The sequence below is a fragment of the Juglans regia genome, chromosome 3, assembly GCF_001411555.2.
Source record: "Juglans regia cultivar Chandler chromosome 3, Walnut 2.0, whole genome shotgun sequence".
In the NCBI taxonomy this organism is placed as follows: Eukaryota; Viridiplantae; Streptophyta; class Magnoliopsida; order Fagales; family Juglandaceae; genus Juglans; species Juglans regia.
Genome location: NC_049903.1, coordinates 15,777,284 through 15,845,095, shown reverse-complemented (window position 1 = coordinate 15,845,095; position 67,812 = coordinate 15,777,284). Strand labels below are relative to the sequence as shown.

The 67,812-nt window shown below is 37.9% G+C and overlaps 4 protein-coding genes and 1 non-coding gene across 5 annotated transcripts in view; 3 read left to right on the top strand and 2 right to left on the bottom strand.

Moving 5' to 3' along the window:
- The window catches only part of LOC118347986, a 2,417-nt gene extending 1,524 nt beyond the window's left edge, over positions 1-893 (top strand). Inside the window, exon 2 of the mRNA XM_035688699.1 lies at positions 691-893. Coding sequence (XP_035544592.1) covers positions 691-893 — 203 coding nt within the window. The remainder of the gene's footprint in view (positions 1-690) is intronic.
- Positions 894-23,637: 22,744 nt separating this feature from the next.
- Positions 23,638-29,931, bottom strand: LOC118347890. Its single transcript, XM_035687963.1, has 2 exons — positions 29,736-29,931; positions 23,638-24,227 (listed from the first exon to the last, which is right to left on the bottom strand). The coding sequence occupies exons 1-2, from the start codon at positions 29,907-29,909 to the stop codon at positions 23,991-23,993; spliced, it is 411 nt and encodes a 136-aa protein (XP_035543856.1). The 5' UTR covers positions 29,910-29,931; the 3' UTR covers positions 23,638-23,990.
- Positions 29,932-33,384: 3,453 nt separating this feature from the next.
- LOC108990796 (uncharacterized mitochondrial protein AtMg00810-like) lies at positions 33,385-34,444 on the top strand. The gene is made up of 2 exons (XM_018964889.1): positions 33,385-33,556; positions 33,708-34,444. Exons 1-2 carry the CDS (start codon positions 33,385-33,387, stop codon positions 34,442-34,444), a joined length of 909 nt encoding a protein of 302 aa, XP_018820434.1.
- A 4,215-nt stretch (positions 34,445-38,659) lies between these two features.
- LOC108991226 lies at positions 38,660-39,787 on the bottom strand. The gene is made up of 2 exons (XR_004801182.1): positions 39,560-39,787; positions 38,660-39,042 (listed from the first exon to the last, which is right to left on the bottom strand). It is a non-coding gene; the product is annotated as an uncharacterized LOC108991226 (transcript).
- A 1,195-nt stretch (positions 39,788-40,982) lies between these two features.
- On the top strand, positions 40,983-53,577 carry LOC108991227 (putative multidrug resistance protein). Its single transcript, XM_018965405.1, has 7 exons — positions 40,983-41,168; positions 41,257-41,311; positions 49,279-49,463; positions 49,546-50,003; positions 50,476-51,016; positions 51,104-53,061; positions 53,144-53,577. Exons 1-7 carry the CDS (start codon positions 40,983-40,985, stop codon positions 53,517-53,519), a joined length of 3,759 nt encoding a protein of 1,252 aa, XP_018820950.1. The 3' UTR covers positions 53,520-53,577.
- Positions 53,578-67,812: the final 14,235 nt, after the last annotated feature.

Sequence of the window (67,812 nt, the reverse complement as noted above, 5' to 3'; positions counted from 1 at the left end):
TAGATGAGTAGGACGAAGAGGGCGGTGGGAGCAGGAAGAGACGAGAGGAGTAGGATGAGGAGTACGAGGAGAGAAAGAAAAGAGAGAGAAGGAGAGGAATATAAGAGGAAAATAGTAGGAGTAGAACCAAGGGGAGGAAGACAGGAGTAGGAGAAATTAAGAATAACAAGAATATAAAAAAATGTTATAGGAATTGTCATAAATGAGACAACTAAATTTAAAAATAAATACGTAATCGGCAATCAAGTTATTCACCTTACTTGGAAAAAGAATTAGATCAACTAGAAGAGTTAGAAAACTAACTACCCAGGTTAATTATTTTGCCTATCATACATGCAACATAGATATGAAACGACACGTAGGAGGGTGAAGTGCTGCAAATAAAGTTTCATACAAGAAGTCTCAAATGTTAGAGAGCATACAAAGTTCTAAATAGCATTTTATACAAAAACAAATGTGAGTAGAAAAACATTACCCATATACACAGCAATCGTCGCATAAGGATCAAGTCTGAAGGCTAGCTAGTGCACCAATCCAATCGAGGCTGCAATGATGCGTAAGGCCTCCTCTACAAATCTCAAGCTTTGGTAGCTATTATATTAAAAACCTCGAGAGAATTGAAAAAAGAATACCAAAATTCTAATCACATCTTACCAAAAACAAAGTGAACTCTAAAAATATATTATAAAGATAGTACATCTAGAAATAGATGGAGGAGAAAGAGAAAAGGACGTGAACAAGGACGTGAAGAGGAAGACGAGAACTGTGATGAAGAGAGTAGGACAAAGGGGTCGGGAAGAGAAGGAAGAGTAGGAAGAGCAGGACAAGGAGTACGAGGAGAGGAAGAGATGAGGGAGGATGAGAGAAATGTAGGAGGAAAAGAGGAGGAGTAGGACGACGAGAGGAAGAGAGGACGGAGAAGGAGAAGCGCATCAGAAATTAACAATAATAAGAATATAAAAAATACTATAGGAATACCATAAACGAGACAACAAAATTAAAAAATAAATGTGTAATCGGTAATCAAGTAAATCATCTTACCTGTAGAAAGAAGTGATTTTCAACTAGAAGAGAGAGTTAACTAACTACTCAAGGCAATTCTTTTGCCCTTCATACATCCAGCATAGATATGAAGTGCTATGCTTCATACAGACAATTCTTTTGCCCTTCATTCTTTTATTTGTCGGGTGAAGTGCTATAAATAAAATTGCAAACAATAAAGTCTCAAATGTTAGAGTGCATACAAAGTTCTAAATAACATTTCATACAAAAAAAATATGAGTAGAAAATTATCACCTATGTACAGGGAGTATTTGTCCCATAAGCCGAAGGCTAGCCAACACAGCAATCCAATCGAGGTAAGGCCTCCTCTACAAATCTTTGGTAGCTATTATATTAAAAACTCAAGAGAATTGAAAATAGAATATCAAAATTCTAATTACATATGACCAAAAACAAAGTGTTCTCAAAAAGTATACTGTTAAGATAGAAAGTTGGAGGAATAGAAGAGGACGTCAACAAGGACGAGAAGAGGAAGATGTAGACGGTGACGAAGAGAGGAGTATGATGAAGAGGACGCGGTGAGAGGAGGAAGAGAGTAGGACGACGAGTACGAGAAAATGAACAGAGGAAGAGAGGAATATAGGAGGAAAAGAGTAGGAGTAGGACGAGGAGAGGAAGAGATGAGGGAGGAGGAGAGGAGTAGGAGAAATAAATGCATAATCGGCAATCAAGTTATTCACCTTAACTGAAGAAAGAAGTGAGTTCACAACTAGAAGAGAAAAAAGATAACTACCCAAGACAATTGTTTTGCCCTTCATACTTCCAACATAGATATGAAACGCCACGTAGGAAAGTGAAGTGCTGCAAATAAAATTTCGTACAAAAAAGTCTCAAATGTTAGAGAGCATACAAAGTTTTAAATATTCTATACAAAAATAAATGTGAGTAGAGAAATATGACCCATATACAGAGAGCGTTTGTCGCATAAGGATCAAGGCCGAAGGCCAGCCAACACACCAATCCAATTGAGGTTGCAAGGATACGTAAGGCCTCCTCTACAAATCTCAAATTTTGGTAGCTATTATATTAAAAACTCGAAAGAATTGAAAATAGAATACTAAAATTCTAATCACATATGACCAAAAATAAATTGATCTCTAAAAATATACTATAAAGATAATACATCTTGAAAAACATGGAGGAGGAAGAGAAGAGGACATGAACAGGGAAGAGAAGATGAAGACGGTGAGGAATAGATGAGTAGGACGAAGAGGGCGGTGGGAGCAGGAAGAGACGAGAGGAGTAGGATGAGGAGTACGAGGAGAGAAAGAAAAGAGAGAGAAGGAGAGGAATATAAGAGGAAAATAGTAGGAGTAGAACCAAGGGGAGGAAGACAGGAGTAGGAGAAATTAAGAATAACAAGAATATAAAAAAATGTTATAGGAATTGTCATAAATGAGACAACTAAATTTAAAAATAAATACGTAATCGGCAATCAAGTTATTCACCTTACTTGGAAAAAGAATTAGATCAACTAGAAGAGATAGAAAACTAACTACCCAGGTTAATTATTTTGCCTATCATACATGCAACATAGATATGAAACGACACGTAGGAGGGTGAAGTGCTGCAAATAAAGTTTCATACAAGAAGTCTCAAATGTTAGAGAGCATACAAAGTTCTAAATAGCATTTTATACAAAAACAAATGTGAGTAGAAAAACATTACCTATATACACAGCATTCGCCGCATAGGATCAAGTCTGAAGGCTAGCTAGTGCACCAATCCAATCGAGGCTGCAATGATGCGTAAGGCCTCCTCTACAAATCTCAAGCTTTGGTAGCTATTATATTAAAAACCTCGAGAGAATTGAAAAAAGAATACCAAAATTCTAATCACATCTTACCAAAAACAAAGTGAACTCTACAAATATATTATAAAGATAGTACATCTAGAAATAGATGGAGGAGAAAGAGAAAAGGACGTGAACAAGGACGTGAAGAGGAAGACGAGAACTGTGGTGAAGAGAGTAGGACAAAGGGGTCGGGAAGAGAAGGAAGAGTAGGAAGAGCAGGACAAGGAGTACGAGGAGAGGAAGAGATGAGGGAGGATGAGAGAAATGTAGGAGGAAAAGAGGAGGAGTAGGACGACGAGAGGAAGAGAGGACGGAGAAGGAGAAGCGCATCAGAAATTAACAATAATAAGAATATAAAAAATACTATAGGAATACCATAAACGAGACAACAAAATTAAAAAATAAATGTGTAATCGGTAATCAAGTAAATCATCTTACCTGTAGAAAGAAGTGATTTTCAACTAGAAGAGAGAGCTAACTAACTACTCAAGGCAATTCTTTTGCCCTTCATACATCCAGCATAGATATGAAGTGCTATGCTTCATACAGACAATTCTTTTGCCCTTCATTCTTTTATTTGTCGGGTGAAGTGCTATAAATAAAATTGCAAACAATAAAGTCTCAAATGTTAGAGTGCATACAAAGTTCTAAATAACATTTCATACAAAAAAAATATGAGTAGAAAATTATCACCTATGTACAGGGAGTATTTGTCGCATAAGCCGAAGGCTAGCCAACACACCAATCCAATCGAGGTAAGGCCTCCTCTACAAATCTTTGGTAGCTATTATATTAAAAACTCAAGAGAATTGAAAATAGAATATCAAAATTCTAATTACATATGACCAAAAACAAAGTGTTCTCAAAAAGTATACTGTTAAGATAGAAAGTTGGAGGAATAGAAGAGGACGTCAACAAGGACGAGAAGAGGAAGATGTAGACGGTGACGAAGAGAGGAGTATGATGAAGAGGACGCGGTGAGAGGAGGAAGAGAGTAGGACGACGAGTACGAGAAAATGAACAGAGGAAGAGAGGAATATAGGAGGAAAAGAGTAGGAGTAGGACGAGGAGAGGAAGAGATGAGGGAGGAGGAGAGGAGTAGGAGAAATAAATGCATAATCGGCAATCAAGTTATTCACCTTAACTGAAGAAAGAAATGAGTTCACAACTAGAAGAGAAAAAAGATAACTACCCAAGACAATTGTTTTGCCCTTCATACTTCCAACATAGATATGAAACGCCACGTAGGAAAGTGAAGTGCTGCAAATAAAATTTCGTACAAAAAAGTCTCAAATGTTCTATACAAAAATAAATGTGAGTAGAGAAATATGACCCATATACAGAGAGCGTTTGTCGCATAAGGATCAAGGCCGAAGGCCAGCCAACACACCAATCCAATTGAGGTTGCAAGGATACGTAAGGCCTCCTCTACAAATCTCAAATTTTGGTAGCTATTATATTAAAAACTCGAAAGAATTGAAAATAGAATACTAAAATTCTAATCACATATGACCAAAAATAAATTGATCTCTAAAAATATACTATAAAGATAATACATCTTGAAAAACATGGAGGAGGAAGAGAAGAGGACATGAACAGGGAAGAGAAGATGAAGACGGTGAGGAATAGATGAGTAGGACGAAGAGGGCGGTGGGAGCAGGAAGAGACGAGAGGAGTAGGATGAGGAGTACGAGGAGAGAAAGAAAAGAGAGAGAAGGAGAGGAATATAAGAGGAAAATAGTAGGAGTAGAACCAAGGGGAGGAAGACAGGAGTAGGAGAAATTAAGAATAACAAGAATATAAAAAAATGTTATAGGAATTGTCATAAATGAGACAACTAAATTTAAAAATAAATACGTAATCGGCAATCAAGTTATTCACCTTACTTGGAAAAAGAATTAGATCAACTAGAAGAGATAGAAAACTAACTACCCAGGTTAATTATTTTGCCTATCATACATGCAACATAGATATGAAACGACACGTAGGAGGGTGAAGTGCTGCAAATAAAGTTTCATACAAGAAGTCTCAAATGTTAGAGAGCATACAAAGTTCTAAATAGCATTTTATACAAAAACAAATGTGAGTAGAAAAACATTACCTATATACACAGCATTCGCCGCATAGGATCAAGTCTGAAGGCTAGCTAGTGCACCAATCCAATCGAGGCTGCAATGATGCGTAAGGCCTCCTCTACAAATCTCAAGCTTTGGTAGCTATTATATTAAAAACCTCGAGAGAATTGAAAAAAGAATACCAAAATTCTAATCACATCTTACCAAAAACAAAGTGAACTCTACAAATATATTATAAAGATAGTACATCTAGAAATAGATGGAGGAGAAAGAGAAAAGGACGTGAACAAGGACGTGAAGAGGAAGACGAGAACTGTGGTGAAGAGAGTAGGACAAAGGGGTCGGGAAGAGAAGGAAGAGTAGGAAGAGCAGGACAAGGAGTACGAGGAGAGGAAGAGATGAGGGAGGATGAGAGAAATGTAGGAGGAAAAGAGGAGGAGTAGGACGACGAGAGGAAGAGAGGACGGAGAAGGAGAAGCGCATCAGAAATTAACAATAATAAGAATATAAAAAATACTATAGGAATAACCATAAACGAGACAACAAAATTAAAAAATAAATGTGTAATCGGCAATCCTTACCTGAAGAACGAAGTGAGTTCAACTAGAAGAAAGAGATAACTAACTACCTATGACAATTCTTTTGCCCTTCATACATCCAGCATAGATATGACAATTCTTCGTCAATCTCATGTTTTCTGGTGAATTAGACAAAAACAATTAGCAAGTAGTACCAACAAACTGAAGGGAAAAAAGTGCAACCAATTTCAACCACTTACAACTTACAAGCAATATATTAAAATACGGTTTGGTAATAGATCTTCCCAAGCCCTGGTAACGATGCCTTTACCTTCTCCAAAAGAAATCTTCCTGATACAGGCAATTCGAGCGAGCATAAAGCGTCTAGACTGTACTTACAAAGAGGCATGCTCTCATAACTGGGTACTGAAAAAAAGAAAGATGCAATAATTAGTACCTTGGCAAGCATTTCCTATGGTATGACTTAGGACAACGCCTACATACAGCAAACTGCAATTGGTGATCCTTCTTATTCTCTCCTCGTTTACAAACACAGCACTTAGGGAGCAGTTTCGCCACACAATGTGTATGATAAAACTAGCCACATGTTGCACTAATGCACATAAAGACCTAAAAACGCAATCGGTATAAACATTTAGAGCCATTGACATACACATTGTTTTTTTAAAATAACGGCAAAGAAATTTGGAACAACATTCATTCCAATCTATCAAAATGGGCATTGGACTTCGCAGCAGGTTAACAGAAGATCCAACAACAGCAACCGATTGCAAATAATCAACCAGAATAGTAAACAAATGCATTGATATCTCCACGCACAATGAAGAAAATTAAAAAAAGGGACTGAGAATCACGATAGCTGTCCTGAATGAACAGCCATGCCTATCAAAACAAGAGAAGCAAGCATGAAATTTGTAACAACTTGCCATCAGGAGCAATTACATCAAACATAATCAAATCTCTGCTGAACATCTAACTGAGCAAGCTAAAAGAAGCTAAAGCAGGGAAGATCAAGTTTTCTTACATGGAAATTAGAAGTACACCAAACAAAAAATAACAGATGAAACAAAGAAAGATCAATGCTTCCTGAATGGGATTTCAGGATGACAGAAACTACAGAAGAAGCAAAAGAGAGGGATGGGAGAAAGGGGTAAGGAGAGCACTTAATACGAAAGAAATCAATTTACCAGGCAAAACTAATTTCAAACTAAGAATTAAATAAAAACTAGAAATCCCAAAGCTGGAGGAAAAAGTGTTTTGAGCGTGAGAGAAGAGAACAGTTTATTAAACTGGAATATACAACTCAGTCTGCAAGGTTCCAAGTGATAAAATACATAAATTAAATGAGGAAAACAGATGCATGCATTTTTCTTGGTATAATCAGATCAATATAAAAGTTAGAAATACAGCAATATATATAAAAAATTAGAAACAGAAAAATCAAGGTGCATTATAAAAGTTATTTAGACGAAGAAAAGAAAGCTCATAAGATGAAAGATATAAGGAAAGATGAGTAAGGCCTAATTAGAAATAACGGCTTTTTGGGGAGAATGGGGGAGGGAGGAATCAAGTCTTCCCATATCTTGCTTCTTTAAAACAAGAGAAAACACAAGAAGCTAAAAATCCATTGGTTCTGAAATATTTTCCAATTATTATATAATACAAAACTCACTAGAAAATTAAGTGTCACTTCATAAAAGCAACGAAGGAAATAATATGAAATGATAAGGATAAGGGTAGGTGAATTGTGATACCCAATAAAAATCATCTCACTACTATTTTATTGCTATTCACAAACTATCTCATTACTATTCACAGATTCTCATCTCATCTAACTATACAAACGAGGCCTTAATGATTTATCAATTTATATATTGCAGACAATCTTGGATAGTATCTCATACACCACATTGCAAAGACTTAATGGGCAAAATTGGATCACCATGTACGGGCTCTCCTCCTTCAGTATCAGTCATATTAGTATGGGTCATCTTGAGAAGAATTAACGATTAAAATAATTCTAAAAAAAAGGTAATATGCACTTTCTGAGTTATAATTAACAATCCATGTGGTCCACCAGATCATTCTGAGAAGGTCTGACCTCATACAAGCTTCAAATTAAATAACTGTCAAAATTTGAACAAAGAATACAAACAGAAAGAAAGTCAAAATGGTTCAGAAGATTGGAAATACCTGAAGACTTTAGACAAGTGATCCCACAAAGATTTTCCAGATGCTTCAGGATTTTTCTTTAAGAAATGAAGGCACCGCAATGTTACCATAATTGTCCTAATTATATCCTCGAAGCTTTTTCTTGGCTTCTGAAGCTTGATCCAATTATTTTCCTTAGAGAGCACCGATATCTCAGGATTCATCATATTGGAAAGATCAAAACTCCATGCAAACCACATGCTTATATATTTTTCGAAGCCCATTGTCAATCACTTCATGCAGGAATATCTGTTCTTTGACACAATCTTGAATGTCCCCCTCTCTCCATTGAATTGGAAAAACAGAAAATGAAATTGGTTCATCCTCGTTGTCTTCAAAATAGTAATTTGACACCCATTGTGGCAAGACATCAGCCTCATCATCAGATGACGCCATTGCCCTTCTTTTAGTCACCTGCACCTGAATAAGAGATTCAAAAAATAAATACCGTAAAGAAAGCATTGAGAAAACGATACAGACTACAGAGCATGTTAAGGGAATCCATAAAAGACATGTTCCTTTATAGGGCTTCCATGCTCTTCTTTTTATCTTCCTCTTTTTGAGCCCTAGACTTTCATGTTTCTAAATTAAAAGTTTAAGCCTACCAACACAACCAAAGGATGACGGAAAGTTAAGACGACATATTCTCAGAAAAAGTTAAAAAACAGCTTCTAACGATTATAACTGTTGATGTCTTGCTAGCAAAGCAATTATCAATATGCAGTACTTGTCAATAACTGTTAATGCCAAGAGTGTCTGCCTTTCAAGATCATAGTAATTAATATTTGGACCTACAAATTCTAACATATAAAATTATACAAGAGCATTGATCCTAAAATCTGCAATCAAATTATTCACCTTCCCTAAAGAAAGAAGTGATTTAAATTCAACTAGAAGAGAGAAAGATAACTACCCAGGACAATTTTTCTGCCTTTCATACATCTAGCTAAGATATGAAACACCACTTAGGAGGGTTGAGAGCTGTAAATAATATTTCATGCAAAAAAAGATCCTAATGTTAGTGGGAGCTTTCATGAGTCTCCCTCTAGTACCAGCAAGGTATATACCAAAGTATCTTCCATAGACAGAGCGGTCTCTGACTAGGCTACCTTTCTAGCCTCTTCACATGTCTTATCTCATTTAAACAGAAGAATGAAATAAGAATAATATAATACGATGTGCAAAAGATGAGCCAGGAATATTCATTGTTGTAAGACTCTGGAAAAATGGTTCAACAACAATGATGAAAGGATTAGAACACCTGTAGTACTAGTACCCAAAAAGCCATCTTTAACATGATTCACTTTTCAATTTCACTCTAGAAAATGAAACTAGTTTTGATGGTATTGCTTTTTGCGTGACATAGAAAGAGTAACAAACAGAAAGAAAATATAACGGTTGAAGACAGTTGAGTCACAGGAGACAAAACAACTAATGAGTATACGTGTTGATTCCTCAATAGCACAGTAGTTATCATAATGCAGTTGTCAGTATCTATTAATGCAAAGAGTGACTACTTTTCAAGATCATAGTAATAAATATTCGGCCAGACAAATTCCAAAGTCATAAAAAATTATACAGGAACATTGATCCTAAAATCTGCAATCAAATTATTCACCTTACTTAAAGAAAGAAGTGATTTAAGTTCAACTAGAAAAGAGAAAGATATCTACCCAGGACAATTTTTCTGCCTTCCATACATCCATCATAGATATGAAGCACCATGCAGGAGGTTTGAGAGCTGTAAAGAATATTTCATACAAAAAAAATCCAAATGTTAGTGGGAGCTTTCATGGTACGTACCAAAGTATCTTCCATAGATAGAGCGGCTCCGACTAGGCTGCCTTTCTAGCCTTTCCATAAGTCTTATCTCATTTAAAAAGAAGAATTAAAAACAGAATAACATAATATGATGTGCAAAAGTTGAGGTAGAAGTATTCACCGTTGTAAGACTCTGGAATAATGGTTTAATAACAATGATGAAAGGATTAGAACAATTGTATTCACCAGTTTCCCGACAACCCATCTCTAATATAATTCACTTACTAATTTCTCTAAAAAATGGAACTAAAATGGAATTAGTTTTAACAGTATCACTTTTTTGCATGACCACCTAACCTAAACAAAGTTCTCTGAGATTATTATCGATGGAGGCTCTTCAGAACATAAAGGAGGCAATCATCTTACAAAACTTAAGAGTCTCATGTGGTTTCAACCGGAGGAGGCAAATAGCAAATACACTTGCAATTGGCATACATGAGCATGCTGAATATTTGGAGTGAAAAGACCATGAGACCCCATCCTAGTCCAACTTAAGAGGACAATTCCAGGACGAGGAACCCTATATAAATACTCAAGCATACAAATTTATCCTATCAGATGAGGTCATGCCCAATTTTTAACACTAGGTGTTTATTTGAGGAGTTGGTTTGATATGATGTACACTAATGAATGTATGTGGACTTTGCACAAGCAGACCCGAACCTGTCAACCAATGATTATATTCATTCAAATAATTTATATTTCATATCTGTGCAGAAACTAACTCAAGAAGAGTGTATGCAACACACAGCAAGAATCTCAGCATAGTCCACTTATAAGGAGTTACAAGAACGACAGACAAAAGCGAGAGCGATTAAATTCATCAAGAGTCTGGACAAGAAGCATAAGTAGAGTAACACTCCGACTCCAAAGCCCTCCATGGCACGGTTCTGAACTAGAGTAACAACAGTCCCCGCCCCATAAAATTCGAGCACCAATATGCTCCACGACAAGCGTTAAAACTGGTAGATTGGTTTTCTTTTAAATAGGAAAAAAAAAAAAATTGATTTAAATTCAAACGGTTCAAAGGTAAAAGTGCCAAGAATAATAAATCTACCAAGAATAATATACCGGAAAAAAGTACCAAGAAGCCGACCTTAAGGTCTCCGTCTTTCTTGGACCCTAAAAGACTAAATACATAATAAATAATAAATGAAAATGAACTCAAAATCAATTATAAAAATAAACTAAAATACGGACGATTGGGTGTTCAACAGATTTTACTTGAGGGGACCTTCTGTCTTCTCAATGGAGCAACGATAGAGAAGAGAGCATGGCCAGGTTTGGGATCAGGTCCAATGAACGAGATTCAAGCTGGGGAAATGGTTGAATTTGCAACTTCCCCGTTGCCCTTAAAGCAGAGGGGCGGGGGCGTAATTCGGTAGGCAGCATATACAGAGTGAGTTATGTCTCTAAGACGAACTAAAGGGATGTCTCTAAGCAGCCAAGGCCAAGAGCAAGCAGGAGTAGTCCTATCTGCCTAGAAGGATTCGATAAAGAAAATGTGAGTATGCAGGAGATCAATAGACACAGAAAGAGAAGACCAAAAGGAGCAGAAGGCACTCAGTTGTTTATGTGAAATCAAGTAGCAGCAGGTTACACTTTTACACTTTCCCGAAGAGAGCTCAAAGCAATAAGATGAAAGATGAGAAATGCTAGTAGATGAAAGATGGGATGAGATGCTAGCCTTAGCGCAGAAGATCAATCTTAGTCGAATCAATGAAATCCCTTCCGCAATGAATACGAATCAAACCAGCAACAGATTTACTGCAATGCTTACAGTTTGGATCATCCGATGCGTCTTGATCGCCGTGAAAACCACCATTCTCTCCGTTGAAGCATGAGCTCTCTCGCAATATGCAGGCGTATGTTCTCGTGTTCCACTTCCCTTCCTCTCTAACGGCTATTTGTATGTGTGAGGAATAGTGAATATACAGGGGTATATATAGATAGTGCGTGGCGCCTTATGTTCTCGAGTTCTTTCATTATTGGAAGATCAGAAACGGCTAATTTTTTAATTTTGTTCATAATTCAAATTAAAGCCATGGTAAATAACTTTATTATTCAGCCCTCTGAAAAAGTTAATGGGATAACTTATAGAAAATTTTTATTCATCATCCTTATATCACACACCACAAATAATATAATATATGTTATATGTCATCAGCCAGTTGGAGTATCATTTTTGTCTTCAGAATTTCAAACTTTTTCAATTCTAAAAATAAGTATAAATTATCAAGAATGAAAAATTTACTACCTTTTAAAGAAAAGTAATGTTATACGTTTGCATAATTTTACGTACAATATTATACATACTAAGTGTAGCCCTATTTTATCAATATTTTATATTTTAATTTTAATTTTAATTTCAAATTTTGAATTTTAAAGTTTTTCTTATTTTCAAACTTACATTTTAATGCAGAAGATGGATACAAGTATGGAGGTCCGACTTTGCCAGAGGAGTGAATGTATTAATGTTAATTTTTGGCTCTTTGTTATTCTTAGAAGACTATAAATTGTAATATTCTTTTGTTGGAAGACTTGTGGCTTATTTGCACTAGGATGGTGATTAGGGGTGATAAATGGTACGTCCGAACCAACTGGACCGACCCTTTCGGTTCAGATTGAACCGGTCGGTCTCGGCCCACGTTTTAGAGGATCAAAAAGTTTTGGTTCGGTCAAAGGTCCAGAATTTTTTCAGACTGGACTGAACCGGACTGAATGAAAAATAAAAATAAAAAAATATTTATATATATTATTTATATAATAATTGTATAATTAACAATATAAAATTTTAAATATGTTATTAACATTTGTTAATATTCTAAGAATTAACTAATATATAATATCAATTAGTTAATTATATAATAATTATATAAATTAATAATATAATTTTCATCTAATTTATTATCATTGACCATATAAAATATTTTTTTATTGAATTTGTTACATAATCCACATTAATAAGTCACTTAGTTTAATTTAGTATTTTAAATAAAAAAATTATTAACTGATTTAAAAAAAGAAAAAAAGAAAAAAAAATAGGCTGAACCGAATGGACTGACCGGACCGATAGCTAGCGGTCTGGTCCAGTCCCTATGGGTGTTCGATCTGGTTCAGTCTGAAAAAATGATGGACCGAAAATGTTTGGTCCATCGCCGGACCGGACTAGACTGAACGATGTAATTTAAATTTCTCAGAACTATTAGTTAGATTTTTGCTACGATTTAATTGTATACATTATTTAAATATGTGAGCACATACTTATCACAATATGAGAGGGGTGTATGACTCAAGCAGCCAACATCCCAATGTCGCAGCTCCCACCAAATTACAAGCAGGTGTTGGGGGTGCCATAATATTCTACCCAAAGTTTTGAATTTCGTACCGTACCGGTTAGTATGGCTGAAATATACTGTTTTCTATGGTGTAACTGGTACAGAGAATGGTATAGTTTCGTACCGGTAAGAATTTCGGTCGTTTCGGCTCATACTAGCCAATATTTCGGTCTTTACTTTTTTTTTTTTCATTTCTTTAAACTGCAAGCTCATTTTTTACCTTCCAATTCAGACCAGACTATTTATAATTTAATATATATATTTATATATAATTTATTCATATATAGACTATTATTTTGGAATATAATTTATATATATAATTTATTTATATATAAACTATTTCAAAACGGTATCTAAAACGGTACTGGTACCGAAATATCTCGTTTCAATGCCTCAACCGAAACGGTCACGGGTACGGTATTCAAAACATTGATTCTACCTCTTATACTCGACAAGTTAAGATTTATAGGGACACTTAAGGGTGTAAAAGTTAACCAAAAACTGAAGAACCGGTGGAACTGGTCCCATTAGTTCCAAAATCGGCCGGTACCGGTCATGTTCTGGTTCTATGCTTTTTAGGGTTGGACTAGTTCACTATATTATATATTTTAAATTAGTTTTTTTAAATATTATATATAATAACTTTTATATAATATATATAATAATATAAATTATAATTATAAATAAGATAATGTTATTATAATTTATAACATAAAATTTTAATCTTAAATATGAAAATTTATTTGATGATATGCTTTAAACATAATATATATATTATTAATATTTTATGGTCTAATCAATTCTCAACATATTCCTTTTGATAAATGCATAATACATTAATATATTAATTCCATTTTATGTCCTAATACTAATACTATTAAAACCAGAAAACCAGACCGAATCGGACCGAAATCGGTAAAACTGGAGGTACCGGTTTAGGAGGGTAATTGGTGCGTAATTAGTTTTAAAAAATACAAAACCGGTACATATTAGTTCAATTCTAAATTTATTCAAAATTGGACTGGTTACACCCCTATGGACACTATTGTTATAAACTAGGTAGAAATTAGCCTTTATTTTCTTAAAGAGATTATTTTATTGGGTCTTTTCTTAAGCTTCTTGGCTAGCTAGCCTAATGATCTTTTATTTATACTTTTTATTTTCATCTTGCAGAATGCAAGAACAAAAACATTTGATAGTAAAAAATGCATGCTGACTTAATTTAGAAGGGGAGATACTTTTCATTTTTATTAAAAAAAATGGATAAATATTCTTTGCATCTCATAATTAGACATCCTTGTGTGCAAAAGTTCCAATTTCTTAAACCATTGCAACACTACTCTGACATCTTCTAACAAATGTGACAACTCTTCAGCCAATTAACAAAGGTAAATTGAATTAATCAATCAATACAAAGATAAACCATGTGTAAAAATATCAACCTTAGGAAGAACTAAAGCGAACATACCTCACTCAGCGAAAATGATTGCAAGAGAAATCTTATGTGTCCTGACATTTGAGAAGTTATTAGAACCAATAACATAATAACTCAGCCTAAAATAGAGGTGTGTTTTCTAATGGTTGACATTGGTCAGTTAGATTTCAGCTAGCATAACTGACTTCCCAACTCTCTCTTACTCGAGCTCCTCCTCTTCTTCTTCACAACACGCACAAGTCAGTAGCCACCAATACAGCACACATCCAGGGCTGCTACAAGTTCAACCACTATCATGGTTCCAAAATTCAAGCAACAGCAGTCCTGATAGCTGCATCAAGTATTCGACAACAACAAACCAATTTCTCCTCCATTTTAGCTACACTTCTGACACTTGCATTTTGTCTATGCTATGTTCTTTCTCTAGTTTTCTTTATTCTCCACCATCCACAGCAATAGTCTTACCAGCCACCATGATAGTAATTGTACAACAAATGAAGAAGAAACAACAAACAACATGCCCCCATGAGCGACACAACAACAACCAATATCCACGGCAACTATGCACAACGGCTTCCTTTCTCCCTCCCTTACTTTCCTACAAGGATTAGCACTTGAACCACACTTCACACTTAGTTCAACCAAGCCATAAGCCACGCCACCGTACCAGCATACCAGCCATGAGACCAAACTATTTCTCTATTTGTTTCCTCCACCGTGATCAAGTCCTGCAGTAAGGAGAGTAGCTTCTATTCTTCATCTTCTTGAGCAAGCTAGCCACCTACCTATGTCTAGCTTTGTGCGCCATGAAAGGCTATTTAGTCAACCTCGTACAACACCCCCCATACCAGCTAAACTCCTTTACCCCACTCGTGAGCCACCTATTTAGCCCCAAGACATATCTATTTTGCCTATGTTTACTCCACTTTATCCTCTTCCCTTTCTGTTTTTGTACAAGTCACCAAACCAACAGCTCATGTCCAATATTTTGGTCTCTCTCTGCCACATGTTGAGGTTGTCTAGCCACACCATATGCCTTACTCTTGACCATGACATTTGGTAAGTATTTAGATCCTTACCACTCTCTTTTCTAGGCTGTTATGTTTATATAATTGAATGGTGTTGTGTTAGATGTCATGGATCAAGCTAGGGAGGTGATTGAATGGACATTATTTTGTTAGTTTGGTGTATGTTAAGTTTAACTTATGTATAATTGATGGAATGGACATATTTGAGGTTGAGTTTTTAACTTCAATCATGTATGTTTATGTTGATACATTAAGTTGGACAGATTGTGTGTGTGTGTGTGTTAAGCTTGTGAAAGGTGCATGTATTGTTATTATATGTTGTGTGTGTGTCTATATACATGTTTCTTGTTGGCAATAGCCTATATCTTAAGTAGAATCTTGGTATTGTGTTCCAACTGCAATATTCCATAGTCGTTTCCCAATAGAGTTTTTCATGGGGGCGTTGTTCTATTTTGCGTAGGGAATTAACAGCTTCGTCCTTTGCATGATGCAGAATCTCCCACTTGGAAAGATAGCACTAATGTCTAAAATTCATACAACCGATCCCACGTAGTTTGAAATTATGCAATAATATTAACAACTGAATTAACCCGTGCTTAAGAGAGTTTTGACTATAATAAATATGGAAAAGCGTTAACAATCTAATTTATTGAAGAAAAATTCTACTCATCATCCTTATACCACACACCACACATGATTTTTTTTTCTTCCCTTACCAAATATGTAGTGTATGAATGATGAATAAAAGAACTCAATTAGTTTAGTAGGAATAAAACCAAAAAAATAAAAATAAATTTGGTATGTGATGTGTGGGATGATAAGTAACAAAGTTCATTATTGAATGTCCAATAAACTTTTCAATATCTTAATTTGATATATTTTCTATGGAACGTTTGAACAAGAGTGAATCAAATACATAATTTATAAAGCAGAATAATGATTATGGAATATAAATATTATCCTGTATTGGTTGCATTATTAATTACAAGTTCATAACGCAATCGGAGTGCCCTTTTCACCTGGCTCCATGGTGAGAAGATTTGATGAAACCACCACACAATCAAAGTGGTGAGTATTTTCCATTTATATTGATTTACATATTGCATGAAATAATTACATATCAATTACAACTAATACTGAATGCAAATAAATGGAAAGTAGATACAAAATAATCTCCTAGAATTAGGGGTCAGCTATGTCACATATGTCGAGCCTTAGATCAAGGGAAAGTATCCTCAACAACCCCCCCCCCCCACCACCCTTCTGAGGGCAAGCTGAGTGTCAGATTTAAACAAACGTGAAGCTTGGATCGGAAAAATTCAAAAAGTGGTCGAGGAATACTTTTGGTGAAGATGTCGGCAACCTGTAGGTGAGAGGGGACATACTGAGCTGAAGTTTGCCAGCGACAACAAGTGCCTAAAGGAAATGGTAGTCTAATTCAACATGCTTTGCTCGCTTGTGAGAAACGGGGTTGGAGCTCAAAAAAATGGCACTTTTATTGTCGCATAGAAGAATAGGCCGCTGTGGAATCGAAATCTGTAGATCATGAAGAAGGTGCATAAGCCAAAGAAGTTCGGCTGCAGTGTGTGCAAGGGCACAATACTCAGATTCACACTTGGAACAAGATACAGTAGGTTGCTTCTTGGCACTCCAAGAAACCAAATTGTCGCCAAGATAAATGGAGTAGTCGGAAGTAGAATGACGAGTGTCAGGACAGCCGGCCTAGTCAGCATAAGAGTAAGCAACTAGAGCACAAGGAGTTGCAGATGAGCGAAAAGTGAGGCCAAAATGAAGGGTGCCCTTGACATAGCGAAGAATACGCTTAACATCGAGAAAATGATCTGCAGTTGGAGCGTGCAAAAATTGGCTAACAGAGTTGACAGCATGGGCAAGTTGAACAAGAAAAGAGTTGAAGCACTGAAACCAGGCATGAGGAGCTTGCTTTAGACTATAGAGAGCTTTCTTCAACTGACAGACATGATTAGGGAAGCGAGGATCAATGTAACTAGGAGGCTGCTCCATATAAACATTTTTAATGAGAGTACCATTGAGGAATGCATTCTTAACGTCAAGTTGGCGAATAGGCCATTTGTTGGTCACAGCAATAGAAAGTACAACACAACAATGGTAGCCTTGATAACAGGACTAAAGGTGTCGGTGTAATCAAGACCAGGTACCTGTGTATAGCCCTTGGCAGCAAGGCAGGCTTTGAGACACTCAATGGATCCATCAGGTAGATATTTCCTCTGAAACACCCATTTGGAGCCAACAATGTTGGTGTTTGCAGGTCGAGGGACCAAAATCCAGATGCGATTGTTTTGTAGGGCCTGAACTTCTTCATCCATGGCGGCAAGCCAAGCAAGGTTCTTAGCAGTAGATTTGAATCATTTAGGGTTGGTAGAGGCAACAAGAGCAAACAGAAGTCTAGAGGAGCCCAAGAAACTAAGGTTTGACAAATGGCGAGTTTTGAAAATAGTAGTTTTAGCTCGTGTGAGCATAGGGTGAGAACCCAATGGAAATGTAAGAGTAGGAGCCTGAGGAGCGGTGCTTGGCTTAGTGGGGAGCGGGCTAGAAGCAAGTGAAGGCGAGGAGGGACCTGCAAAAGAATTAGTAGCCTGCAAAGATTCATCCACTAGGTCAATACAAATAGCACACGGGGTAGATCCGGATTGAGCAATGTGCAAGAAATGGGGATCAGAGGAAGAGGGTGGGGGATCTACATGAAGAAGATGGGGTTCCAGAAAGTTGGAAAATTGTAGAGAGGAAATGGGTTGAGCCTAAGAGGAATCGATGAAAGGGAAATTATTTTTATCAAATTGGGCATGTCGGGTGATATATAGCCGAGAGGTAAGGGTATCAAGGCAACAAAACCATTTGTAAGAGGGACTGAAACCAAAAAAATGCAGGGAATACTGCGAGGAGAAAATTTGTTAGGCATATAATCACACAAATAAGGATAAACACGACAACCAAATGGATAAAAATTTTCAAAATTCGGAGAGGAACCATATAAAAGCTCAGACGGTGACTTACCTCCAAGAAGTGGGGTGGGCAAATGGTTGATGATGTAAGTTGTAGTGCTGAAGGCATCAACCCAGAAGCAAGTAGAAAGGTGGGAGTGGAAAAGAAGAGTCAAGCCGGTCTCAGTTACATGATGGTATTTTCATTCAGCGCGGCTATTTTGGGCGGGTGTATATGGACAGAAAAGTTGATGATGAATGTCGTGGGTACGAAGATGAGCTTTGAACCAATTGCTAGTAAATTTGGCACCACCATCCCTTTGAAAAATCTTGCTACTAGCTTAATATTGATTTTCCACAAATTTTTGAAATTGAGTGATGACATCATAAAAGTCAGATTTGAATTTCAAAGGATAAATCTAAGTAAACCAGGAATAATCATCAATGAATAGAACGTAATAGGTAAATCCCAAATTTTATTTGACGGGGGAAGGGCCTCATATGTCGCAATGAATAAGATCTAACACATGAGACGATCTATGTTCGTTACATGAAAAAGGCAAATGATGATTTTTCGCAAGTTGACATGTACTACACAATGCTGGAGAGGGCAATAAAGATGTGAGATAAAGATGTCCTTTTTAATTTAAATAAGAGACAATATAATGATTCATATGTCCAAGGCAAGCATGCCATAAATCATATGAAACCTGTAGAGATTTATTTTTAAGGACAGAAATAAAAGTAGAGTTTCCGCTAGCAGTTGCCACCATCCTTCCTGTTTGACGATTCTGAACAATGAAAAGATTATTAGTAAATGTAACGGATAAAGAAAAATTAGACATTAATTTACTGATGGAAAGAAGATTTTTGGTAAGGTGAGAAACAGCTAAGACATCTAATAAATGAATATTCGGGGCAGGAGAGAGGATACCAGTATGTGTAATGGGTAAAGAGGCACCATTCCCTATAATTACCGAGTCCTTAATTGTGTATTGAGTGGACTGATCCAAAGTGGATGGGTCATTGGACATATGGGCCAAAGCCCTAGTGTCCAAGAACCAATCAAAGGTCTCAGGTCCATTTAGAGAACATGAACTCGTGAAAGCTTCAGCGAGGTGCGCATTGGACTTGCTGAAATCGCTGCATGCATAGCTCTAGTTGCACCGGTCGGCATAGTGACCATCTTGGCGGCAGATTTTGCAGAGGGGAAGGCAGCACCCTTGGCCAAAGTGGGTTCAACCTCGATTTGCTGAGTTACAGCCATGGCCACTGGTTCGACCATGGGAGTTGCAAAAGGAGTTGTGCTGGTTCGACAGCTAGGGACCACGATTTACGGCGGTGAACGCTACTATTGGAGGAGCAGTGGTCTCAAGAGACTTCTAGAAGAGCTCAAAGCTCTCAACTTTGGAGACTAAATCTACAAAACAGGGGAAAGGAATAAGCGCCATTTGCGCAGTGGAGAAATTGGAGAAGTCGGCGCCAAGACCACAAAGGAACCAATGCACCTTATTGGTGCCATCAACAGGCTGACCAATCGCATGGAGTTGATCACAGAGGGCCTTGAAAGCTCGGGCTTAGGTGGCAACAGGTCTAGTATCGCTCTTCATCAACTGAAGATCGTCTTTGAGATGAATTTTGCAGGCCTTTGATCGGTGGCTGAAAGTATTCTCCAGGGCGAGCCAGACATCACGTGTAGTGGAGAGGCCAACAACCTCTGCCATGGCCTCCTCGGTGAGGGAGGAAAGTAAGAGGCTGAGGAGGCTTTGGTCAGCAGCTTTCCACGCCAAGTGTTTGTGATTTCGCATGTGAGAGTCGGCGGGTTCAAACCTAGGGGGTGGCACAATGGTTCCATCAACATAACCTAATAAATCTTGGCTCTCAAGAAGGGGAATGAGTTGGCTCTTCCATAGGAGATAGTTGGTGGAAGAAAGTTTGATGGTGACCATGTGAATTAAGGTGTTGAAAGGGAGAAGGGTGGGGGAGGTTTCGGTAGCCATTGGGAGGGAGGATGAAGGGATCGAACTTAGGATGCTAATCCAATTTGGCTCGTGATACCATGAGAAGATTTGATGAAACTACCACACATTTGAAGTGGTGAGTATTTTCCATTTATATTGATTTACATATTGCATGAAATAATTTCATATCAATTACTATTAATATTGAATGCAAAGAAATGGAAAGTAGATACAAAATAATTTCCTAGAATTAGGGGTCAGCTATGTCACATATGTCAAGTTTTAGATCAAGGCAAAGTATCCTCAACACATGGGACCTCACCATGCTTGCTGCACACTGCATCCAGGGGAGCCTTCTCTTCACAAAACCTAAATGGCAGCCAAAAACTAAGTATTCACACCAGATATCTATCTTTGAGACTTTGAATGAATTGGGTTCTTGTGTCTCAAATATCCTTCCATTATCGATAGGATTGGACCTGAGAATCCTCTACCAGCATGAGCTGCTTAGTCGTATTGATCCCCAATCTCCTATAATACACCTACCTACCTAGGCTGAATGGAGAGTTTTGATACCTCTCTTGAAGTCCCAATCATGTTTCCTGTCCTGTACTATTCTTGATCTCCCATCTTTTATGGCCTTCTTTACTAGCTTCATCCAGAGAGATAAGAAAGACCAACAGGTGAGAATTGAATGAGAAGTGCAAGAGACCAAGGAAAGGAAAGCCAAGTGAAACGGAATGAAAGGATGTGCAAGGGTTGTTGTAGTAGGTGTAGAAAAAAATGAGCACACAAGACCAATATTAGAATAGTGAGAGATCTTTAATGTTCTCCATATTAGCATGTCATGAACATCAAAACTACTTGTTATGTGTTTTTAAGTTGGATAATTCAACCAAAGAACTCTACTACTTCTAAGATCAAACTCATGTTCTTGCTTTTATCCATTGGTAACTAACTTGAAGAACATGTAGATAGTAAGCAAATAAACTAACGCAAACATCTTAGCTTATGGAATTTCCAACAAAACCTGCATGATTTAACCCTAATATAATCAAATTCCATAGCCACAACCAATTCTAGCCAATCCATGCTCACGTTTTTTGGCCATAAGCTAGCTTTATAAGCTGGTTGAGTTTAGTTTGGGTTCAATCTCCAATCCAGTAATTTGGACAAATTAGACAATAAAATTAGCACTGAAAGCATGGTCAATTACGGATTCTAATTTATAATTGCCTTGTTTTCTTGAGCTTGGATTAATGGAAGAAATGTTTTGCTTTTCCTTTTTTTTCTTACCCAGTAAGTGAAAGAAAAATAAGTTGAAGGTCATCAAACATTTCAAAATCTTATTTATGTGGTGTGTATATATATATATATATATGGAGTTAAGAGCTGTGAATAAGAAAGTGAATATTACACATTAGCCTCCTTCAATATTTTCGAGAAACTTTAGTTTGATCTTGTTGAGTGTAACTGAAACCTTTTTTTTATATCAATTCTCTAATTTGGTGAATTTGCACAACCACCCAAAGCCAATCCCATAGTAGATTATAGACACTCCTCTATGGCAAGAAAATCACTTTAATTTCTTAACAATTTTGTGTCGGCAACATCAATTATTGAAAGGGATAATGACTCCTCTACAAGAGACTTCAAGCTCATTTCTTCAGTAAACATATCATTTGTGGACTTTTTTCTTATAAAAGTTTCCACCAGTAGAATGTCATAACTATACACACCACCTCTTAAGGAAACAACTCCCTTAGATCCATACTCTCAAGAAGATATTATACAAAGAAAACATGAGTACTATAATGACCACAAAAGTAACAATTCTGCTACATACACTACATACAGTCATTTCCGCCCACGAAATTGTGCACACCGCTAATGTCAGCACTTGTTTTATTGAAAAAAACTTATGAAAAACATGAAGAATAATACGACAGACTCGACAGACTCTTTACCCCACATCTCCCCATTTTCGCACAAAAGAGTATAGCTAGGGGTGTAACCGTCCGGTCCGGTCTGGTTTTGGACAAAATTTAAGACCGAACCGGTATACACCGGATTTATATTTTCGAAAACTGATTACACACCTGTTACCTTCCTAAACCAGTACCTTTGGTTTTATCCGTTCCAATCCGGTTCGGTCCGATTTTTTTATTTTAATAGTATTAGTATTATGACATAAAATATAATTAATATGCGAATGTATATTAATTAATTAAAGTGAAATGTAATTAATATATATTTTATGTTTAAAGCATATGATCAAATAAATTTTCATGTTTAAAATTAAAATTTTATGTTATAAATTATAATAACATTATATTATATATTATATATAAAAATTATATATAATATTAAAAAATTTAATTTAAAATATATAATATAATGAATCGGTCTGGGCCGGTCCTGTCCTGTCCTAAATGCATAGAACCATAACTGAACTGGTACCGGCTGATTTTGGAACTAAGGGAACCAATTCCAAATCGGACCGGTTTAAAATTGGACTGATTCCACCAGTTCGGGCCAATCCAGGCTGGTTTCCCAGTTAATTTTTACACCCTTAAATATAGCTGAAAATGACAAACTTTCATTTATTTTGCAAATTGCAGAAAAAACTGTTAGAATATATTTTTTTAATATTATTATTATTTTGAGATTTGAAAAAGTTGAATTGTTTATTTTATTTTGTGTGAAAATTTAGGAAAGTTATATTAGTTAGATGAGATGAGATGTATTGTGAAAACAAACAAGACTTTAAGCAACTTTATTAAGCCGTTGAAAGAGAAAATAGTTTCCTTCCTTCCAACTCCCTCCCTCCACAGACAGAGAGAGAGAGAGAGAGGAAAAACTCAAGCAAAAAAAAAAAAAAAAAACCCTTCTAATTAGCAGTAGATTTGGCTTTGGAGGAATGATGGAGGTCAAATCACTGATGGCACACAACCGGCACCGGATTTGGCTTTGGTTCTAGTTTTCAATCAGTGTCTGACACTCAAACTCAGCCCAATCATCTAGCCAGTGGCTCACGTTCGTCGATCAATTTAACTCTACACCTCAGACTTCATCTCTTCATAGAATCATAAACAAAACAAAAAAATATCTCTAATCTCTGTTAGTTTTTTTTTTTTTTTTGGGTTGGGGGGACGTCTTGTTCTACATTAGAGCAAGAGAGTTTGAGAGTCCAAAGCTGTTCCTAAAACTTTACCAAATCAGGCTTCTATTTTTTGCCAAATTTCTCTCTCTAAATTATTTTTCTTATTCTATTTCCCATTTTTAAGGAATTTTCTCTCTTTTCTCGATCTCTCTCCCACCGTCTCTCTTTTGTCAACCGAAGAAGCTGCACAATTGACAGGGTAGGTAGAGAGAGAAAGAGACAGAGTGTAAGAGGGAGAGAGGGCTACAAAGCAGAGAGAAGGGGAAAGATAAGAGAGAGGCAAAAGTTTCCTCAACCGCCCGTAACACTCTAATGTCCTTCAGAATGAGGAATTCGGTCCCCAACATCAAAAAAATAGAATGCATATAAGAGAGATTAGTTGGTAGAGATGGGTAGGTTTGAGTGACCGTGTACTGCTTACTTCCATTATCGAGGAAACAAACAGGTCTGTCTAATATACGACAAGGAGCCCCAACAGCGTATGAAGAATTATTCAATACAAAAGGATCAATTAATCTGGGGAAGAACTCGAATGGTGCCATGGGGACCTTGGGGGTGATGAGATGATAGCCCCTTTTTTGGGGAGGCAGTGTTATGGTCTTCTAAGCCCACTTAGGATCCGTAGCCACCATTGAACCCGGATCCTTTGTGGTGCTCGGTGAGTACAAGACCTCACTTGAGAGGGCACCGAGGAAGGCTTCGCAGCGATGTTTGCTAGGGTGCGCAGAACAGGGGCAGTAAGACCAATGCAATTGACAAACAGTCCTGTAATTGTAACCTCTGCCGCACATTACTTGTCGCTTGGTGTGAGTGTAGTTTGCAACAAGTTTACTTGGTGTCTGTAGTCAGCCCAAAACAATTTCAAGGGAAAATGTACTCATAAAGCATAAGAAGAAGAATCATAAGAAAAAATACATAGTTGAATATTTTGTTTTTTCTAAGAAAGAGACGAAGGTCATATGTCTAATAGTGACCCCGACCCAGTTTATTGAAAACTCTCACTTATGGCGGATAAATACCGTAATAAGCAAAACAAATCACCTAAGAACTTACAATTTTAGCACTTAGGTTGGTAAAAAACAAACCCCATAATCCAAACCTTTCCCAATAACCACTTCCCATTTCTAACCAAATAAAAATGCCCCAGCCTGAGTAACACCAAAACATAAACAAAGTAATTAAGTTCTAACATACGAAATACCCAGTTTGTCCATAAGACTAACTCGGATGTATCCTTGAATGGAATCCAGCCCAGAAAAATCTATCACCGTGCCTCTTGTTCCTTGTTTTGCCAAAAAATCTGCTACCATATTTGCTTCTTTGAGTATGTGCCTAAATCGAACATTCAGTTCACATGCTAGCATTTTAATCTCCTCCCAATAATCCCAAAGAAACCAATATTTACACACACCTTACTCCAACCAATTAATTATAACTAACGAATCCGACTCAATCAAAACATCTCGCAACCTCAACTGTTTACATAAACGAAGACCATCCAGAACAGCTTTACATTCCGCAATATTATTAGTGGCCTGACCATAGTAATGGGAGAAACCAACAACTACATCCCCATTTGAATCCCAAAGAATTCCTCCTCCTCCTGCAGCCCTCGGATTACCACAACATCCTCCATCCACATTTAACTTCAATCTCCCTCTCACTGGTTTCCTCCACAAAATTAACAAAGGTTTTTTTTTAACAATAGGTAAAATTAGACAATTCAAAGAGTCCAGAATTACCTTATCATTTCCACCCATGTGCCGAAACCTCTTCATATTAGTAGAAATATTCCTTAGCCCCACTTTTACTTCCCGAATGACATGTTCAGATTTGAATTTAATTCCTTCCATTCTCACCGCACATCTAGCTTTCCCGAGTTCCCAAGAAATCATAATCGGAATTAACCCTTTAATCCAACCCACCTGCGAGCTCAAAGACGCCCTTTGCCACCAAATATTCACCATGCCCTCCCAATTTCGACTATGAGATACATTAATGTTACAGGGTTTTGCAAAGAAAGACCATACCTTTTGAGCTCCTTCCCCCTCACATAAAGATATGGTGCACTGTCTCCACTTGAGGTTTAACACAACATTCACACCTTGATACCATCGGAATAACTATGTTTCGGATAATGTCATCCACCGAAATAGCCTTTCTCTTAGCACACCATAAGAAAAAAGACATCTTTTTTGGTACCCCATTTTGCCATAACCATTTTTTCCAGGGACATATTTCTCCTCTAAGTCGGATTAATTCGCAGGCTAACTTTGTTGTGAACTTGCCATCAACCTCATGCTTCCATACACAAATATCCTGACCCTGCCGAATATGAATTCCAAACTCAATGATTATACTAGTCATCTCATCTAGAATCAATTGTTGCAAATCCTACACTTTTGGCCCTGTAGTATCAAAAACATCCGCAACTTTTAAATTCAAGTCTCCTACTACCGGAATTGAGTCCATCAATGGTCCCGTTCCTAAACAATTATCCATCCAAAAGCTGCATTTACCCTCCCGAATAAGCCACTCGGAATTCACTATCACTTTTGGCATTAAGGCCATTACACCCTTCCAAAATCTGGAACCCTTTCTTAAATGCAATAATGAATACAAATGAAAATTTCCAATGTATTTAGTGGTAAAAAATCTTGACCACATGGACCCCCTTCAATAAGTTCCAAGCAAATTTCATCATCAATGACTCTTGAACATCATAAAGATTTCTGATTCCAAGACCCCCCTCCTCAACCGGTAAACAAATTTTTCTCCATGCTATCCATTTCCTTTTTTTACTATCCACCGACGAACTCCAAAGGAAATCAGAAAATAACTTCTCAAGTTTTGATAACACCTATTTTGGTAAGTTTAAAACAGAGAGCATATGAATAGGCATACCATTCAAAACATGCTTAATCAACACAATTTTACCTCCAAATGAAAGCACTTTGCTTTTCCACCCTGACAATTTCTTTTGAACTTTTGCCAATAGGGGATCAACCATTCTTATTTTCAAAACTCCTGCAAATAATGGAACTCCCAAATATGTGCATGGCCAATTTCCTTCCTCAAATCCTGAAATCATTTTCAAACTATTCCTCCTATTAGCCGGAATGGAACTAGAGAAAAACAAAGCTGACTTACATGGATTGATCAACTGACCCGACATCAGTTCGTATCTATGTAAAACTTCCATAATATTTCTCACAGCCGAACTTCCCCCATTTGCAAACATCAGGAGATCGTCGGCATAGAATAAATGAGTAATCAATGAGCTTCCATTGGGATGAAATGGAAGTATTTGCCCCAAGCTGAACTCCAAATTAATCATGCGAGAAAGAACCTCTTTAGATAATATAAACAAATAAGGGGAGAGTGGGTCACCTTGTCGAAGTCCCAGTGATGCCTTAATAAATCATTTGGAGCAACCATTCAACATTACCGAGTAAACCAGAGACGATATAGCGTTAAACACAATACTCCTCCATTTTTCAAAAAAACCCCATCTACAAAGAATCTCTAAAAGATAACTCCAATTAACTCGATCGTATGCTTCGCCATATCTATTTTCATCATTACATTTCCACCCCAAACCTTTCGATTAATGCCTTGAACCAGTTCTTGAGCCAAAGAAATATTATCAAATATAGAGCGACCCCGAATGAATGCTGCCTGTTCAGGAGAGATAATTTTATCAAGGATCAGAGCCAAACGAAACACCATAATCTTTGCCATAATTTTATAAACCACCGAACATAAACTTATTGGACGGAATTGATCAAAACCCAAAGGCTCATCAACCTTCGGAATTACTACCAAATTTGTGGCCCAAAAAAAGTCGATAACGATTGCCCATCAAAGAAATCCTTGGCCATTTCCAAAAGATCAAATTTAACAACATCCCAAGTAAACATAAAAAAACTAGTTGAAAATCCATCTGGACCAGGGCTACTATTTGCAGGAATAGACCAAAGTGAAGACTTAACCTCTTCCATAGTAGGCACTGAACACAATGCCTCATTTTCAGCTAAGGACGCCATTGGTTCAATCAAGTTCAGCGCAGCCTCGTTTGTTCCTAGAAAACATTTCTTCTCATTTCATCTCATCTCATCATTACAACTTTCCCAGCTTCCAATACAAAATAAAAAAAAATAAACAATTCAACTTTTTCAAATTCCAAAACAAAAATAATATTAAAAAATATATTTTAACAATACTTTATTCAAATTTTTAACTTTAATCTCAACTCATATCATCTCATCTGTGAAAACAAACAAGCCCTAAATCTCGTGTCACTGGAGAAACTGAAAGCATCTTCTTATAAAAATCTACAGCCCCAGCATGCACCTCATCTGCTGTATTTAGGAAAGAACCATCAAGAAGACTCATCCTCTCTATCTTTTTATTCTTCTTCTTTATTCTCATCGTAGCATGGAAAAAACTGGTATTTGAATCACCTGCAGCAATCCACTTCACTCGAGATTTTTGACATGCTAGGATTTCCTCACAGTGCACCCACTCCAAATGCTCTTGTTTACATTTTAACAAATCAGCTTCAACTTGAGAAGAAAAATTACTCGCAACATTTTCCTCCAACCCAATAATATGGTCTTCTAATCTTTTCAATTCCATCTCCACTCGACCAAAAACATCTTTGTTCCATTTTTTCAAAGCCCCTTTTAATAATTTCAACTTCCGTGTTATCCACACCATTGCACAACCATTTATCCTCGTATTCCATACCTCTTGAACAAGAGGAATGAACTCCTCATGGGAACCCCACATATGATGAAAACGAAAAGGCCAAATAATCTTCTCTTGGTCTCCAATCAACTTGACCATCATCGAAGCATGATTTGAAGAAGTACAAGGCAAATACTTGACATGAATATCCCCAAAACAATTTAAGAATTGAATATTAGTGAGCACCCTATCCAACAGAGCCCATATTCTTCTTCCACCTTACCTTTCATTACACTAAGATAAACGATTTCCTTCAGAAGGCAAATCCAACAAAGCACAATCATGAATACATTCATTAAATTCCAATTTCGCCTGAGAAACTTGCAAAATTCCTCCCACCTTCTCACTATCATTTCGAATAATGTTAAAATCCCCCCCAATGAACTAGGGGCGACCACAAGGTTGTTGACTTCTCAGAAAATCCCATAGTTCCATACATTTAGTTCAAAAACAACTAGCATAAACAAAAGTTGCAAGAACCCGATAATCACTATGTACAAACTACCCACTAATCGCTTGATCCCACATTAAGATCAATTCGAAATCAAAATCCACAGCCCAAAAAATCTAGATTTTACCCCCACAATCCGCATTATTAAAGTGAAACGACAAATTCATCCATCTTGCCCATCTACTACATTTATTAGCATGTACAGAAGGTTCTAAAAAAGCCACCATAGAAGGCCGACTTTTATTCAAAATACACCGAAGTCTACTTTTTGACAAAACAATCCCCCTAATCTTTCAAGTAAGAATACTCCTAAAAAATTAAAGAAATTTTTTGGAACGAGTACGGTGCTCCAAAACCACAATCGATTTTTCTTTCCTCATCCCCTTAAACTTTTTTCAATGGAACCTGCATATCAGGATCCGAGTCAAAACACTTCGCAGCTAGTTCATTAAGATACTCCTATGCTTCCCCATCAGTAACAGCCCGACTCCTCACTCCCTCCTCATCCACCTCTTCTGTACTCAAACCATCCAAGTCAGCCAAACCCAACTCAAATTCCAAAGCCTCATCCACTAGACGCAGGGAGCTTCTAAGTTCAGATTTTTTGAAATTTTTCAGAAATTCAAACTCAACCTCCTCCTCTACCATATCACACCATTTCCCCTTTTGCCTTGGCTCCTGGCCTAGAATTTCACCCTGTTCCTTCTCAGATACCTCTCTCTGCATAGAAGAACCAGCATTCATCTGGTCATTTATTCCACTATCACTCAGCTCCAACTCGTCATCTTTTCCTAGATCAATAGGATAGGAATTGAACACCACTCCCTCTCGAGAAACATACCACATTTCCATAGAAACCTCTGTATTCAACTCTCTTCGTTTCTGGATGGCCTCAAGAATAGATTCTCTCCTCGACTTTGAAGACTCTCCAACCTTCTTCTCAGCAACTGGGATTTGAAAATTTTATGCCCGCTTCCCTACCACCTTCCATATTTTTTTTCCCTTGATGTTTTTTACCTTCATCCTTCCTATCAATTATCTTATCATTTCCAGCCCCTGACTTTCGTTCCTTCCACAAGCAATTTAACTCCAAATGCCCCTGCCTCCTACAACCCGCACAAAACAACAGAATGGATTAAAAAATTACCTCTTGATAATGACTAGACGCTAATCCAGGAGGCCCCAACCAGAATGACTTCCGAAGTGGCTTTGAAACATCTATCTCGAGACATATACGCGCTGCCTCCAGATGAGTCACACACGCCGTAGCATTGTCTCTCTTCAAATACCTACCAAATCCATTCCCAATACTGGTCAACATTGATTCTTGGAAATACTTTGGTGGCTAAACTGGCAAGGTAACCCACACAGGCACCCAAGGAGAGTCTTCCTCTTCCACAAAATTTGGACTCAAATGGAACACCCGAAACGGAACCCCATGGATCTCCGAATTTCCCCGCGCCATAACAGTGATAAAATCATCTTCTCCTGCCATCCCTACCAAAACATTTTGTGGATTGCAAAGTTGACCCACCACCGGTTGAGCCTTTAAACCCCAACGATTTTCAAACAAACCCCGAATGTGATCCAATGATGGACGACGCCGCAAGAACTTCAGGACCACCGAATAACGAAATGGTTCAGCAGATTGATGAATTTCCGCCTTTGAGAACTGAAGAAACATTTCCCCATCATGAAATCGAGGTTCTCGCAGAGGTGTACCAACCTCCGGAAGTAATTGCGGTTTTGAGGCCACCACATCCATGAACGCCCTCACAGATGACGTCGCTTCATGCCGCAAATTTCCCTTCAATGTTAACGACTGCTCCACGTGCATACTCCCATCTCCTTGCCCTGCCGACGGCAGCAAGTTGCCAACTGCGGTGAGCGCCATAGTAACCCTAGCAACAACGCCCTCTCTCTTTTTTCGCCCTCTCTCTATTTTTGCCCTCTCTTTTCGCATACATTGTTTTGATTCTAACGAAAAAAGAAGTTAATAGTTGAATATGATACAGTAAATTATAAAATTCTTTTTATTATAAAATAAATATATTGTATTATAAGAAGTCACGTAGATTTATAAGATAATTTTTTGTATTTCTTTTTGTAGACCTAACACTAACCATCGAATTTAATTTTTTTAACAAGCATGTTTGATGTGTCATGTTTCTACATTTCACATAAAGATTACTTAAATGCCATAAAATGAGCCCAGACCATATTAAACATTTTCGATTTTGGATTCAGTCTTGCTTCTAGCTCATAGATTTTGGATTCAGTCTTGCTTCTAGCTCATATGCAGCTCTATTACCCGGGCCAAAATTTGGGTAACCAGGTTCATCTTGGTGGTTATTGGCCAGGATTTCACCCAACCCGATAATCAGATTTCTCTACACGGGTATACCTGAGTACAGGTACGGGTACAGTATAGTACTCGGATTCCAAGTTAAACTTAGAATCTGATTTAGTTTCTTAGGTTTAAAAAAATTCTCTTGACACTGAATTCAGTATGCATTTTTTTATGTTTTTGGTTGAAAATAATGACGTGTATTGACAATTGCCATATATTGACCGTTGCCATATTTTTCACATTCAACATCTCCAGAAAATCAATCACCTTAATTCTAGGAATCTATCTAACTTGTATAATTAGTCTACTTACCTTTTATACATGTTTCCATATTTAGTCTTCTGTACATCTATCTACTTATAAAGTGATACACAAATGAATATAGAGTTTTTGCATAAATATAATTCTCCCGTTTAGTTTTAACATGGTATCAGAGCCTAAACCAATCACTACCCCAACCACAAATGGCTAACTCCTCCAACCCTCTCCACCCTCCTCCACCAGCGGCGAACCAGGCCCATCTCAACTCCTCTCCGCGACATCCCATACTTGGCCTGTCGCCAGAGTTGTACTAGAAGCTGCTCACCTTGCTTGCACCGTCGTCCTCCACCACTACCTCGCCTCCTTTCGCCCACTTCGTTGGTAATACCCTATCCCCTTCTTCATTTGTTTTTTCCTTTGATCGACACCATCACTAGGTGGTGGACAGTGGCGCAAGCTACCATATGTGTCACGAGTGTGTAGCCTTTACCGATCCACGGCACCCTTCTTCCGAGCACACTGTACAACTCCCGAATGGCCAAGCCATTCCCATCGAAGGCCTCAGCACATGCATTCTCTCTCCCCCCCCCCCCTTTACTTTATCCGATGTTTACTTTGTTCCCGAATTTTCATTTAATATTTTATCAGTTTCCCAAATTACCCTTCATACTTCTTGTGTCATTTTATTCTCTTCTCACACTTGTTTATTTCAGGACCCACGATCAATGAGCCCCATTGGAGCGGGTGATTTTTGCAATAGGCTCTACGTCTACCGGCCTGAATCTTCACTCGCTTTAACTACCCAATCTACTATCAATAAAACCTTATGACATCAAAGTCTAGGTCATCTTTCCCGTTTTATTATTCCTAGTCTTTTTAATTCTCCATGCATTCTCTCTGATTGTGATGTTTGTGCTCGATCTAAGCACACCCGATTACCTTTTTCTATTAATGCAAATAAAAATGTTTATCCTAATTTAAATCGCATTTTTTGTGATATTTGGGATGACTATCATACTTCTTCTCTGAGTGGGGCTCATTATTTTCTCACTATTGTTGATGATTTTTTACGCACTACTTGGATCTACCTAATGTGTTTTAAATATGAAGCTTTTACTCATTTAACGCATTTTTTGCTCTTATCCAAAATCAAATTAGTATTACTGTTAAAATTATTTGCATTGATAATAGACAAAAATTTCTTTCTCATCAATTTCAAACTTATCTTCAAAATCATGGCGTCATTCATGAACGTACCTGTATTGACACCTCTTCAACAAAATGTCGTTGTAGAGCGTAAACATAGGTACCTTCTAAATATTGCATGTAGTCTCCATTTCCAAACACATCTCCCTTTAAAATTTTGGGGAGATTGTGTCCTCACCACTGCATATCTCATTAATCGTACCCCAGTCACATTCTCCAAAATAAGTCACCTTTTGAAATTATTTTCAATAAAACACTCAGCTATGATCATCTTCGCATATTTGGGTGTCTTTGCTATGCACAAACCCTTAGTGCTCACCACGACAAATTTTCCCCTCGTGCCACTAAATGTGTTTTTCTTGGCTATCACAGCACTCATAAAACTTACAAACTCTACAATCTCGACACTCTTTCCATCTTTTATTCTCGTGGTGTCACCTTCTATGAACATCACTTCCCTTTCCAACATATTCCTACTTCCTCACCTTCTCATCATGTCCTTCCATTGCCTGTCCCTGAAACTCCTATATCATCTCCTCCATCTCCAAAAACTCCTCTTGACTCACCCAAGCCTCCTCTCTCCTCACCTCCGTCTCTTCCTATCTCTCGTCCCCACCACACCATCACTCGGCCCGCCTATCTTCATGACTACATTTGTCCTACACTCTACACAGAGCCAACGACATCTTCACCTGCTACACAAGCCTCGAGTACTGCACACTCTCTGTTTGCTTTTCTTTCATATTCTCATTTTTCTCCATGTCATCTCACTTTTTTAACTGATCTAACCACTTCTGTTAAATCCTCCTGTTATTCTGATGCTATCCGCCACTCTCATTGGCGTGAAGCAATGTTTGCTGAAATTCATGCTTTGGAGGACATCTCCATTTGGACTCTTGAGACACTTCCCCCCGATAAAAAACTTATTGGTTGTAAATGAGTTTTCAAAACTAAGCTCAAGGCTAATGGCTCTATTGAGATGTATAAAGCTCGACTTGTTGCCAAGGGCTACACTCAGGTTGAAGGCCTTGACTATCATGAGACATTTGCACCGGTTGCCAAAATGACCATTGTTCGTTGCTTATTGGCGGTTGTTGCCGCCAAACATTGGGTCATTCATCAACTCGACGTCAACAATGTCTTCTTACACGGCAACCTTGATGAGAAGTCTACATGACACCACTTATCGGATATTACATAAAGGGGAGACCCATGTCTGTCGACTCCGACAATCTCTCTATGGCCTCAAACAAGCCTCATGCAATTGGTTTTTTAAACTAACTTATGTGCTTCTTGATGCAGCTTTATATCAGTCTCAGACCGATTATTCTTTATTTACTCTTGTCACCTCCACCAACATTACTCTTGTTCTTATTTATGTTGATGATATATTGGTTGCTGGTAACGATATCTCTCAGATCGAGATTTTCAAAAGACTCCTCTCCACCCATTTCAAAACCATAGATCTTGATTCTTTGAAATATTTTATCGAACTTGAAGTTGCTCGCTCTCACAAAGGTATATTTCTCAATCAACACAAATATGCTCTTCATATTCTTTTCGACATTGGACAACTCGGTGCCCGAACTGTCCCTTTTCCTATAGAACAGAACTTGAAACTTAACACTGAAGACGACGATCTCCTTCCTGATCCTTGCACTTACAGACGCCTAGTTGGCCGACTCATCTATTTGACAATCACTCGACTTGACATTGCCTATGTAATTAATATTCTCAGTCAGTTCATGCATGCTCCTCGGGTTCCTTACATGACTGCCGCTACTGGTGTTCTTCATTACATCAAAGGCAGTCCAAGTCAAGGCATTTTCTTCTCTTCCTCTAGTAGTATGCATGTCACAACATACACTGATTCTGATTGGGCCAGCTGGCCCACCACCCACCGTTCCACCACCAGATATTTCATTCAGTTAGGGACCAGTGCAATCTCATGGCGTACAAAGAAACAGATTACAATAGCAAGGTCTTTCGCTGAAGTTGAATATCGAGCTATGGCCGTCACTACCTGTGAACTCACCTAGTTGAATCAACTTCTCATTGATCTTGGAATTTCTCATCCCGAGTCCTTCACCTTACATTATGACAACCAATCTGCTCTCTACATTGCGCACAACCCCGTGTTCCATGAGCATACCAAACACATTGAGATTGATTGTTATATTGTTCGTGATAAAATTTGCTCGGGCCTCCTTACAGCCATTCACACTTTTTCCACTGAACAAGTTGCCAATATTTTCACAAAAGCCTTAGGACGGGAACTTTTTGATCATTTTGCATGCAAGTTAGGCATTACAGATCTCCATACACCAACTTGAGAGGGAGTATTGACAGTTGCCGTATATTGATCGTTTCCATATTTTTCAGATTCACCATCTCCAGAAAATCAGTCACCTTAATTTTAGGAATCTGTCTAATTTGTATAATTAGTCTACTTACCTTTTATACATGTTTCCATACACCATCTCAATTAACTATTATTCCTAAAGAATTCAACTCAGCTCAACATCCAAACGGAGCTTAATGAACTTAAGAAACACAATCTGCATGGTAGGCTCAAATTAATTCCATGGAAAACTCTCCCCACCAAAATAAAAGTTGCCACTCGTCTCCAACTCCATCCCTCTAGAGACATAAATTACCCTCTTCCCAGTCTTCATTTAAAACTATAGAACATTACCTAGATTGCCACTCTGCATTATTTGCTATATTTGGTATTCTTCCCCTGCCTTTTGGATTTACAATTCATCTTCAATCAACCCATCTCTATATGGCTAAATTATCTATCCTGTCCAAATTTTGGTGGGCACTTTAGGATCTATAGAAACTGAGCTAACAAAGGTCAACCCATACCAGCCCCTTCTTATTGGTCAAGCACATTACAAGACTATCTCGAGAGCATGGCCAAGCACAGAACCATATACAAAAAACTCCACCCCTTCACTCACTAGAAACCTCCACCAGAGTCTTTGAAGTTCAATTATAAGATGCTGCTATTAGAGACAATTTCACCATTTTAGTGGAAATATGCAGAAATAATCATGGAGATTTAATACAATCCTGGGGAAAAAGCATGCCAGCCACATCACCTCACTGGAGAAGCACAGTATGCATTATTGGCCATTAAAAGAAGCAACTGTGCCGAGGCAGGAAATTACATCGTAATAGGAGATTCAAAGCTTGTTTATTTGACACTAACTCATCCTATTCAAGATTCTGATTTGCAAATCAACTATGTAATTGAAGACTCAGTGCATCTTAGATTCTTATCCAGAAATTGCAACACAGAAATCCGATTCAAGTCCAACGATGTGCAAACAAAAGAGAACATGAACTCACTCAAAATATAGCTGCCACCTTCTAGAGTGACAACAATTCTCCTGACCCTCTTATTCATAAATCTTTATACTGGACACATGCAAGATTTTCCGCCATGAACTTGTAAATTCTTTATGTTATTGAAAATGGCACATTGCTCAAAAAACCAAAAAGGTTCAAAGGATGAAACCATTATCTATAAAACGTTGGGAATTATAACTTGCTACAAAAAAGTAACAGATGCAACCAATGCAATATGGCTTACGAGTTACACCTTCTACCCAAACTTCTAATTTCACTCACTAAGGAGACGAATATTGAGGGTGGTAAAAAAATACAGCATGTAGGGAGAAACCTGAGTAAGATTGCATGGACACTACCAAGGCAATGCCCAGACCCAACTTCAGTAAGATATGCACTGCAACAAACGTTGGGCACTTTTTTATGTGAATGATGACAAAACACGCTTGCCAGTTCTGTGAGTATGGACACCTCTCCTTTAAGACATATATTTACAAATTTCAGTTAAGTTTAAGGTAGAGCACAATTCAGTCAAAATGTACAAAGAGGCATCTGTAGATAGATGGTTTCGCGGATGAATATCTCCTATTCCTGGAGTCACCTCTGACTTTGACATATTTTACAACATCTGCATTGCAACTCGATTTCGTCCATGTAAAATGTATTCGAAGACAATGATAACAAGACTACTTTGAAAGGGAGTAGTCACTACCCCTCAGATAATAACAAAGAATCTTTAAATATCCATCACATCCTTGTTACTGGTTCGATGAACATATACATGCACCATCATCTATTTCTATTTTATTTTTAATTTTTGCTTGCATAATAGACCAAAACAGTTCCACATGTAATGCAGAATCACATATCAAAACATGCAACTTACTCTCCTTAATGATTTAAACAGGCTGAAGATGCGCAAGAACTTGAAACCATGAGATATAGAGGAAACATACTTGTAAAAAAATGATACACAGAGAACATTAAGACTGCGACAGAAGTTTATAAGCCCGGCCATCCTGCCAATTCTTGTGGGAAAGATATTGAACCTACAACTAATGGGCATCTAATAAGTGCCAATGAAATGGGTTTTAAAGCTGACGCCAAGGAAATCTTTTTGACAATGTTGATTTTTGCATGGAGTGCATTCAGGATGCTGGTGTCACCTACCATGAGAGCACCAAGGCATAACTTTTGTAAAGGCTAAGTATGGAAGAAGCATGAGGGTTGATATTCCTGAGCTGTATCGTCAATATGGTTATAACCTCCTTTTTAAAAAAATAAATAAGTGATAAAAAATCATTAAAAACCAAAGGGTGAAACACTGTACCCTAGAAATATACATGAGAACCACCTGAATGAATGGGGAAAAAAACCACCAAACCAAGCCCTAAACCGACCAGATCCTATCCCACAGAAACAAGCCCTAAATGTATCTAAGACAGTTATACCTTTTATCTATATATATATATATATATATATATATATATATATACGTAAATACAAGTTATACCTTATATATAATATAGACTAGATCCCAATCTAAACATTCTTAAACTAATATTTGGCACTGATATGTCCAAACACTAATTTTTTGAACTTCTTTAGATGGAAGTAGTCTCTTGAAATTTTCCGATTCTTTGTATTTACTGTATTTGGGATGGCTAGTTATGGAGAATACATTTTATATACAACTCATATATGGAAGTTACTCCCTCTGGTTTCCATTAATACTATTATTTTTACTTACAAAAGTAAAAGGTCCTATCGGCAGCTGCAGAATTCAGCATGTTAACAGAATGGGGAATGAGGCAGCCCATTGGCTTGCTAGGCATGCATGGAATGTAGACCATATTGTAATGTGGTGGGATCAAGTTCCACAATTCATTTCACAAGTTGTCTGGGTTGAAAACCAGATGTAATGCTCTGTTGAGATTCAGTAAAGCTCATTTCTTCTATCAAAAAGAAAAAAAAAAAAAAGGTAAAAGGTCCTATCGACAGCATTGGAGCAGAAATTCTGCAGAGACAGGAACCAGCTGATGAAATCAACTCATTATACATAGGAAAGAATCTTTAGTTTAAAATAAAAAATACGAGGCTGCACATGAAAGATCTAAAGAGGATATCTACCAAATACTTGCATTATTAAAATTAAAACAAATGGATGTCATTTTGCAAAATTGTGGAAGAATTGCCCCAACTCTACTTAAACTGCAGTGGATTTATTAAAAGATGTGATATCCCATATAATATGGATAAGTATAGGTGGTGTATGGGATCCCACATTGCTTGGGAATGAGAAATTCTTGCTCTTTATAAGGTTCCAATGGGACTCCAATTGTATCATTGACTAGTCCTTTTGGAGTATAGGCCATGTGGTTTGGGCATTCTATTGGGGCGTTACAAATGGTATCAAAGATTATCCCAACTAGAAATGTGGGACTTGAGCCGTGCCACCTACAATAGACAGGACCAACAAGGACGTCGGGAATTTAAGGGGGGTAGATTGTAATATCTCATATAATATGAATAAGTATAGGTAGTGTATGAGATCCCACATTGCTTGGGAAGGAGAAATTATTGCTCTTTATAAAGTTTCAATTGTATCATTGACTAGTTCTTTTGAAATATAAGCCATGTAGTTTGGGCATTCTATTGGGGCGTTACAAAAGATCACCGGGAAGAAACTCACATGCATACATTCAAGAAGGATTTAGACTGTCGCACATAAACATGTACATTCAGCTGGCCAAACAGGCCTTGATTATAGAACATTTGTTTTACACCAAACATATAATTTCCAAGCACAATACAGAAAAAAGCAAGCTAGTGAGACAAAATCCAGCCTTTTTCTCAACAACAGTTCACAGTTTACCTCTAATATAATCAACAAGGCAAAGTATTCAAGCAAAACATGCAGTTTCTCTTAATTTCAATTACTGCTTCTATTACATCAAATAAACTCATAGAAGATGTAATAGTCTTATTAAAACCAATTTCACTAAACATTCCAACAGGTGCATTGGGCTGGTTCATAAAGCAGGTAAAAATAAAATTCGTAACGGACAAACTCATCAGCTTGAAACAGATAAGTTGATTGTTAAGCTTTTTATCCATACGGCACTAGACAATTCAGGTAAAAATAACAACGAGAGGAATTTAGAGAAAACACCACCCGCATCAAAACACAACGCGATCACAGGAGAGAGTCCCTATGTTTGGCTTGTTTCAAGAGCTCCTCCCGGACTCTCTTGATCTCCGCTTCCTTCTCCTGTCTCTCTCTCTGTCAAAAAATGAACAAAAAACGAAATTAATCTCACTACAGCAGAAAATGATGTGGATAATCTTTAAGGCTTAGACATCTATTTGTTACCAATCAAAACAATATGATGCGGATAACATAAAAATCAGCAACCATATCTTTCAAATGGGAAATATTATACAAACAGTTATAAACAGCCTTGAACGAACAAAAAAAATCTAATTTGAATTAAACAAAGGCACGAATTCAACAAACATCGGAATTTTGACAAGTTCAATGACGAAATGGATCGGTTATTACGTTTGGGACAGCCGAAAGATCTCAACTAAACAGAGATCTAACTAGCATACGGAAAGTCTTAATCTCGAAGATATTCTCTACATTTGAAAAATGAAATTAGGGTTTAACCAAATCGAGAAAATTCTTTCTAAATGATGGAAAGAGAAGAAAAGGATGCAGAGGGGGCCTTTCCTTGAAATTTGAAGCAAATACATACAGCAGACATGAGGAACAAGGAAATTGAGAAAGAGATTAAAACCTTTTCGTCTTGATGTAGAGCGATCCAAACGTGAAGCTTATCCATGGATTCCCAGAATAAGAAGGCTCCAAGTGACATCGCGAAGTAGGTTGACACTTTCACCATTTTCTCCACTGTATTCTCCTATGCCTCGGCAAATTTGTTTTGGCTGAAATTTTTTTTGAGAGTTCCTCGGAGAGATTATACGATACATTGAAGGAGATGCATCGCAAATAATAAATCTGTTATTATTATTATTATTATTATTATTAAGATGTACTTTTTGTAGTTTTTTATTTTTTTTATCATTTTCTTTAATTAAATTTTGAAAAATTTTAGATATAAATTTCACATTTCTACACATCACTTGAGAATATGTGATTTTATTTATTTACTCTCATATTTCATTAAATATGTTTCATAAAATATAATAATAAATGACTAAAATCACATATTTTTAAATAGTAGGCAGATTGTAAAACTTATGTATAGTACATCTCTTAAGTTTTTAATATCTTGAAAAAAAAATAAAAAAATATACAATTTTACTAATAATATTCTTTTAACTACTAAATAAAAACTTAAAATTAAAAAAATTACCATAACTTTAAACGGCAACATTGAGACGCTAAGCAGTATTTTTCTTATTATAACTAAGGGGGGAAATTTTATTAATCCTAAGGCTTCTCTGATCATTAATTTTAATATAAAATATAAAAAAATAAATAACGAAATATTATAAACAAAAGAAGATGCAATAAATTTTCAATAATTTTAAATTTTAATATTTTTTTAAAATAATTTTAAATTAGTTATTAATTTTAAAGCTTCTCTGGTCATTAATTTTAATATAAAACATAAACTAAAAAAAAAATATATTATAAAAAAAAAGAAGACGAATAATTTTTCAAAATTTAAAATTTAATTTTTTTAAAAAATAATTTTAATTAGTTATTTAAGACGTGAAGGAATGAAATCGCTTAACATTAGCAAAATTGTTAATCTGTAAATTATATATATATATAAAACAATTAAGACGAAATGTTATAGATGAAGCCTTTACTGATTAACATGGTAATACCAGGGATTCTGTCCCTAACCTCGTTGGACTTGGTGGACCGTGGGAGAGATTACTTACGAGAATGCGTCAAGGCAAATGACAAAGAATTACAGGTTTGTATGATTGACGAAAGATCCATGCTGTTGAAGCTACCCAACAGGACAAAAAGAAATATACATGCTGACAAAACCGAAGTGACAAAACCGAAGGCCGGCTTTAAAGCTCTTGCATATTTCTCCCATTTGGCACTGGATATTAGAAACGTAAACAACAGAACAAACAACCAAAAAGGGTGGCTAAACTACCTCTTTTTAAGCTCTTTTAGCCAGTGACAGTGCGTTTAATTGCAGAAATAAATGAAAAGTTGAAGATCGAGCAATTGATATGGGGAGCATAGGTCATCTTTTCAGGTACAGTGATGGTCTGGACAAGTTGCTCTTGATTTTTGGTACTTTGGGCAGCATTGGTGATGGGCTGATGACTCCACTCACGATGCTTGTTCTCAGCGGCTTGATCAATGAGTATGGAGGAACTTCTGGGATTTCTTTCTCCAATGACATTGTTAACAAGGTATGCAAACTAACTGCAGTACGGTTTTAAATTACCTCAGGACCAGATATATCTATATGTAAGAGAGCCTCTTGCCTTTTTCTTGCAGTACTCACTCAGGCTGCTGTATGTTGCCATTGGAGTTGGGATATCGGCTTTTGTTGGTAAGAAATTTGACTCATGTTTAAGAGAGAGAGAGAGAGAGAGAGAGAGCTTCTCCTTGCCCTGTTTTATAGAATGATCAGGTCTTCATTGTTCAACAGATATCCATGTAAAATGTCTTAGAAGTCCAATCTTTTCCCATCAGATGGATTAGGCTGCTTCATCTTGCACCCTACAGGCTTGCTCGAAATTGAAATTTTTTTTCATTTCCATATCTGCATTTTTTTCCTCTTTATCACCCACATGAAAGCAAGAACTTGGGAGAAAATTTATCAAGCCTAGTGTCGTTCTTTTCCATTTTGCCATTTCTACCTTTTTTTTATTTTTTATTTTTATGTCAATGAACCTTTTCAAGGCAGGACCCTTCGGACCCATCCCTGCAAAGTAGACTCCGGTCCCGTGCACTGCACCCTCAGAAATTCCCCTACACGGAACTAGTATAATCGCTGACTTTTCACCAGGGATGTGTGATGAGGACATCTTCTATTATGATTTATTTATTTTATTAATATCTTGTCTATTTTATTTAGGGTTTGTATTACCCTACTATTTAAAGACATCTTCTATTTTGTTATTTTATTAGTGTGTTATTTATTTCATTTAGGGTTTGTATTGCCCTACTACTTAAAGACTTGTAAGGAATATTGGAACGATAGTTGTTTTGAATGCAAAGTTGAGCGCTACAGCCGCCTCCTTCCAATCTCTCTTTGCTTTCTTCTTCTTCCTCTCTTCTCTTCTGATTCATTTTTCTTCTCTATTTCCTATTACTCTATTTCTATTTCTCCTTCTCACTTCTATTCTACATCATATTGGTATCAAGAGTCGGTCCTATTGTTTTCTCAAACAATATATTAATTCCAAACCCATCCATCTGAGTTCCCTTCGATCCAAGCCAAAACAAAACCCATTCACCTTCGCTCAGACCTTGCTGAAAACCACCAAGTGAGACTACCGAAAATCTAGAGAAACCACCGCACCTTCCTGAGCAGACCATCCTGATAAAGCAAATCACCGCACCTTCCTGAGCAGACCTTCAGTGAATCGACTCTCTCTGATTCTCCATCTCATTCTCTGTGAGTTGCTGCCGTCGCTACCTCTCCCGACCTTGAGCACACTGCCAGTAAGCCTCTTGGCCTCTCCTTTACCTCCGTTTCATCCCTCGGCCTCTCCCCGAAACACCAAGTGCCGAAATACCCAGAGACAACAGGTGCGGAAACAAAAAAAAAAAAAAACAACAACAACAACAACACAGACCTCGCCGAAACCACCAGACCTGAGGTAGACGGTGCCAAAAACACGACATCTCAGCTCCGATTCTTCTCCCCCTAGCAGACGTCTATCTCTCCCTCAGTTTCTCCTCTCGCGCGACTCCCAATAGAAATAGCCAGAGACGCAAGTGCTAGCAAACGAAGCTAGCCGAAATAAAAAGAAAGAAAGAAAGGAAGTCGGGTAGTTTTACCTTCTGCATGACTTATTTCACCGACTGTGAACAGTTCTCAACGAGCAAAGGGAGTTTTACTATCTCTTTCTTTGGTTTTACACTATCGGCTTGTTTTGAAAATGTATTAATTGTTTCTATGTGTTGCTATTACCATAGTGAATTTAGCCAAACTCGCATTTGCTTCGGCCAGATTTATTCAACACTTAGGATTTTGTTTTACTTCCTATTTCTTGTGTTCCCATTCTCACTTCCATAGCCCGAACCTTTACTTCTCATTTTTGCATTGATTGTCCTTCAAAAAAAAAAAAATCTTCTTAAAACAAAAATATCAGCATTGCTATGTGATTGGATTTGTTCGATTAGCATTTGACCATTGCTTTGTTATTTTAAACATCAGCATTATTTGTTTGCCGTATTTTGGATTTACTTAATCCAAAAAAAAAAAGACTTATTATTATTTGGCTCAGTTGATATTTTTCATTGCTTGCATTTATTGTTCATTGATCTCTCCATTGCACTTCATTTAGCGGGTGTTGCATTGCATGCAGTTGCGTAGTGGTCGTCTTATCACCTCTAGTTCCAGTACCTTTACCATGGATCCTTCCCAATTTGATGCCTTCACTCTACAATTAGCTCAACTAACCAATAACCAGCAACATGTACAAACTCAATTAGTGGCTGTCCAAACTGAGATGGCTGCTACTCGTGAGAAGAATAGGGACCTAGCTGCTAGGTTGAACAATTTTGAGGAACCCCCACATTCGTCTGACAACTCTGAAGTGTCCCATAATAGACATTATCGTCGTGGACGAGGTAATCAACAACATGTCAGACATGATCGTGGGGGTAGGGATTATGATCATGAGCGAGAGCAAGATCATTACCGTCAAGGTACTCAGTCCCCTACTCGCCATGAAGAGCGCTTATTCAGAAACATTAAGCTAGAGGCCCATACTTTTGATGGTTGCCTAGATCCTCGAGTTTTTACTCAATGAATTAGGGATATGGATCGTTCTTTACCTGGTATAGAGTCCCTGAAGATCGAAGAGTTCAATTTGCTAGCCTGAAACTAACTAGCACTGCCCAATTCTTTTGGGAAAGTGTAGAAGATCTCCTTGAGAGGCGTCATGCGCCTCCTGTTGGGAGTTGGGAAGAAATGAAACGTCATCTTCAAGAGAAATACTTGCCCCAATCTTACTGGGGTAATTTGCTGGACCAATAGAATGCCCTTACATAGGGCAATCGGCCAGTGATTGAGTATGTCACTCAATTTGATGAATTCTGAATGAGATGTCATATTGTTGAGGATGAGGCCATGACTTTGAGTAGGTTTAGACAAGGCCTAAAAGATGATCTTAGGCGCGAGCTTGTCCTTCGGGGTGTCGCTACACTTGACCACGCTTACTCTTTAGTCCGAGACTATGAGTCGGTTATGAGGACTCCGTATGGAAGGCATGGTGACAACTGCCCTTCCATCACCCCAGCGCCCACCCTTTCCCCTAAGTCTCTCTTAGGAGCTCCACCATCTATTGTTTCCCCCGCATGGGAAAGTAAAGGTAAAGGTCCTGAAATTCCCAAGACTTCCTCCCGCTTGCAGTGCTTCAAATGTAAGGGTTTTGGCCACATTTCTTCCAATTGTCCTAGTCGAACCCTAGTCATTGAGGAGCATGAGGGTATAGTTGATGAACCGTTAGAAGATCAAGTCTATGAGTCTAAGCTTGAGGAGTTTGGTGATTTAGGTGATGATGAGGATACCTTCTTAGGTCGTATCCAAACCTTTCCTGTGGATTTAAGTTCTGTACCCCGTGCTCCCAACACACCTCGATTAAGTGTTATACGTTGCACCCTTACCCAACCAAAAGGTGCTGATGATTGGCGTCGTCATGCCATCTTTCATACTTATATCAAAATCAATGATAAGGGTTGTAAAATCATTGTGGATAGTGGGAGTTGCATTAACGCGGTTTCTGTGGCTACTGTGTCCCGTCTTGGATTGCAACCAGTGCCTCACCCTCAGCCGTATAGTGTTTCTTGGGTTGATACTTCTTCCATAACTGTGAAAGAGTGTTGTCTGGTGCCTATCCAGTTCTTAGAATATAAGGATCGTATATGGTGTGACATCATTCCTATGGATGTCGGTCATGTCATTCTTGGCAGGCCTTGGTTATTCGACTTAGATGTGACCAATCATGGTCAATCCAATTCATGTTCCTTTGTGTTTAATAGAAAAAAGATTCATCTTAACCCTTTACCTCCAAAACCTGTTGGTTCACAACAAACAAAGAAAATTGTGGAACGAAAAGGACTAAATATCATTAACTCTACGGAGTTTGAGCGTGCACTCGTGAGTGCTTCTGTTGTGTTTGTTGTGGTTGTTATGGAGGTTCCATTGGCGTCTCCAATAGTGGCCCTTGATGAGGCCCAGTCATTTTTTCAGGAGTTTCGGGATGTCTTCCCTGAAGACCTCCCTGACCACTTACCCCCTCTACAAGATATTCAACATGCCATAGATCTTGTCCCAGGAGCGTCCCTTCCAAACTTGCCTCATTATATGATGAATCCCATTGAGCATGCTGAGCTTCAAAGACACGTGGGTGAACTTCTTCACAAAGGCTTTATCCGTGAGAGTTTAAGTCCTTGTGCAGTTCTTGCCCTTTTGACTCCTAAGAAATATGGTTCTTGGAGGATGTGCATTGATAGTCGTGCCATTAATAGGATCACAGTGAAATATCGATTTCTCATCCCTAGGCTTGATGATATGTTGGATATGATGGTTGGTGCCACAATATTTTCTAAGATTGATTTAAAGAGTGGGTATCACCAAATTAGGATTCCCTAGGGTGATGAGTGGAAAACTGCCTTCAAAATGAATGATGGCCTTTATGAGTGGTTGGTCATGCCTTTTTAACTAACCAATGCCCCAAGTACTTTTATGAGAGTGATGATACAAGCTCTTCAGCCTTTCATGGGTAAGTTCCTCGTCGTCCTACTTTGATGACATTCTCGTTTACAGTAGGACTAAGGAACAACATCTAGATCATCTCACACAGGTTTGTTCCACTCTTCGTGAAACAAATATGTATGCTAATGTGAAGAAATGCTCTTTCTTCACCGATCGGGTTGTCTTCCTAGGATTCATTGTGTCTTCTACTGGAGTATCTGCTGACCCCACAAAGATTCAGGCCATTATTGGTTGGCCTGAGCCCAAGACTATACATGACGTCAGGAGTTTTCATGGTCTGGCTACCTTTTATCGTCGTTTTATTAAGGGGTTTAGCACAATCATGGCTCCTATCAAGGAGTGCCTGAAGAGGGGAGAATTTTAGTGGACATCGGAAGCGGCTAAGGCTTTTAAGTTAGTCAAGAAGCGAATGACGGAAGCTCCTGTCATGCGACTTCCTGACTTCTCCAAAGTTTTTGAGGTCGAGTGTGATGCCTCAGGGGTAGGAATAGGTAGAGTTCTTAGCCAGGAACGCCACCATGTTGCTTATTTCAGTGAGAAGTTAAATGATGCCAAACAACGGTACTCTACCTATGATAAGGAACTGTATGCGGTTGTGCAAGCTTTGCGCTATTGGCGCCATTATTTGTTACCTTAGGAATTTTTTCTTTATTCAGACCATGAGGCCTTCCGCTACCTTAATTCCCAGAAAAGATTGAATTCTAGGCATGGCCGTTGGGTTGAATACTTGCAGGCTTATTCTTTTGCTTTAAAGCATAGGAAGGGCATTGAGAACCAAGCAGCTGATACTTTGAGCCGCCGTATCTCCCTTTTGTCTATCATAAATGTCAAGGTCATAGGTTTTGAAAGACTTAAGGAAAAGTATGAGTTTTGTCCTGATTTTAGGGATACTTTTCTCGTTTTGCAAAGTAGGCAGTCGGATACCATTGATGGTTTCCGTCTGGAGGATGGTTATCTTTTTAAAACCAATAAGTTGTGCATCCCTCGGACTTCAATTAGGGACTTTATAGTTTGGGAAGTTCATGCTGGAGGCTTAGCTGGACATTTTGGACGTGATAAGACCATAGAAGAGATTGAACGTCAATTCTATTGGCCCAGCTTGAAGAGAGATGTGGCTAAGATAGTTAGCACCTGTAACACTTGTCAATTAGCCAAACAAAAGCGACAGAATATTGGTCTCTACACACCCCTTCCTGTCCCTAGTTGTCCTTGGCAAGACATTAGTATGGATTTAGTGTTGGGACTTCCATGCACTTTGAAGAAGTATGCTTCTATTTTTGTTGTAGTGGACCGTTTCTCGAAAATGGCTCACTTTATCCCTTGTAGCAAAACTTCAGATGAGTCTAAGGTCGCTAGGTTGTACTTTAACGAGATTGTCAAGTTGTATGGTCTTCCTAAGATTATTGTTTCAGATAAGGATGTTCATTTCACAAGTCATTTTTGGAGAACCCTATGGCATATGGTTGGCACTAAATTGAAATTCTTCACTGCTTACCACCCCCAGACAGATGGTCAAACTAAAATTGTTAACCGCAATCTTGGCAACTTATTAAGATGTCTGGTCCAGGAAAATCTTAGGAATTGAGATTTGATCCTCCCTATAGCTCATATTGCATATAACAGTTCGGTGAATTGGTCTATAGGTATGAGTCCCTTTGAAGTTGTTCATGGCTACAAACCTAGGAAGCCTTTAGACCTTATTCCCATGTCTCCTCATGCTCATGCGTCTGTGTCAGTTGAGGCTTTTGTTCAACATCTTCATGACTTGCATATTGAGATCAATAAACAACTTGAGGCCAATAATGCATCATATAAACTATGAGCTGATTTGCATAAACGACATGTTGAATTTAAAGTTAGGGATTATGTTACAATCCGAATTAGACCGGAATGACGTCCACCTGGATCCGCTTCCAAATTGCAGGCACGTAGTGCTGGTCCTTTTAAAATTTTAAAGCATGTTGGTTCAAATGCATACATTATTGATCTGCCATTACATTTTGGTTACCACTCTACTTTCAATGTTGAGGACTTAGTTGCTTACAAAGGCCACTTGAATCCTTCCAGTGATCCTTTTCTACCTCCATCTGTGAACCCTGATCCTGAACCTTTTGTCACTCCTAATCCACTACCATCTATCACAGCACACAAAGATAAAATTGATACTATTCTAGATGAACAGATTGTGTTGACCAATGATGGAAAGGTTCAACGTTTCCTTGTTTGTTGGGTCGATCGATCAAATTCTGACTGTACATGGATTCCCAGAGAGACACTCCAGCAGCTTGATCCAAATTTATTGGAGCTTTATTGGAGCCAGCAGGATCTTCCTTTACCCAGGTCATCGGCCACCTGTTCTAGAGAAGTGGGTAGGGACACCAAACTCAATCCTCCACTCACACGTGTTTATGGCCGTCAGAAGAAGCGTGCTCAACCACTTAGCTTTCGGTTGGGTGATTGGTTGCAACCTTAGTGTGACTCGTCAACTCGACAGAGTCGAGCTTTTCCACTCCGGGATTCTAGATGAACAGATTGTGTTGACCAATGATGGAGAGGTTCAACGTTTCCTTGTTTGTTGGGTCGATCGATCAAATTCTGACTGTACATGGATTCCCAGAGAGACACTCCAGCAGCTTGATCCAAATTTATTGGAGCTTTATTGGAGCCAGCAGGATCTTCCTTTACCCAGGTCACCGGCCACCTGTTCTAGAGAAGTGGGTAGGGACACCAAACTCAATCCTCCACTCACACGTGTTTATGGCCGTCAGAAGAAGCGTGCTCAACCACTTAGCTTTCGGTTGGGTGATTGGTTGCAACCTTAGTGTGACTCGTCAACTCGACAGAGTCGAGCTTTTCCACTCCGGGAGAGTTGATGAGGACATCTCCTATTACGATTTATTTATTTTATTAATGTCTTATCTATTTTATTTAGGGTTTGTATTACCCTACTATTTAAAGACATCTTCTATTTTGTTATTTTATTAGTGTGTTATTTATTTCATTTAGGGTTTGTATTGCCCTACTACTTAAAGACTTGTAAGGAATATTGGAACGGTAGTTGTTTTGAATGCAGAGTTGAGCGCTACGGCCGCCTCCTTCCAGTCTCTCTTTGCTTTCTTCTTCTTCCTCTCTTCTCTTCTGGTTCATTTTTCTTCTCTATTTCCTATTGCTCTATTTCTATTTCTCCTTCTCACTTCTATCCTACATCAATGTGGCCCCAAAAGATTGTTTGCACCCATGAGTTGTTGAATCTTGGACCTTGAATGGAGTAATACCCCAAGACCAAGGCCTTCACTACTTGGGTCAACCCCTTGGGGTTATTTTGCCATTTCTACCTAAACGCATGTTAGTTGTTCTTCCCATATTTTCTCGCTGAAAACTGTAATTGACACGGCCATTTGATTGGTAAGAACAATATGAAACATCAGCATATAGTAATAGGATAACAGCTTTTAATCATAATCTGCATATAGAGCAATAATTAATAGCAGTTGGATTTGTAATGCACCGCACTAGATTAAAACTTTTGAGTTCTGATTATTCCTATACAAACTCATACTTAACAGAGGGACTATGCTGGGCAAGAACTGCAGAGAGACAAACATATTGCATGAGAGTAGAATACTTAAGGGCAGTCCTCAGGCATGAAGTTGGTTTCTATGACAACAATGCTGCTTCTTCCACCACCTTCCAAGTCGTTTCTACCATCTCTTCTGATGCCCATATAATCCAAGACACTATAGCTGAGAAGGTTTTTGATTGTGATAGAAGAGAGATTCTTATTTCTTCTTTATGCTATTTTGTTAACTTCATCTACATTTATTTTACTGTAGATACCCAACTGCCTGGCTCACCTTACATCATTCATCTCTTGCCTAATAATTGCATTTGTGCTTTCTCGGCGACTTGCATTGGCCGCTCTTCCATTCACGCTCCTGTTTGTCGTTCCAGGAGTTGTGTTTGGAAAGAAAATGAAGGGCCTTGGATCAAAGGCAAGGGATGCTTATGGAATTGCTGGTGGGATTGCTGAACAAGCAATATCATCAATCCGCACTGTCTATTCATATGTGGGGGAGCATCAAACACTGGATAGATTCAGCTGTGCACTCCAGAAAAGTATGGAGCTTGGCATAAAGCAAGGCCTCACAAAGGGAATGATGATAGGGAGCATGGGGATGATTTATGCAGTTTGGGCTTTCCAGGCTTGGGTCGGTAGTGTTCTAGTCACTGAAAGAGGAGAGAAAGGAGGACTTGTTTTCATTTCTGGAGTTTGTGTCATGTTGGCAGGAGTGTGAGTTACTTTCACCCATACTACTATAATTCTTCCATCATTTGATTTTAATTGGCACTGACATGTAGGAATGTTCATCCGGGTTCCGACCCGGGAACCCGGGTATAGCAGGACCGGAACCCGGATGAATCCGTGTTTTTAAAATTTTGTGCTTCGGAAGCATTTGCACCTTGTGCCTTGTAAACTTCAAAATTCAAAAATCTTAAGGAAATATGATATTTAATTCAAAAATATTTGGAATGTAGTGTTTGTTACATAAAAGAGTATTACATAAATTATTTTAAGTTATTAAAGAATTCTCCAAGTACTTTAATAAGTTTTTCAAGTTCAGTTCCCTTGTATAAAATTTTGGTGTTTGGGATATAAAGAGGAAAAGAAAAGAAAATGTTGTTATTATTTAAAAATATAAATATCAATAGCCTTCAATATAGAAGTTTCTCTCTCATAACTCACATTAATCTTGTATCTTTAGGTCCATTATGAATGCCCTCCCAAATCTCTCCTCCATCTTGGAAGCAACAATTGCTGCCACCAGGTTTCTGGAGATGATTGATCGGATTCCAATTATAGACTCCGAAGCTGAAAAGGGTAAAATTCTGTCAAATGTCAGAGGAGAAATCGAATTTAAAGAGATTGACTTTAGCTACCCATCAAGACCTGATACTCCAGTACTTCGAGGATTCAATCTTAGAGTGGAAGCTGGAAAGACGGTAGGTCTAGTGGGAGGTAGTGGTTCTGGAAAGTCTACAATAATTTCTTTACTTGAGAGGTTTTATGACCCTGTCAATGGAGACATTCTTCTTGATAAGTACAAAATAAAGAGACTACAGGTTAAGTGGCTAAGGTCCTTGATGGGACTAGTTAACCAACAGCCAATTCTCTTTGCAACATCCATAAAAGAGAACATTCTCTTTGGCAAGGAAGAAGCTCCAATGGATCTAGTTATCCATGCAGCTAAGGCTGCAAATGCACATGACTTCATCATCAAACTTCCTCAAGGATATGAAACTCAAGTAAGTCATGATTTATTACTTCTAGTCAAGTGAAAGATAATTTTCAATGCTAATTTTGGCTTTGGAAAAGTTTTCCTTGTATCTCAGGTAGGGCAATTTGGAGTTCAATTGTCTGGGGGGCAAAAGCAGAGGATTGCTATAGCAAGAGCTTTAATCAGAGATCCAAGAATCCTTTTGCTTGATGAAGCCACTAGTGCTTTGGACTCACAGTCTGAAAGAATAGTGCAGGAAGCCTTGGACAAGGCATCAGAAGGAAGGACAACAATTATCATTGCCCACCGCCTCTCCACAATCCTCAGGGCTGATTTGATAGTGGTTCTTGAATCAGGAAGTGTGGTCGAATCTGGGTCTCATGATGAGCTAATCCACATGAATAATGGAGAACGTGGGGTCTATAGCAAAATGGTTCAGTTGCAGCATTCAGCAATGCAAAATGAAGCATTCGATAGTTTATACCATCAAAGAGAGGATACAAATCTTGGCAGAATGATTAGTGCCATGGCTCCACAGACACCTATAAGTGTGAGATCAAGTAGGCAAAGTAGCCCAGCCTACCAATTCAGCTCAGTTTTCTCCATTGATCTTACACACTCATTAGAAATGCATCCTTACGATCATGATAATGATGGAACAACCAAAACCCATGCCTATCCTCCAGTTTCCCAATGGCGGTTACTACGGATGAATGCACCTGAGTGGAAGCAAGCTTTACTTGGATGTTTAGGGGCTGCTGGCTTCGGAACTATTCAACCAATTCATGCCTACTGCTTGGGAACAATTGTTTCAGTTTACTTCAAAGACAACAATTCTTCCATAAGATCAGAAACCAGATTTTACAGCTGCATCTTCCTAAGCCTAGCAGTTCTTAGCTTCATTGCCAATCTCTTACAACACTACAATTTTGGAATTATGGGAGAGTGTTTAACAAGAAGGGTGAGAGAAAATTTGCTTGAAAAATTGCTAACCTTTGAGATAGGATGGTTTGATCAAGATGATAATACAAGTGCAGCCATCTGTGCACGGTTAGCCACAGAAGCTAACATGATACGCTCACTAATTGTGGAGCGTATGTCATTGCTGGTTCAGGTTTTCTTTAGTGCCTCCGTTGCTTTTGTCATTGGATTAGTAGTCACTTGGAGGGTAGCCATTGTAATGATTGCCATGCAGCCTTTGCTCATTGCAAGCTTCTATTCAAGGAGTGTTCTGATGAAAAGGTTGTCTGAAAAGGCTAAGAAAGCGCAAAGTAAGGGTAGTCAACTAGCAAGTGAAGCTATCATCAACCACAAAACCATCACAGCATTTTCCTCACAGAAAAGAATACTGTGTCTATTTGGAGCAGCAATGGATGGCCCTAGGAGGGAGAGTGTCAAACAGTCGTGGTTTTCAGGTTTTGGAATGTTTAGCTCTCAATTTTTGACTACAGCTGCCATATCTTTAACTTTCTGGTACGGAGGGAGGTTGGTCAATCAGAAATCGGTCACCCCAAAACACCTATTTCAAGCTTTCTTCATCTTGATTAGCACTGGTAAGAACATTGCAGATGCAGGAAGTATGACTTCTGATATAGCCAAAGGTAGCAATGCCATTAGATCAGTTTTTGCAATCATAGACAGAAGAAGTGAGATTGAACCTAAAAGCTCCACTGGTATTAGTGTTAAAAAGTATATCAAGGGTCATATAGAACTTAAGAAGGTGTATTTCTCTTATCCAAGTAGGCCTAACCAAACAATTTTCAAGGGCCTAAGTCTCAAGATTGAAGCCGGGAAAACCATGGCACTGGTAGGACAGAGTGGTTCAGGCAAATCCACTATCATTGGGTTGATTGAAAGATTTTATGACCCCATAAGGGGATCTATATGTATAGACGAATGTGACATCAAGAGCTACAATTTAAGGAAGTTAAGGTCACATATTGCATTAGTGAGTCAAGAGCCCACTCTCTTTGCTGGAACTATTTGTGAGAACATCGTCTATGGTGAAGAGGATGCTTCAGAATCTGAAGTAAGGAAGGCAGCAATACTTGCAAATGCTCATGAATTTATAAGGTATGGATCCCTCCTCTTTATGTTGCTACAGAAAAAAATTATGTTAAGCTACCTTACAGGGAAATAACACTTTATAATGCAGTTCTATGAAAGATGGCTATGATACTTACTGTGGAGAAAGAGGAGCCCAACTATCAGGAGGCCAAAAGCAGAGGATAGCACTAGCTAGAGCTATACTTAAGGACCCAACAATACTTCTCTTGGACGAGGCAACCAGCGCCCTTGATAGTGTTTCAGAAAATCTAGTCCAAGAGGCACTGGAGAAGATGATGGTAGGCAGAACATGCGTAATCGTAGCTCATCGACTATCCACAATACAGAAGGCAAACAACATAGCTGTGATAAGGGATGGTAAGGTTGTGGAACTTGGATCACACTCGGATCTACTCGCTGTTGGACATGGCGGCGCATATTATTCTCTAATTCAGCAGCAAAGTAGTCACTCTACATATATGTGACTCGAAGACTCAATGACAATGTTCATCATGTAATCCCTCTAGTTGGTTTTTCATTAGGAAGGAGGACCAACCTAACATGAATGCATTGCATTAGATTGTGTTGGGAATTAAGACCAAGAACCCTCCATATGATTCTGATCATGTTTCTGTCACTGTTATATTTATGAGCTAGATTCATAAAAATTAATCCCATAATGACCCTTCCATATGTTTATACTGCAGGAATTATTGTATGGGAGCGCAAACACACAAGACTCAAAACAGTCGTTGAAAATTCAAATTACAAATGAATTCTTCAAAGATTATATGTAAGAAGAACAGTTCAAGTAATAATTTGAGGAGATTCTTTGCCACTATAAAAGCTGAGAACAAATTGAGTGTGCCCGTTGTTGTGAATATAGTTATTAATAAAATTAAATAACTATATTTAAATAATCTTCATAAGCTTACATTTTTATGAAAGTGGTGATTTAATATGATATTAGATTGCGTAGAGCCTCTGATTTGAACCTGACTCCAAATTTCACCCAACATTTTTTTGTTGTACAAAATCATGATTGCATAGCTTGTCCTTGATAGACTTTTTTTTTTTTTAATACCCGGGTGGTCAAACCCAAGACCTCCATTTTGATTTGAACTTTGGATAAGTGAAAGCTTTGTGGTTTTGAAAAGCTAACTCAGGTTAGTTTTAGATAGTGAGTTGAGATGATATGAGTTGAGTTAAGTTGAGATTAAAGTTGAATAAAATATTGTTAGAATATCATTTTTTAATATTATTATTATTTTAGAATTTGAAAAAATTTGAATTGTTTATTATATTGTATGAAAATTTGTGAAAATTGTAGAGATGAAATGGGTTGAGAGTGTTGAAATCTGCCCAAAATATGCCACCAAAGCAATACAACTCAGCTGCCCAAGTCACGGATGATCACAGCTCCTCAACATCTTCTCGGTTGAAATTAGGGACCACAAAATCTCCTAGAATAAATGCAAATGAGCTGTAATTCTATTAGAATATTTGTACCTTCCTTGTTAGGATTTGATTTCCTTATTTCCACGCTTTTGTACATTGCTATATAAAGCTATACTCTGTTATGATGAATAAGGAAACATATACAGAAATACACAGAAGCAATTTTGCCTGCTCTTTTCTCAACCTTCCTCCTGAAAATACAATCTCTGTTATGGTATCAGAAAGCCAGTAAAATGGCAACCATTAACCTCAACCCCAAAGACCCTTCTAGCCCTTATTTTCTCAATCCCAACGATGGCCTGGCACACTACTCACAAATCATCTTTTGACGGCAGATAATTATCACTCTTGGGCTCACACCATTTGCATATCTCTGCGTATCAAGAAGAAACTAGGGTTCATCGATGGAACTCTCTCTCAACCATCTAATTCCAGTACCTTGTTAGAACCATGGCTTCAATGCAATGACATGGTTGTAACTTGGATACAAAATGCTATGTCCTTGGAAATCAAGAACAATGTTGTGTATGTTGAAATCGCTCTTGCTCTTTGGCTTGAGTTAGAACAACGTTTTGCACAAAACAATAGTCCTCGGCTCTATGAGTTGAAACAATCTATCAATGTTCTCTCTCAAGGAGACGACTCAGTTAGCCTTTATTTTTCAAAATTAAAGAGCTTGCTTGATGAACAAACCATACCAACTTGCACATGTGGTGTTATGAAAACTGTCATTGCCAACAAGCAATGTGACTGAATGATGAAGTTTCTCATGGGACTTCATGATTCTTTCACTAACATCAAGGCCCAGATTATTTTACTCAAACCATCACCAAGTAAGTGAAGTATATGCCCTTGTCCAATAAGAAGAAAAGCATAAACAGCTTTCCAATCCTCCCATCCCTTCTGATTCACTTGCCTTTGCAACTAGAAACCATTTTACCTATAACAAAGACCCCACAAAACAGTCTAGTTTTCCAAAAAGAGATACACCTTTTTGTACTCATTGTAAAATTTCAGGCCATTTTTTGGAAAAATGTTTTAAAGTCAATCCTAATTTGGAAAAAACTATTTGCACTCACTGTAATCTTACTGGACACACTATTGACAGGTGCTACAAGCTACATGGCTACCCACTAGGCCACAAGCTTCACAATCGGACCAAGCTCACGGATTCTTTGATAACCAAATTAGCATCTCTGACCAAGAGCATATCACTATGGGTCCAAAGCATGTTTTAACTCAAGAGCAATATCACAATCTACTTGCTTTGCTGCAATCTTAGACCCCAACACCTTTGGCTAATCAAGTATCTACTCATCCATCATCTTCAGCCATATTTGGCATTCCCTTATGTCTATCGGCTTTTAATCCATCTTCTTTATCTTCACAAATTCCATGGATTATAGACACTGGTGTTCTGTTGCACCTTCCTTTACACCTCAGAACCAACCAAAATTTCTTTCTATGTTAAATTAACAAATGGTAACCAAGCACATGTTACTCATCGGGGCAAGGTTTAGCTCACCCCTACCATTATTCTGAAAAATGTTCTTTGCATCCCTTAATTTACTTTTAATCTTCTTTCAACTAGAAAGTTAACTCAGGACATCAATTGTTGTTTCATATTTTTCACCAATGAGTGTTTTGTGCAGGACCTTTCCTCTTGGAGCACAATTGGGAAGGGTGAGGCTCATAATGGCTTATACCATTTACAATTGACAGCAGTACCTACTCAAGCCCTTGTTGTCACCTCGTCTGACTTACCTTTCCATTTTAATTCTATTTCTAGCCCTCATTCTAAACACATATTATGGCATTGTAGAATGTGACATCCCTCTGATTCCCACCTTTTATTGTTACAAAAAGACTTATCAAAACAAAAATTCATGAATGAAATTCCTCCATGTGATACATGTCATTTATCAAAGCAGCACCATTTACCATTTTCCATTAGTCAAACACGAGCACAACAACCTTTTGATATAATCCATTGTGACATATGGGGACCTTGTTCTCATATGGTGTATGATGGATCCAAATACTTTCTTACAATCATTGATGACTTCACAAGATCAACATGGCTTTATTTAATGACACAGTTTCAAACAAAAGTCCAAACTATTCGGTCAAACAATGGTGTGGAATTTTCCATGACAAATTTCGATATGGAAAAAGGTATAATCCATCAGAAAAGTTGCGTTGAAAGTCCCCAACAAAACGGGATTGTAGAACGCAAACACCAACACATCTTGAACATTGCTCGAGCATTACGTTTTCAATCTGGCATTCCCATTCCCTATTGGAACGATTGTATTATGACTGCCACTTATCTAATTAATCGAACCCATTCTCCCAATCTCCAAAATCAAACACAATACTAACTTTTATTCAAAGTAAAACCCTCATATAGCCACCTAAAAATCTTTGGCTGCCTATGTTATGCCTCCACTTTCACAACTCATCGCCACAAGTTTGACCCCCGTGCCAGAAAATGCATCCTTCTTGATTATCCCTTTGGAGTAAAAGGTTATAAATTATTAGATTTACGAACCAAATCTATTTTTAACTCACGTGATGTTATTTTCTATGAACAAGTTTTCCCATACAAGACTGACATTCCCATTCACAATCCCCTCATTACTCTCGGCCTCAACACTACACCTCCAACAGATATTACCTCCTTAACTCACCAACTAGAAATCAATCCTCTGGGCTTAGACTCTATCCATCCACCAGATATTCCTTCACTAATTCATCAACCAGAAATCACTCCTCATGGTTTAGACTCTATTCCTTCACCATATATCACTTCCCCACCTCAGTCACCCCTTCCTTAGTCACCTATATCCACCTCTTCCCCTTATCACATTTTCCAAACACACCAAACAGCTCCTCGACTACCTGAAAGACCCAAGAAACAACCCTTTTACCTGTAGGATTACTAGTGTCAACAAGCTGGTGGGTCTTCCCTTTCACTGATCTGCTCCCAAGAAGAAGGTACTTCACATATTACTCATCCATATCCCTTGTTATCTGTCATTTCACATGAAAAATTATCACCCCAACATGTCATTTTTTCTGCTTCCATCATTAAACAATTTGAACCAACATCATATAAACAAGCTGTCCAATCCTCTGAGTGGCGCAAAGCAAAGGACAGTGAAATTGTTGCTCTTGAATTTAACAACACTTGAGACATTATTGATCTTCCTCAAGGAAAAACTGCTATTGGATCCAAGTGGCTTTACAAAATAAAATACCATGCGGATGGCACCATTGAAAGATACAAGGCACGTCTCATTGCCGAAGGATACACACAACAATCCATTTCGACAAGCCTTGCTTCCATGTTTCTCGATGATTCTTCCAATCTGCATGTGGTTTGTGAACATGTCATTGCCGGCATACGAATGACACGCTATTCTAAAGATCTCACAGACGGTACCACTGTTGATATCATGTTTCATATCCTAGGCAACTCGACGGTTCCACTCGCTGACCTGTAAGATCCACTAAGGTGAGGGCTCGGGGTGGTGAGGGACACCTACAATGCCTAAGTTAGATTTATGCTTCTTGTGAGAAGTGCACTTATAGAAAGTATTCGAGAGAGTGAGCCCTCTTTACCTGAGCTTGGGGATGGGTTTATATACCTTGGTGGGGGTGGTTCCGACTACCTCTTGTCCATTGTGCAGGAAACATACCGAGTGCCGCACTAATGGCAAGGTGTCTGTCTGCCATTCCAGTCGTTGTCCTGCCATATCATGCAAGACTCTGTCTTACCCCCTCGTCTATTCTTTCTGGCAGGAGTGGGGGTGGTGCGCCTACCATCACAGCCTCAGGGACAGGTGGGTGGTACGCTCCAGACATTGGTTGTTGTCCCTTCTGACCAATGTGGTGTGGTGTGTCCCTTGTCTGATTACATGAGTAGCGGTTTGCGCAGGTGAAATGGTTGTCTCCCTCTTCTCTGGTGCATGTACCCCGTGGGCCCTGTTCGGCCTTTCTTCTGGAGTGGGCAGCCCACCCATCAAACGGGCTCTCGTGGAGATGGGCCTAGTCGGCCCAACACAGGAGGGTGGAAAACATCCTTCCCAAGATAGTTTCAAAAGCTTGTGAAACTAAACCATGCTTGAAGACTTTACACCAAAACTCCTTATGATCAAAACTCTAAATGTGACTTCACAACCATGTTTACTTGCTAATCTCACTTTAAAATACTCAAATTTAAATATAACCACAATTAGAGCAGACTTTATCAACAGTCATAAAAAACATGACTCATTCTTTGTTTCCCCTTGTTCATTACAACTTAGCAATACATGGCAAGCAAAATTCTAGGTATACTCATGTCCGAAATTAATCCAAAAACTGTTAAATCCAAGCATTTACATCAAACACACTTATAGATGGAAGGGGACAAATGATGTAAAAATTAGTCTTGGTCGAGACACGAGTATTGCAAAAATTGACATACTAACTTTCATTCTTATGCTCCCATAATACAAACTCATAACCATGTAATATACTCTTGTTACAAGCTCAAATAGAAGCTTTTTCCATCATTCAAGGCAATAAAGTCTACTTTAACAAAACTTAAGCTCAAAACATCATCCCAAAAATCCATGTGTAGCATGCTTTGTTTCTAATGTACATTGGGTTCTAAAATCTTCAAGGTGACCCAAGATTGTATCATGTTCTTTTCAAATAACATTTATTAAAAGTCCTAAGAAAATACTTCACACCAATCAGAGAATATACAAGTGAGAAAGTCATAAACATAAGTCAAAGTTGAACCAAGATATGCATCAATCTATATGCTACTTAATAGCTTCCAACATCCAAAATGTTAGTATTAATCACACATTTGAACAATACCCTTAATTTGCAAGCCCAAAACCAAGACTAGATTTACCATATAATTCATAGAACTCAACATTTCAACTCAAAATTCAAGTCAACAATACTAGTAACAAAGTGGCTAATTGAGATGCTTTCGTTAATCTTTAGATTCATGTAACTTATAATATGGAAAAACTTAAAAAGGGATCATAAATCTTAGTACCAAAATCAAGTTCCTAACTTATCAAAACTGAATTCACCAAGTAAGTCCTAGGGCTACATGGCACTTCAAGTTAGAACTCCAAATCAACACAAAGTTCATGCTAGCCAAATTGAGCCTATTCCAACTTCACCAAAAATCAAGCATTTTTCTCAAGAAGGTACTACTTGCACACATGCTATCATTCTCTTAGCTTGAGTACTAAAAGAGAAGAGAAAAAGAAGAGAAAAAGAGGCCCACCAAGATTGCACTTGGAGAAGAAAGAGCTTGCTCCCTACTATTGTCCGTCACATGCTCGGTTTACACTTTATGAATGGCTTGAAGTGATTAAACTTGTGCAAGTAAGGATGACCAAGTGAACATGAGTGAGGGTGGATGTGGGAAACAAAAGGGACTTGAGATGATAGGGTTGGGGTTTTGGTACAATGCAAGGCATGGGTGAAAAGCTTGCTGCTTGGGGATTTAAACATGTGATTTAATGTAATGGATGAAACAAAACCGAGAGGCATGAGAGAGAGGCGGATTGCTTGAGTGAAAAGGTGTTTGTTGGCTGAAAAAGCTGGGCACTAGGGTAGAGTATGGGCTGCGCAGGAAGCATGGCTTGGTTCGATTGCTTGCAAAGAGTGCATTTATGTGTGAAAGAAAGAACATACCAAGTGAGTGGAGGTGGGCAGATTGGAGAATTGAATTTCAGACTAGAGGGGGGGTTGTGCAAACCAGTACACGGTTGCGAAGGGGTAGAGTATGATGCTTGAAAGAGGTGTAAGACTTTGTAAGAAAGTATGGCTTTGCCTTGTTTTACACTCAACCTTCTTACATATGTGTACTAACCTTGAAATGTGTAAATGAAGCCCAAATGGAAAGGGATGATGGTGTCTAGTGTAAAGTGAGGTTCCCTAGTGATTTCTAGCTGACTTGGGCATCTTACATGGCATGGCGATAGCTGGTTTTTGACGTGGCACACTAGACGCCACGTGTCATTCTCCGATTGGTCCGTTTGGCACTTGAAAATCATGAAAACTTCTATTGCATCATAAAATCCTAACGAATCCAACGGTGCAATTCTTTTTATCTAATTATGATCGTAAGTGCATAAGAAAATCAAAATAGCAATACACTCTCTTTGTAGATAATAATTTGACTATGCTTTCGAACCGAAATCTTAGCTAGTTTTAATCCATGGATTTTTGTTAAGTTTTCCAGGCATAACCAAGTTTCCAAATTAAAGAAATTCTCTTAGTCTAATTTCTTTCGGGGTGCTATAGTGGCCCCACCTACGGTTTAGTTTATCGGAGCCGTAGATCTTGATGTATATGTAGCCCAGGCAGAGGTTTCTGAGGAAGAAGGATTGACCCCGCCCGAGTTGTAAATATGAGCCTATTTCCAATAATAGTTATTTACAGTTGTTAAGATGCATATTTTGGTTAGGTGACGAACCATGTTTGGTTCATTGTATTTTGATGTTAGTAACGAATTGATGATGGTGTATAATATTATTTGGGAAGAAGTGACAATGATATATGGATATTATTAGTATTAATGGATGAATTTTCTTATAGTATAAGACTCTAGTACAATTAGTATTAGTCTCTGACTAATCCCTTACATATTCCGCTGCAATTATTTCTCTAATCGGGTACTCAATCCATATTTATGTGCCGAGACCCAACACAACATCGGGAGTGTTGCCAATCAGCTGGCATCCCTGGCACCACGGATCCTTGTCAGACTCTCTATCGAGGAACAGGGCGCCATATTGGGTATATTGAAAATGGCATATGGGTGGAGGAGAACTTTTATCAAATCATATAGGACTATATATCAACAATATGTAGGATATGAAAAGGCTAAGCAGATAGCCTTCGGATAACTCGCGAAACATTTCTAGGGATGAAAAGATGCTCATTTATTTATGGTGTTGCTATATAAATTGATCAAGGAAAAGAGAGCATCAAGAGTTGAATGGGCTCGAGGTATATAATTGTAGTTTTCCTATGGGAAGAGTGTGGGGTGTTACTACCAAAGAGGCATTTTCAACCATTCCTAACTAAAATTGAAGGGCTGGAAATGAAGCATTTTACGAAGATCAAGATCTTGGCCTTGATGAGTACAAGTACAAATGAAGGTTTGAAATATATTAGGAATTAATTAAGGGTCTTTAACTAAGGCTAGATATAGTTGATGAGAAAAAACGCTACCAATCTTTGTTGATCAGTAAATGCCTTACAATTTTTTATTTTAACTAAGATTGACATCTCAAATAATTATTAGCTTCGCTTGTACTAAGATATACATGCATGGTATATGTAAAAAGAGAAAAATGGTATGTTTTTCTTGAAGTAAATTAAAATAAATATTATTTACGTCATTTAAAAGCAATAAGTTCTTGAGATAGGAAAGATAAGTAGTGAGAAAGGCCTTCTTTAAAGTTTAAAAAAGTATCAAAAGATGGTGGCTGTCAAATATTGATCTCACATAACAGTGGCCAATTATAGCAAAACAAATATTGATCTCTATATTCAAAATCATGTGGAAAATGTTGTCACTACCGAACGGTTATCTTCAAATTGATACATCTTCAAGGGAATCACTCTACTTGCATGAAACTCGTGGCAATGTGCCATAGGAATGGCACGTGGCCTACTCAACCCTTCCATGATGATTGATACATGGTAACACTCAACACTCGAAAAATGCAATCATCATCAATTTGATTCATTCAAACACATCATCTCAAAATCACATCATAAAGATAATCCATAAATATAATGAAGAAGATGTATTATTTTCTTATAGAAAAAGAGGGAGTTACAACATATGCAATGCCTAATCTTACAAAATACTCACAAATATTTACCCCACATTCCCAATATGGTCGTAGGAGCTAACCTATCTAAAAAATATTTTTAACACTGGCAGAACTGGCGCCACTCATTCCATTGCACTATTTGAAGCTGCTTGCTTTCTCGAAGACTGACCGGATGCAAGGGTAAACACTTGACAATTACAAGAGTGAGATTTTGCCTTTTATCCAATGCCTTTTAAACGGTGGGTCTGTTAGTTGTATCGTTGATGTTTGTCTGACTTCAAACGTGCTTAAATATGAGAACTTTGATCTTGTCCATCCATTTTCCCTCTAGACTTGCAGAGTGGCACAAACTGAAGGGGCAAAGCCTGCACGTCTTTTGATATTTGCCTTCGGTCAAATCCCGTTGTCCATTATGATGCCCCCAGGTCACCACTTGGGATGTAACGGAGGCTTAGAGCATCGAGACATGTAACATATGGTTACATACTCCTGTTCATTACAGTTAATATGTAATGCATCCTAGTATGCAACTAGCAGTATGTAATAATTGCAGCGGAAATAAGGGTGACAAAAATATTCAATGCTAGAATGAACTAAATATCTCAATGAATAATAACCATAAATAGGTACTTCCTCACTTAAGAGGTCCCCATAAGTTCAACGTAAAGTGGGAGATAGAATCTCTATAATACAAAAAACTAAATAATCAGATCAACTCTATTATCTGCTCTATAGTATATAGAGTCAATACTATGAATATTAATTAATATCAGGTCCAGACTTTGCTCCAAATCAGGCTCATCTGAAACCATCTGAAACTAGCGATACATCCTACTCATCATAAGCTGGTTCTAACACAACTTCTACCATTCCAAAGGAATGGTAATAGGTCCACAAGGGTGAGAAACTTTTGAAATCTCAGTAAGTTAAACAACCAACTTGCACATAGATAAAATATGCATGATTAATGATAAACATGAAATGCATGCTATGCAGATAGATATCCATATTTGTTTCCCATCCAGGTTCTTCAAAATGTTTTAAGAAAAACTTTAATGCACATTTTCTTACAAAGAAAATTTTTCACTTCCTCTTTTCAAACATAATACTTCATCATTATTAAAGACATCAATATCATTAACATGACGTATGGTATTGTCACAGCTCTCCATTATGTACTTTGAGTGCCTGCCAATGACCGTAGTACAACTCATGTTGAAACTACGTTGTCTGCAGACTCATTCTCAATGCATTAGTAACATAATACTTCATCATAACATAACATCATGACGTATGTAGCCACCAGCCTTATGTGCCATAAATGACTTCGCTCAAGTATTCCTTAAAAAGAACCTATTCGAAACCCATTGGCGGTTCTTGGTCAACCCAAGAGTTACCACTCCATTTTTACTCACTCTAAAGTGGACAGAGGAGTTCCACTAAAATAATTCTTCATCCTAGACTTTGGAATCATGACAAAATTTATTTTCATGCTATGTTTGAAAATGTTTTTCATGACATGTGCTTGTGAAGTATGCTTCAAGTGAAAAATGACAGTTTCATATAATATGCTAAAATGGTAAAAATTATACATGTCATGTAAGAAAGTAATTAAATGTTCAATGATATATCATATGATGTTTCATTCTTAAGATTATATCTATATCATGAATATGGCATTTATATATAAATCATAAATATATTATCTAAGAGTAAGTTAGAAGCTAACATACAAACTTTAAGGGTGTTAGGAAATTGGTGCGGCTATAATGGAAATTATTCTAAGTTAGGAATTGCACATTTAAAGAAGATGTTCATAATCGAAAGGGTTCAAGCTCAATATTTACAAAATTGCCCCTATATTTTCTCAAAATTGCCACTTAGGTCTTAAATTTTTATTATTTTCAATTTGGTCCCAAATTTCACAAACTCAATATTTTCCATGTTATAAAATCATCTATACCTTTGAATTTTAAGAATCAATCCACAACCATGTCAAAATCAAACAACCCGTGCCATGCATCATTGTGGGCCTATTTGTGATCTCAAGTCTATAACCTCTATGGATGCATGTGTGCTCAAATTCCATCAAGTGGAAACCATGAATATGATCTTATGGACAAGTTTATAACTTAGGTCTCAGGTATTCATCACAACAGTACTTAAGCATTGATTAAAACCAAATCATCACAAAACCATCAAACCGAGCATATGCATGATATTTCTAGCTTTTCCTTATCAAAGAGAGGTTTAAAACCTAAATGAATCATGCATTTTTATTCTTATCCCAACCACAAAGCTTAGGAAAATTTAACCAAGACTTCATAAAATAAACTTCAATAAAGTGAAAACCGAAACGTGTTTGATGATAAACACAAGATATTGATATCTAAACCTATAATGACATGCTATTTTCCTCAAATCTAAACTTCCAATCAATCCACTAAGATGGTAACTACACTTAAGGTAACATATCACAACATGTCATGCCTAAAATTTCATACCAAAATAATATATACATGCAAAGCTTCAAATCTAGCCGAATTGCATCACTTGAATAAAACCTTTTTATAACTCGATCAAATCTTCATTCTTATACCATACATCAAAGCCTAACATGTTAATCTAACACCCAACAAGATATATGGCTAGAACACTTACAAAGATCGTGGCCCTTGAGCTCTCAAAACTCAACTCACTCCAAAAACCTCACTCAAGCTACTTGGTTTCAACCTCTTCTTCACTCTTTGAATGCTTTGCTCTCAAGAACACCAAAGGAAAGTTAGAGAGAGTTGTGTGAAGAAGTGAGGAGTGAAGGGGAGGTATTTATGGGACTCCATGGAAGGTGAGGGGTTAGGGGTACACGGCAATGGCTTGAAGAATGAGGGAGTTGATTGGTGGAGGTGGGCAGTGGAGGTGTTAAGTGAATTTTCAGATTTTTTTATGCTATGGTTCAGATGAATAGAGCCCTATATTTCATGATTAAGCCATGGAAGAGAGTTAGGAGAAGACTATAGGTGTAATGAGCTGAATTGGTGCAGAAAAATAACACAAAAATACAAAGGAAACCACACAATGGAAGCCGATGGTTTTGATTTTCAAACTGTCCAAAATTTGCTTCCTTTCTTGTCCTCTTTTCTTGGTCTGTTTTGAGGGCATTATTACCTCTATTTGGTGTCTTTCAGGTGAGCAAAAGAGGCATGAATGGCTACCAAGTGATCATGCTTAAGGGTGGTTTGGGTGGTGGTTTAGCCGAGTGATTCAAGTGTATGCCTTTTCATTCGCCAATCGGTTTGGCTACCATAGGGAGGTAATTGGACAAGCAAGCACTTGAGTGCTTTGAAGCACTTCCTAGGGACAAAATGAAAAAGGTGGTGGCGTAGGGAAGGTGGCTATTTTGGTGCAGAAAATTTCTTGAAGATGCAGGTGAAATTGGGTTGAGTCCATTCCCCAAGTTCCTAGTGAATAATTAGGTTTTTGGATTGATCTTTGGGACTGCTTTTATCTCTTTTTTAGGTCTGATTTTTGTGGATGTAATGATGGTTGAGAGGTGAAGAAAACCCTTTGAAAAATTATGAAAAAGGCGTGGATTTGGGGCTGGTTTGTTGAAGTGTTGCATGGTGACGCACTAAGGGTGCTGATTGGTGGTTTAGTTGGCATTGACCTGCCTTTGATTCATGTGACATGGGTTGGGTTAATCTTAACCTTCAATAGTTGTCTAAGAGTGATGCAAAAGTTCAAAAGACAAGAATTTTAGATTTAAAAATATGAAGAAAAAGGTTTCAAGAAAACTATGCAAATTCATGATGCTTGAGTTACTATTCATGAGTGAGATGAATGGTGATTTTAACTCAAGTTAAAAACTTAACCAATGTTGAATTGGGAACCCTAGGGGTGTGTGTAGGAGTGGGCTTATCATGGCTCTTATATCCAGATTTATTGGGCCTATTATTGGCCCCAATAGCCCACTTGGTTGGGTCCTAGTTTTCGGTCTTTTCCAGATTGGGCCATTAGCCTTGGATCTCACTAAGTTGGGCCCAATAGTCTAGTATCCAATAAGTTGGGCCTAAGATCTTATATCTCCCAAGTTGGGCCTAAGGCTTTTAATACCTATCCTTAGCCCATCTCATCTTAGTAAACTAAGGCCCTTAATAAACCACTCTTGGGCTCTTCTAAATCCATCCAAATTGAACTGAACTCCCTAGCCCATCAATATGCCATGTGTCATTTTTTCATTGGCCTCTTGGCCTTAATCCTCAAAATTTATAAAGCTTTAATAATTCTTACTAATCCAAAGGTGCAAGCACTTATGCCAATTCAAGCTCTAAAATTTTCCTAAAAAAAGAAATCACAACTTACACTAGCTAGGATTATGGGTGCTAAGGCCAAGTCCTAAGGTATTTTTAAGTGGTTACATCCACCTCCAAATGAGGGTCTTTCATTTGGCACTAGATCATACCTTTTAAATCATATGATATGGCTTGCAGGTTCGTAATCTTTTTTCTCGGACTCACTCTAGACGTGACAACTCTTCTGGAGTATGTGCCTCTGTGTACGACACATGCCGCCTTTGACATCTACGTGTTGTCTTGGAGAGCTCTCACTTCCGCGTCGATCTTGTCCTTGATTGTTGCTCGCCCTAGTCCTGCGAGGTACTAGCCTCTTTAGCTCTTCGTTCTCGCCTTTGTATGATCAGCACGTCCTTTGCTCTCCTAGTGTCGAACGAACCATCCTTAGTCACCTGATGTTGTATCATGTCTGCCATACTTTCCACATAGTATCGCTCGCCAATCTCTTGGACTAGATGCACATTGGTTGCCCCACTATCTCATCTTCCACGGTATATTGCCCATGGGAAGTGATCTCTTCTCTTACTTCGGTGCAGTCCTCACAATATTTCATTTATTTGTATTTTATTTCTTGCTTTGTATTAATCTATTTCGGGTATGTGTTAGGAGTCCCCCTCTCCCACCATTTGTACTATCTATTGGATGTTGAACTGAGTTGAGTTGAATTGTGTTGAGTTGAGATGATAAAATTTTATTTTTAATATTATTATTAGTTTGAGATTTGAAAAAGTTGAATTGTTTATTATATTTTGTGTTGAAATTTGAAAAAATTGTAATTATGAGTTGAGATGGGTTGATGATCCAAACGTACCTAATCTAGTTATTATCTTGCTCGTTAAAAAAGGAAGTTATGATAGAAGGGGAGAGAATTACCTAGCTAGTGAGAACGACCTTGCTTGAAGTTTCACAAAGGAGATTGTTGTCAATTTGACGTCAAAAAGCAGTAGTGGCACAATATAACAAAATGACCATAATCTAACTCGTTTACGAAAGAAAAGGAATCTCAATCGTCATTTAAATTTCTATTTCACAAGGAGAGACTCCCACACGTTAAGTCATGCCCCCACCCTGCTCATGATTTACCCAAATTGTAACCCTTAGGATAT

Coding starts and splice junctions, on each gene's coding strand:
- LOC108990796 (XM_018964889.1), top strand. CDS start 33,385: ATGTATAAAGCTCGACTTGTTGCCAAGGGCTACACTCAGGTTGAAGGC. Junction 33,557..33,707: donor CAACAATGTCTTCTTACACG/GCAACCTTGATG, acceptor TTCTTGATGCAG/CTTTATATCAGTCTCAGACC.
- LOC108991227 (XM_018965405.1), top strand. CDS start 40,983: ATGGGGAGCATAGGTCATCTTTTCAGGTACAGTGATGGTCTGGACAAG. Junction 50,004..50,475: donor TGTGTCATGTTGGCAGGAGT/GTGAGTTACTTT, acceptor TTGTATCTTTAG/GTCCATTATGAATGCCCTCC. Junction 51,017..51,103: donor CTCAAGGATATGAAACTCAA/GTAAGTCATGAT, acceptor CTTGTATCTCAG/GTAGGGCAATTTGGAGTTCA.
- LOC118347890 (XM_035687963.1), bottom strand. CDS start 29,909: ATGTTGACCAGTATTGGGAATGGATTTGGTAGGTATTTGAAGAGAGAC. Junction 24,228..29,735: donor CGTCTAGTCATTATCAAGAG/GTAATTTTTTAA, acceptor GGCTGACTACAG/ACACCAAGTAAACTTGTTGC.